The sequence below is a fragment of the Indicator indicator genome, chromosome 13 (assembly GCF_027791375.1).
Source record: "Indicator indicator isolate 239-I01 chromosome 13, UM_Iind_1.1, whole genome shotgun sequence".
NCBI classification, from domain to species: domain Eukaryota; kingdom Metazoa; phylum Chordata; class Aves; order Piciformes; family Indicatoridae; genus Indicator; species Indicator indicator.
In genome coordinates this window covers 11,787,569-11,859,417 of record NC_072022.1, presented here as the reverse complement: position 1 = coordinate 11,859,417, position 71,849 = coordinate 11,787,569, and the positions used below count along the sequence as shown (strand labels likewise).

General features: G+C 44.1%; 1 protein-coding gene across 2 annotated transcripts; it reads left to right on the top strand.

Moving 5' to 3' along the window:
- Positions 1-26,747: 26,747 nt before the first annotated feature.
- On the top strand, positions 26,748-60,437 carry BCHE (butyrylcholinesterase). Of its 2 annotated transcripts, none has more exons than XM_054386146.1 (4): positions 26,748-26,796; positions 29,455-30,973; positions 51,299-51,465; positions 60,310-60,437. In XM_054386146.1, exons 2-4 carry the CDS (start codon positions 29,460-29,462, stop codon positions 60,435-60,437), a joined length of 1,809 nt encoding a protein of 602 aa, XP_054242121.1. In that variant the 5' UTR covers positions 26,748-26,796; positions 29,455-29,459. The 2 variants fall into 2 exon arrangements, with proteins under 2 accessions (XP_054242121.1, XP_054242122.1); XM_054386147.1 differs by lacking the exon at positions 26,748-26,796 and adding an exon at positions 26,843-26,849.
- Positions 60,438-71,849: the final 11,412 nt, after the last annotated feature.

The following is a 71,849-nucleotide window of genomic DNA, read 5'->3' as shown; positions in this document are numbered from 1 at the left end:
AAATGCAAAATGTGCTCTGGGAGAATGAATAGCTAGGTAAACATATTGCACCACTTCACTATCACATTTTATTGCTAAAGAATCTCGTTTTAGACAACCACAAAAAGGGTATTTAGACACCTCTGTGTCACACTGGGGACACAAAAAACATCTCTACAGTATGTACTGGGAAGGCAAACACAGGGAGATGATTTGTACTTAGCTGATGTGGGATCACCCTTGTGCAAAGGGAACTGGTGTATGAGTTAGCAGTGCTGCAGAGGAGGACAAGACCTCACCTCCACCTCTCACAGCCAAAGAAATAAATGTCAGCCTTGAAACTGCACAGTAATGTTGGAGTGAGAGTTAGCATCAGGTTGGGTAAGCTGAAGGAGATAAAATGAAGCATCGGTGTGGAATGAAGCTGCATGTACTCTCTTCTCTCTGGAGTGCCAGTGGGACATCAAGGTGGAATTAAAATGTTTTAAATGTCAGCTGCTTGCATCTCCCAGATCCCACTGGGATTTTTCCAATCATCAAAAATCCAGCCATAACAAGCACACTTAAAGTTCCCCTGCAGTTTGCACCTCTTTCTCCCGAGCTGATAATGCTGTCAGATGCCTTCGTGAAAAGCCTGCTATAAACGGAAGAAATAGAGCAAGTGCTTCTGAGCTGAGCTCCTGCTACTGCACTGGCACATCACTGCTGGCAGTAAAGCTGACACTTCAGACGTGTTCTTCCTGCACTGCAGCTGTGCCATGAGATTAGCAAAACTCAAATGATGAAGTCAACCATCACTTCATGGTACCTCTCCAAAGTGCTGCTGGCTTCTGCTCTGGAGGCTTCATGCTTTCTGGGCTGGGGAAGGTGCTCCTGCATGAGGAAGCCGTTTGCAGTTAATCTTTGGTCACAGCTCATCAAGGCACTGCAGATATCCCAGAGCTTTAGCAGTCACAAATGACAGTTGTTAATACAAAGTGACTGAGAGCTCAAGGCTCAAATTTAAGTGCTGAGGAGTGACCCTTCTTCAACTTCCTCGTGACACACAAGATTTGATCAGCTTCTTACCTTCTCCCCTCCTTTTTCTCTCCCACCTGACCCCAAGAACCAACAAGAGTCAGGTGGTGACAAAGATGAAGCTACTGATTAGCTGATACAGTGGCAAGGATGGCGCTGTAGGAAACTGCCACATGTGATCTTGCAGCTGTGGTTAGTTAAATCTTTGTCTTCTTCCTCCTGGGATTAACCTCATTGTACGGATTTGCTTCCTGACAGCGTTTGTGTTCAGCTCTTTGGATCCTGAATGAGTCAGACAGGTCTGTCAGACCACTCCAGGCTCCCTGAGCTCCTCGTCTTCTCAGTCTGTGCACAAACATTTCTGCACTTCTAGCTTAACTAGCACCCAAGTTTTAGTGAGCAGTAGCAACCAATCATTGCATTTCCCAGAATTCAGAAAAATAAACTTCCCAGGCTCTCCCAGTCATAGAACCCTTAGAAAGGCTTTTTATTTTATTTTTTCCCCTTCTGTCTGTTTTTCTCTGGCAGAAGTGTGACTCTTACACAGCAAATTCCTTCCATGTGTTAGAAGCTACTGATCTGGATGTCTTTTCCCCTGAAAATCCTTTCAGTCAATATGGAGTTACAGAAAGCAGCTTTCCATAAAGACACATATGCATAAGGGTGAGGGGCCAGGAGGAAACTCTGATTAAAAGACTGTAAAAAGGCCTAAGCAATGCTGGCTCGAGAGAGAACTCCACTGAAAACACTGCACACTGCAGCCTGCTCTGAAAAGGAAACACATCGAGGGAGGACATGACCCTGGGACACCTCCCCTGCCTCCTCCTGGCTGCGGACACCACACGCTGGAAACATCACAGGACTTGGCAGCACCCTCGGACAGCACAAGCCCAAAGGGTCCTCTCTCTCTCTCTCTCCTCCCATGGTAATCTAATTCCTTCCCTGCTCTCTCCCTCTCTCTCTCCATTTTCCCTCTCTCTCTTTCTCCCTTCCTGTTTCATTTACATTATTCTTTAATAAATAGCTTCACTTTTGATATTTGACCTTCCTCGTGCCTTAATTTCACACACGGGAATGTTTTAAAAAGAACCCGAGTCTCTCTCCCAACTTCTGGACTGAGGACAGGGACCCAGTGCCTCTTGTCTCAGTGCATTAGTAGACCATCCAGTCATGATGCTGAATTACCATCTCACTTACAAACAATGGACAAATTAGGTCCTGATGCTCATTCCAGGTCATTCCAGCCCTACTTTGCACCCACATACCCTGCCTTTATTTCTTTTGCTTCTTTATCCCTGTTCCCAGAGTTTTTCTGACTCCAGAAACCATCTTTCTTTATTTCTCTTACCCAAAGCAAAGCTGAAAAATAGATGGGGTCAATGAGTCCAGAGGGAATGAAGAGGACCAGTAAGGCAAGTGAGGAAGGCGGAAGGAATGACTCTGAGCAGTCCCTGGCCCTTCAGCTCTGCGTAGAATAATTACTTTGCAAAAAGCATTTCTTTGTTATCTCTTGGCTCTATTGTTTTTGATGATCTGATCTCTACCAGCCTGACTTCAAAGAAATGAGATGAAGTTTTAGAACTCAGGCTGGGGAATAAACCCCATGGATTCTGCTTTCAAATAAACATCATTCTGCAGTGCTGAAAACATTGTGGATGCAGGCCCCTTTTCAAACACAAGCATAACTAGACAGCTACCAGCCCACAGCTTACTGCTCTCGATGACTTCCAGACCCAAGCCCTGTGCCTGTTGAGAGCAGCCAAGGAAATATGGCAGTGGTCAGAGGGCAGAATTTACACCTCAGGGCACTTTCTGGTATTCCTGCATTTGTCTTCATCTCAAGCTATGATGCAAGCTTATTTGGTTTTGTAATGTCAAATCAAAGCAAGTCATGAACTCAGGGACAAAGGGAGGAATTCAACAGCTCTGCTTAGCCTAGGATCATTTCACTGGCATAGCTGTGGAGAAATGACATAAAGTGTAAGATATTGATGTAGCTTCTAGTAATGATGCTTATAACCCTCTGTGTCAATAGTGATGCTTTCAAAGAGACACATGGTGTGAGAGGTTTACTTGCCTAGTGAGGGGAGAGTAAATACTGTCCTACCCACCACAGCCTGCTAGAGTGACCAAGGTTGGGTTAACTTGGCAAAATGGTAAAGCAGCTAAAGAAGATCTTTTCTTCTTATGAATTCAAGCAGGATGGAAAAATACAGAGTCATAGAACGGTTTGGGTTGGAAGGGACCTTTAAAAGTCATCTGGTCCCAAACCCCCTGCAGTGAGCAGGGACATCTTTAATAGAGAAGAAAATGGAAACGCTCATAACAGAACAAGGTTTGTAGACATTTGTTCTGGGAAGGGGAAGAAGAGACTGAGATTGCCAAATGCTCTTCTGTTTGGAGCAAAGTTCAGAAGAAACTACAAGATTATGCTTAATCTGCTATTGAGTGAAAAAATATATAACTGGACATGATGAGCAGGAAGTGTCAAGCAATGTTGGCTTTTGTTTAGCAACACGTTCTAAAGGAAAGAACTGGGCAGAAACCATCAGCCTGCTCCAGCAAATAGATACTTTAGGGATTATTATGGTTAGTAGGCCTTCTACCTCAACTCATCTATGTTCTTATCAGATAAGTAACACTGAAGAACCTGAGGAACCTAAAATGCTCCATCTCTTACACCATACACTAGGATCTCCAGCCTCATCCGAATCCATGGATTTACGAACAAGAGAAAGGAAAGAGACACTGAAACATACAGACTGTGGAAATATTGTGGACAGAAAGTCACCATCCTCAGCAATACCTATAAAATCAGGGCTACCTTCTGAATTCCTTTCTTGGTGGACAGCAGATGTTGACTTCCACCCCTTCTGCTACACGATGCATCAAGATTTCATCAAGCCATGAACAGAAGGTGAATGTTTTCCATGTGCTGCTTACACCCTGAAATAAAATACGGTTCCTGACTTCACTTCTGCATTTTTTTTCCAGAGGGCAAAGGTAAGTTGGGAAGACTTCCAACCACATTTTTAGCAAAATGTGATATTTTAGGTGGCCTACAGTAGGCAGCAAATGAAAATATTCCACAACCGCATCCATCGATATGCACTGGCACAAGGGAACTGATTCTCTGAGATCATTGCTTCACCAACTGACAATGGAAATTAAATGTCCCACTTTGCTTTCTGCCAGCTCCTCCTGCCATGAAGCCTAACTATGAAATACACCCCAAAGACAACTTCCTGGCTGATCTGACTGTTAATCAATTTATGTTCTGAATCATGAGTATTCATTGCACTTGGTCTTGTTACTTTGCTATCTGTGCACAGGATAATTGAGTCAGGTTTCCCTAATCAGTGCAGCCACGGCAGTTTTTCAGCTCTTGAGACGCTGTTCAGTTAGAAGAATTTTGCAGAACCATGTGTTGAAACTGCTTTTGCACTTTGTGAGGCTCTTGTTGTCTAGAAGACACTTCAGTTTGCTTCTTCTTAATGTTTTCCACATTTCCTGTGTTGTGATTAAAACTGACCTCAAAATCCAGAGGATGTGAAATAAGAGCAAACTTTTAAATCAGGCTTTATCTTTTTGGTAGCAGTCCCTAACCCTATAATCATAAAGAAGCATAGAATTGTTAAGGATGGAAAAGCCCTCTAAGATCATCAAGTTCTGTCATCAAACCAACACCACCATGGCTACTAAAATATGTCCCCAAGTGCCATGGCAACACAATTCTTGAAGACCTCCAGGGATGGGGACTCCACCACCTCCCTGGGCAGCCTGTTCCAATCCCTCACCACTCTTGTAGAAAATAATTTTTCCTGATCTCCAACCTAAACCTCCCCTGGTGCAACGTGAGTCCATTTCCTCTTGTCCTATCACTTGTTACTTGGGAGAAAAGACCAATTCCCACCAGGCTCCAGCCTCCCTTCAGGGAGCTGTAGATAGCAAAGAGGTCTCCCCTCAGCCTCCTTTTCTCCAGACTGCACAACCTGTGCTGGGGCTGTGTCGGTGTGAGCTGAAATTCCCCCCCCCACCAACAATAACCAGGCTAGCTCAGTCTGGAAGCAAATGAAAAGCTGTATTTACAAGCAGAGTCTAAAATCTACAATGAAATGCAATGAATATGTACAAATATACAAAATGCACAACATTCACAAATATATACAATCAACAGAAAAGCACAACTGATCTCCCTTTGCTTCCCCCCAAGGGGACCCTCCCAAAGGGGCCTCCCTCTCCCAGGAGCTTCCCCCCCAGACCCCCCTGGACAGAGAAGCAGAGTTGGTTAAGCAGAAAATTGTTAACTTAGCTGCCAAGGTCAGTGTGTTATCTTCAGCCAGAAGAGAAGAAGAAACAGCAACCAGACAGCCCAGCAACTGCCCCCACTGCCGAACGCAGAATGTGCAGAATGCCTACTTTGTTTTGGGTAATAGTTCTTAAACATTTCTATCTATCCAATGGAAGTGTTTAGAACAATCGTTATTTTGCTTTCTTACACCCAATAGTGACTTATTTACATTCTTTCACTTTCTCTGTTCTGAACTTTGCAAGGAAAAATTAAAAAAGACAGTTTCAAACCATCACAGTCCACCCCTTCTAAACAATTCCATTGGCTGCAACTATCATTTATCTAATCTAAAATAATATCTACAACAATTTCTGAATAAAGACCATAGTCCATTCTGGCTATCTCAGATGTAGATGATTCAAAAGAGTCAAATCACAGGAAAAACAGCAAACAATTTGTTTCCTCACAGATGGAGCGAAGAAAGGAACAGGGACTCTCAGGTGACTCAGGGCTCTCAGGGTTCGTGCACCGTAGATCTCATGAACTCTCCTCTTGGGCGCGATGCTGTATCTGCGCAACACTCTGAATTTAACCTCTCTCAGCCAAAGTTAGATTTCTTTGTGGAATACACTGAATTTCACCATTTTCTTGCATCACCCAATAGGTGTGACCAGGACCTTCAGCAGAAACCACCCCTCGGACAGGTTTGGCCTCTCCTGAAGGAGAAAATACCCAAACAGTTTTGCCTAACAGATTCTTTTCTCTGATAACAGGAACTCTATCACCTTCCTCCTTTCGCAACAAATCTGATTGGGCAGGTCCAGCTCGATTCACTGAACCTCTACTATTCACCAACCAGGTCGCTTGTGCTAAATGTTTCTCCCAGTTTTTCAAAGATCCACCCCCCATGGCTTTGAGAGTGGTTTTCAGCAAACCGTTGTAGCGTTCGATCTTCCCTGCAGCTGGTGCATAGTAGGGAATGTGGAATATCCACTCGATGCCGTGCTCTTTGGCCCAGTTTTTTACAAGATTGTTCTTGAAATGAGTTCCGTTGTCTGACTCAATCCTCTCTGGAGTTCCATGTCTCCACAGGATTTGTCTCTCCAGACCAAGAATGGTGTTACGTGCAGTTGCATGAGGAACTGGATAAGTTTCCAGCCATCCAGTGCTTGCCTCTACCATAGTCAGCACATACTGCTTACCAGATGGAGAACGAGGTAGAGTGATGTAGTCAATCTGCCAGGCTTCACCATACTTGTACTTGGACCATCGGTCACCGTACCACAACGGCTTGATCCGCTTTGCCTGCTTAATAGCAGCACAAATGTCACAGTCATGGATGACTTGTGTGATAGCATCCATGGAAATGTCAATGGATCTGTCACGAGCCCATCGGTAGGTTGCATCTCTGCCTTGATGTCCTGACGAGTCATGGGCCCACCGAGCTAAGAACAGCTCACCTCCGTGTTTCCAGTCAAGATCAGGATCAGGATCAGAGTTTGTGTCCACCTGGGAAACTCTTGCAGCTAGATCTGCCTGATGGTTGTGGTGTTGTTCCTCAGTAGCTTTGCTCTTAGGTATGTGAGCATCGATGTGTCTCACTTTCACTGGGATTCTCTCAATGTGAGCAGCAATGTCTTGCCACAGATCTGCAGCCCAGATTGGCTTTCCTTTCCTCTGCCAGCCATTCTTCTTCCAGTCTTTCAGCCAACCCCACAAGGCATTGGCTACCATCCATGAGTCGGTGTAGAGATAAAGCTTTGGCCATCTCTCACGTTCAGCTACGTTAAGAGCTAGCTGGACAGCTTTTACCTCTGCGAATCGACTGGATTCTCCTTCTCCATCTCTCGCTTCTGCAACTCTGCGTGTTGGACTCCACACTGCAGATTTCCATCTCCGCTTGTTCCCAACCAGACGACAGGAACCGTCTGTGAACAAAGCATATCTCTTTTCATCATCAGACAGATCACTGTAAGGAGGAGCTTCCTCAGCACGAGCTACTCTCTCCTCTGGAGGCTTAGCACAGCTTGTGCCTTCTGGCCAGTTTGTGATCACCTCCACCAAACCAGGCCTTTCGAGATTTCCCATTCGAGCTCGCTCGACTGTATGTCATCCTCATCATCATCATCATCATCATCCTGAGGTCGCTGTCCCCATAATCCTATTTTAATCCTCCGTTGAATTTCCTTGAGTTCAGAGGCTCTGCCAGCAGTTGCTAATCTACTAGGGTCTACATCCTGACCTACATCTCCATCATCCATGTGGGGTCTCAAGAGGTCTACCAGAGTTTTAAGGCTAACCCTCTCTTCCTCATCAGAAGGATCTTTCTTAAGAGAGGGACCCTGAGTAGAAGGACCCTCATCTCCATCTGCACCATCTCCTGCAGCATCTGCATCTCCTTTACGCTTTCTGGTTACAGTGGCCACCAAATTTACTGGCTTGGTTTTCACATTCACAGCAGAGTTGGAAGAGCAAGTAGCCTTATGTCTTTCTTGACACAGTGCTATCAGTAGCCATATGATTATTCCAAGAAGCAACAAAATTAAGGCAAGCACAAGATATCTAGGGTACCACTGGTTCCAAAGACCCTCTGTAGTTGTAAGAGGAGTAACAAACTCATATGTGTCTGCTAGCAGATCCATAGTTGAGTTACCATAGCTTCTTAGCCCAATAAGACCACAACAGAATTCACCAACATTCAGTAACTTGTTCTTAACCCAAAGAAACAACTTATATGCCACATATCTCACAATCTTGTCTATCATGCAGGAAACGGCCCATCTGTAGACAATTGCACCGATAATAGATGAAATAGAATGACTCAGAATCCAAGACAGCTTCATTTTGCTTCCTAATCTGAGCAGAAATAAATCACAAGCAATCGAGCCCCACGTTGGGCGCCAAAAATAAAAAGTGTGTCGGTGTGAGCTGAAATTCCCCCCCCCACAAACAATAACCAGGCTAGCTCAGTCTGGAAGCAAATGAAAAGCTGTATTTACAAGCAGAGTCTAAAATCTACAATGAAATGCAATGAATATGTACAAATATACAAAATGCACAACATTCACAAATATATACAATCAACAGAAAAGCACAACTGATCTCCCTTTGCTTCCCCCCAAGGGGACCCTCCCAAAGGGGCCTCCCTCTCCCAGGAGCTTCCCCCCAGACCCCCCTGGACAGAGAAGCAGAGTTGGTTAAGCAGAAAGTTGTTAACTTAGCTGCCAAGGTCAGTGTGTTATCTTCAGCCAGAAGAGAAGAAGAAACAGCAGCCAGACAGCCCAGCAACTGCCCCCACTGCCGAACGCAGAATGTGCAGAATGCCTACTTTGTTTTGGGTAATAGTTCTTAAACATTTCTATCTATCCAATGGAAGTGTTTAGAACAATCGTTATTTTGCTTTCTTACACCCAATAGTGACTTATTTACATTCTTTCACTTTCTCTGTTCTGAACTTTGCAAGGAAAAATTAAAAAGACAGTTTCAAACCATCACAGTGGCACACCCATCCTGGATGGGGCTGAGAAGGACCCAGCCCCAGGTGGACAAAAGAAATTTAATCTGGGGAGGGCTTGGCCCCTCCCCTGCTGGGAGAAGGTGGTCCCCTGACTCAGAGGTGGTCTATTCCACTTCCCCTTCCTGTCCAGCAAGCCTATAAAAGGGGTGGATAGCTTGCTGCTCTTCCCTTTTTCCTGCCTCGTCTGCTCGAGAGGACTTCCTGCTGCTGTTGCTGTCACTGTCTCCTGCACCGGACCACGTGGCTGGGGCCCTTTCTCTCTCTCAACTGAATCCACTGACATCCAGGGGAACACAAGGCCATCCAGGCTTGGGTTTGTATATTTTTTCCCACTTACCCTCATCCCTCACCTCTGTGAACCCTCCCCCCCTGTTACTGATATATATATATATATATATGTAAAAAATTATTTTTTTTCTTTTCCCTTTTGTGAAAAAAGAAAAAAATTTACGCCTCCTACTTCCAAACCGACTTCAGAATATTTCTTTCACGATTTTTTTTTTCCTTTCCCCTACCCCCTTTTTTTTCTTTCTTCTCTCTCTCCACCCTGCCGAGAAAAAAGGGAGAGGGGCAGGGGGAGGAATTTATATCTATTATCATTTGAGCTCCTAAACTCAGAGCTCAAACCTCCACACAACCCCAGCTCCCTCAGCAGGTCCTCATAACACTTGTTCTCCAGAGTTTTCCAGATCTGTTCTCCAGATCACTTGCCACACATTAACCTTTTTTGGCTGCTTTTGAAGTACAAACAGATATTTTAATGGAGTTATTTAGATTGTTGGGATTGGGTTTTTTTGTTGTTTTGGGTTTTTTTTTAGACAACCATCTCTGAAGCCATTGGTGTATGTATTGGTAGATTCATCGATCTTCAGCAGCTTGAAACTTCCTCTACCATTTACTTCTATGCTGAGGATCTGCATACATGCATGGAATGACTTAAATCTTTAGGATGGAGTTTACCTGGAATTTAAATAATCTTTTGATGCTGCAAACCACTCATTGAGACATAATAGCAGTTTTCCACAGCAGCAGCATGGTGCCCACATTGTTTTCAGTGTACAAGGGAGAAATCTGTTTTATTTGCCTTGCAGAGCTCCAGACTCACTGAATGGTTTAAAAGAAGAATTGTCTTTGTTCTGATTTATTAGCAATCACAAGTAACACAGATTCTCCCCTCGGGACATTTCTGCTGATGTGCAACAACCTGGAGATGAAGCTTCCTCGTTGCATGCCCTGATAATCCTGTGGGTGCTGTTACAAGTGAAGGCACAGAGATCTGGGAGCCTGTCCTAAAGGAAGGAGGCACAAGAATTCACTGCAATAGAGAAGTGCAGAATATTTGCTGAGTAAGCAAGGACTTTTTGCGTTTTGCTGGTGATTTAAAGTGACAAAAATCAGTCCTAGCAGCAAGTCTTGGGGCACTCCATATTAACCTCTCTATGTGTCAAGAATTAGACCCTTTTTCCTTCTCCTTCGTTTTCTTTATCTCATGAATAGTTTTTAATCCATGGTAGAAATTTACCTTTTCACCCTGTAGTTTTCAAATTTCCATAATAGGCTTTGCTGGTGGATTTTGTCATAAGCCTTCTAAAACTACAACTGAGAAATCTCTGTAGATTTGCTTTTTTTTACTCTGTAAAGTTGTGGGTTTTTTTTTTTTTTTTTTTTTTCCTTTTTTTTCCTTTGCTGGCATTGAACAGATCTCTGGGGCAAATTTTTGAACCTTTCCAGACAGGGCAATGTTTTTCTCTATTTCATGATGTTGTAAGTCTTCTGGAGTTTTATATCAATATTTATCACCCTATCTGAAACACTGGACCTGCCATACTACTAGATGCTGCTCACTAATCTAGCCAATGTCCAGCATACGGCAACCTTCTTCCTGAATGAAGAGATTCACATCTGCCCCTAAATAGATGTACAGGAGAAGGTTCTAATACTGTTACTGTGATTTTCAGTAGCTAAGAATCTGATTGTATTCTTTAGGAGACTATTATAGGAGAGGAAGGAGGTGTGCAGCACATCACTTGCAACTAAAGTGTGATCCGCAAGGCAGGATGGTACCAGCTCCCTATTGGGAGCTGAAGAGTTGTATTTCTTCCATTAGAGCAATTCCTGATCCTGTGTATTCCCACTGAGCTGCATGAAATGAAAGAAGCCTTTTTCCTCTCTTCTTTTTTAAAGAGAGCTTTGCCTTTTAGGCTGTTTTTCTTGGAGTACTTTGAGGGAAGATAGAAAAGTGTGTTGCATCAATAGAGGATTAAAACATGTGGCATGGAAAAGCTATTCCAGCACCAAACAGGAAGTTGAGGAGTAGCTGGGGAAGCACCCTAAAAGGTTTGGGGATATTAAGAAGAGAACACAGTAAAATGCTTAATGATATGGAAGTCAGAACTCATCTGAGTCATCTCCAAATGTGACTCTGAGCTATTTTGCCTGGATTTAAAGATTTGAGGTCCTGGCTTAGACTTGTGCTGTAGGTTGGTCTTGTCTCTTGCATCACACCCCCCCTAAAACAGCTCTTACCTATTTCTCTAGTTTTATGAGGGAAAGTATCAGGATCCAGCTGTGAATCTTGGTCCAGTTTTCTTTATACTATCCTCTCTGCAACTAGCAGATGGTGGGTTTCAAAGCAAACTGAAAACAACTGTTTTTCATGGCTCATGGACTGATGCAATGGAACTTGTCACTAGATGTTCTGGATGCCAAAGGTTTACCAAGTGACAAAAAGTGCTTGGACACATCCAAGGAAGAGAAACCTCTGGGTGACAATAAGATACTAAAAACATCACCTTTTATTGAGACCCAGTCTTTCATGGATCATTACCTATTTAGGCCACTCTTCTACTTCTGCAAACTTACCTGGCATTTGGTGATTTCTCTTTGGCCATTGCTGCACGTTCCTCTTGGAAAACCTCTGTTGTTTCATGGAAGCTGTCATTGCCTCTCTGCAGTTAACACATCTCTGTAGTTGTACATTGTGGAAAAGTAATCTGGAGTCACACTGCTGCCTGAGGTGATCAGTCCTGACAAAAAAAAAATCTGCTCAGTTCACTGGTGACTCACTTTAGAGCATGGCTTAGTGGGACTGGTGCTGTTGAGTTGACAGTTACACTCGATGATCTTAGAGATCTTTTCCAAACTGAATGATTCTCTGACTCTAGAATTTACTTAGAGACTGTGTAATGGGGAACCTGATAAACATCTATTTAGAAATGAGCAGGAAAAACAAACAGCTCAGGTATAAATGAACCTGTGTGCCTGTGTTAGCAGGGGTGTTGGACTAGATGTCTCCAGAGGTCCCTTCTGAGCCCTACCCGTTCTATGATTTGATCAAAAAGGGTAATCTGAAAGATATTCTGAACAAATCATGGCTTAGTCCAGCATGCCAGAAGCACTCATAAGATTCAAAGGGCTAGCCTAGTGTGAGCACTGTTGAGGTTCCAACTGCAAATTAACATGATGTCCAACATGTCCAGCAGTCTCTGCTTATTCAACATGCTCTCTGAGCTCTCTCCTCAGGACATTCCTGAGTTTTCCATAAGCATGAAGTTTTGAGAAATCTGAGATGGTCTGTAGATGGCAGGAGGAGAGAAAGTAGTGAAAGTAAGCTGCAGTGATGAGCATTAAGGGATAGTTTGCTGGAAACAGCACTGCTCCTCAGGTCAGTTTTGCAGTGTTTGCATCCTGAGCCTGTGCAGGCAGAGCACTTATTTTTGTACCTGAATTTCATGGCTTCATGGCTGTGAAGCAGTGGCAGTGCTTCACAAAATGAGCCAAAGTCTTGTGAAGAATCCTGAGCTGTATAATCAAAAGGGAAATGAGTCTAAGAGAGTTGTTTTCTTTCTGGGTTTCTAGGATTTTAGGCTCTTCCCAGAAAAAATCACAGCACAGTAGCACAGCTCTGCAGCGCTGCTACTGCTTAAGGGCAACAGCACAGCCTGGTGGTTTATGGTTATTCTGATGCAGTAGATCAGGTACCTGCACAAGAAAACTCAGGATTTTCCTTGCCCAAGAAACCATTCCTTCCTTTGCAAGGTACCATTTTGTGTGAGGTTTTCAGGATAGAGACAAGCAGACTGCAAGGGCAGGTGCAGCAAGAGAAATGAATAGGTCCTTTCCAACATCTGTGCCTCTGAAACCTTGAGGCACTGTTGTGCCAAGCCATTCCAAGGGGGTTTGTGCAGGGTATGTCTGAGTTTTTGTTCCAAGGCAGTAGCTAGAGGGGTATAACTAAAAAGAGAAGCTATGCAAAATTTGGGGGGGAGGGAGGAGAGGAAAGACGAAAGTGTGTGCAGAAAAGAATCAAAGCCTATCATGCATTTACACAGACTGAATATTCAAACACCAGTAATAACATTTCTTCTCCTTCTTCTGTGTCTTCAGGGTGTGTGACACTGGTCAGAGTGTGCCCTTTGATGTGGCAGTGAAATGCAGCAGGTGCCAAATGTGCTCAGACAGGATTTTCACATAAATTGAATTCCATTTTCTGTTTTGCTTGCTTCTGAAGAAGGGGCTATGGTGTTACTAGCAGCACAGCTGGTGCTGAACAAAACTCTTGTGAACTTCATTTGCTGATCACACAGAATGGGACAAAAGCCACTAGCTGGGACTAGAAAGGTAGGGCCAGACCAGCTTTGGGGCCTGTCCTGATGCTGTGCAAAACTTTTTCATCTTCAGGTTGTGACCAAAACACAGATTCCTGCTTAACCTGCTAGAAAGTACCTTTGATTTCAGGCACTGTGGGTTTGGGCCTGGGAAAAGATATCTTGAGCCACTTTTGAAGGCACTGAGATTGAATTGCTTTGAGCCACAAAGCTGCATTGTTTTTATGCAGTGAAGATCTCTGTAGCACTGCCAGCACAGTAAATGCTCAGGTGTCTCATTGCTTCATATTTGTACTTTAATCTGGTTGGTGGCTGAAATGTGATTTACAGTCCAAGAAAGCCCTAGAAGTATGATTTACAGTCCACCTGGAAATATGATTAATGCACTTAATCTTGCACTTAAGCTCACACTTAAGTTTCATTTATTTTATTGTGATGGAATATCTCTGAAATGTAAAGTGTGCTAGAATTTATGACAACACTTCTTATTCTGCTTTGGTTTATTATAGAGGAAATCCATCAGCACATAATAAGACAAAATACTCCAAAGAGCAGTGATGATATTGTTGAAGAAACTATACAAAGGACTTTGGAAAAGAGTAGAATGGAAGGGAAAAAAAGAAAAGAAAGGAGAGAAATTATTGTTTTCTTTTTCTTGAGTGTTGAATCAAAGGTCAAAATAGTTCTCAAGCAAATCCTGTTGTTCACAGCCTTTCTCTAAAAGTCCATTGAAGTACAGGAAGCTGATGTGGTTCATCCCACTGGAGGAGATATGGCAGCTAGCCACAACTGTGAACAGAAAACTAACACATCTGAGATGAAAAGCTTCTGTGCCAGCTTCCTACACACTCCAGTGGGTTTTTCATCTTGCTAAAAGTCACTGGTGTGCACAGAGATGCCAGGCCTGCCTGCTTCATAGGTTTTCTTTTCATCTCTCAGTAATTAGAACCCATTGGTTCAGACCTTGGTTTTCACCTTGCTCAGGTAGGAGGTGACTGCTGATTACCTCATGGAGAACCTCAGATCATCCATCAGCCCCTACTGCCATAACTGCTGTGCAGCATCCAGGGTAGTGTGACCACACACTGCTGGGAGCAGTGCCCTGCTCTGCTTCCCTTCCCTTTTCCTTGCTAGCAAAAAGAATTTATCAGCTGCACCTTCATATACAACCTGGGGACACCTGCCAACTGTGCCACCCACTCAGACAGTAAGCACGTCCCCAGTGCTCATGGCTGAGGGAAAGCTCCCCTCTCTCCATCTCCAATGGCAGACAGATGGGGGGGTCTGCATTGTTTGCACAGTGCCAACTGTGCCACCAGAGTGGAACCAGTATTTACAGCATGGCTGGGGGGTGAATCATCTCTTACTCAGAAGAGTAACAATTCCATAGTACAAATTCAATGTGTTCCCCATATGTGTCCACCAAATTTTCTTCTTGCTGCTGCAAATTTTGTATTAAATTATTTAGGTCAGCCTAAATTTGGAAGGCAGCAAAATAAACACCCTTTTTAGGGGCTCATGTACATATCTGTGATGATTGTAAAACGGTTTGCTTCCTAAATTAGAGTGATGCAAGCAGTCTGCCAGCAGAACAAGCAGCAATATTTTGTTATGTTTGAAAGGCTGGTTGTAATGCTGGGTTGTTATAAATAGGTGGGCACCTGGAAAATGAACATTCAGATTACTTTTAGCATGGAGTAGGTCCAGAGGAGGTCAGGAAGATGATTCAGGGGGTTGGAGAACCTCCCTATGGGGACAGGCTGAGAAAGTTGGGGATGGTCAGCTTGGAGAACAGAAGACTCTGGGGAAACCATAGAGCAGCCTTGCAGTACCTGAAGGGGGCCTGCAAGAAAGTTGGGGAGGGACTATTTACAAAGGCCTGTAGTGATAGGTGGCAATGATTTTTAAACTGAAGAAGAGTAGATTTAGATTGGACATCAAGAAGTTTTTTATCATGAGGGTATTGGAAAACTGGAACAGGTTGCCCAGGGAGGTGGTGGAGGCCCCATACCTTAAAACATTCCACGTCAGGCTTGATGGGGCTCTGAGCAACCTGATCTAGTTGGGGGTGTCCCTGCATACTTTAGTGGAGTTTAACTAAATGACCTTTGCCCCTCAGATGTCCCTTCCAACCAGTCCAGCCAGTCCAATCACAGTGTCTTCTGTGATTCATGCCCTGGATCTGTCAATGCTCAGGCTTCAATTTTCATAGTTTTCCTCTGAACTAATTAATATTTTGAGTGCTTGCCTAATGATTTTCCTATAGAGTGCTGCACAGTGGGTAGCATGCTTGGCTCCATGGGTAGCATGCTTTGGCACCGTGTGGCTCTAGAGCTGCTAGGGATGCTGTATCCATATCCCTGCTCTGCTGATGAAGGGCTGCCCAAGAGCCTGCACTGTCAGGATGGGGACTGTAGCATTAGGAGGCAGTAAGAGCTCGAGCCTGGGCCCTGACATGATGCAGCAGAGCAGCTGCCCACGGAGGAGCTCTGAGGGCATCCTGTCAAAGGCAGACATGCTAATAATGATGGGAGGCACTGGCACTCTGCTGGAACCAGAGCTCTTCCTGCTAGCAATGCTGCAGAGATGCCAGGCATTGTGTGGAGTGCTGGAAATCCAGCCGTTGGCAGCTCCGTCCTGATGGATGTTCTCCTGTGTGCCATGCCAAAAGGGTTCTAGTAAATGAGCTCAATGGGAGCCAGGATCAGGCTTCCTTCATGCGACTTGAAGGCACCATGGGGACAACAGGAGCTAGCAGGCAGATGCTTGCAGTCCAAATCTGAATGACTTACCCTCACTGCCTGCCCTCAACCTACCTATTTCCACCTCTGTTGACATGCCATCTCCTGCCAAACACTCCAGAATTCATTTCTGGCTGACACTGTCTCAGACAGACACCTCTGTTTTCTTCAGCACTACCAAGGAGCTTCCCCATAAACATTTCCACACAACATGGTCACTTTCTATGGCCTTACAGTTACATGGGAATATGCTGTATGTGCTGACAAATGTTGCTTTGTTGTTTCCAGTGTGTCCCATCCTTCTGTTTCCATCAGATGACACTTCAGTTGAAAACTTTCACCAAGATTGCTCCTAGCTTATCCCTTCACATGAAAAGTACTGATCCTGACTGAAGTACAGCTTTCTGAAAGGCTTACTCTCTAAAATTGTACAAGAAACTTTTCCACAATAAATCATAGAATCCTAGACTCATTGAAGTTGGAAAAGACCTCTAAGTTCATCAAGTTCAACCATTAATACCACCATGCCCACTAAACCATGTCCGAAAGTGCCATGTGTACACATTTTTTGAACACCTCCAGGGATGCTGACTCCACTACCTCTGTGGGAAACCTGTTCCAATCCCTGACCACTCTTTCAGTGAAGAAATCATAGAGTGCATTGGGTTGGAAGGGTTATCTAGTTCAATGCCCCTGCAGTAAGCAGGGACATCCCCAACTAGATCACATTGATCATAGAACGGTTTTGATTGGAAGGGACATCTAAAGGTCATAGAGGCCTTGGTAAAGATATTTAGCCCAGTAATGAGGCAGAGGGAATGCTTTCTAAAGTGCCACAAATAAGTATGTGAAAGCTGCTCTCGGTTTGCTCTACCAGATGCTGGCTGTTGTCACTGGCTTGGGTACTCCCTGCAGTATCACCACCACATGCAGCTGATATTTGGAAGTTTGTTATGCACCTGTTGTTCAAGTGAGGTGGTTGGCTTTAGCAGGCTGCATAACGCCCTCAGGATCTTTGGGTGAGGAGGAGGAGGAGGTGGCCAGATGTCTGTCTTTATCAAATAAATACTACAGGGGCACAGGAAGCACTTGTGGAGCTGCTGCTGGTGAATCTATGAACATAACGGAAATAGCTAAGCTGGAAAATCTCCTCTTAGTACCCATTAACCCCTGAGCTCCTGGCTTATATTTTGGCTCAAGTGTAGCATGCTGGATGGACAGCAACACACCTGTTGAACAGCCCTTTGGCAGCTCATCCCATAGCAATCCCATATCCTAATACCAGAGGTACCGAAGGAAGAGCTGGAAAATCCCTCCACCTGCTGCAGGCCAGGGCTGTCTTCCCATGGCCAACCCCACATTGCTCAGTGGTAGAAAGCTCTTAGCCCACAGAGTAGACACTGAATCCATGTAACCAGAGCTTGGAGCTGCAGTGATCCTGCTGACTGTCTGACCATCCAAAATAAAGGCTCATTTACATCCCCCCTGGCTCAGCTCTGAAGGCTGCTGCGTACTGGCTGTGCGTGCCTATGGTCAAACATCTTGTTCCCTGCCTGGTCTGGTGCAATCATCTCAGCAACGTTTGATAAATTCTATTCCTTGCTTACTTCCTCTTGAAACAGCTTCCAGGTTTCTCTCTGAAGCATGTCAGTTCAGCTCTTTTCCCTACTTCATGCAGCAATACTTAATTCTGGTGCAGGTTTTTATTGGTTGTTCCTGGTGTTATTCTATTTTGCTGCTTTATGGTTGCCTTTGAGAATACTACCCTTTGTATCCTGTGTGTGAGAACAAAGCTGCACATTAAGAACATTTCTGCACATTTTTTGGCAAAGCTGTGAATAGCTGACTAAAAATCAGGGGTGGGGTGGGGTGGGAGGAGGGTAGAATAAAAGGATATTGTAGGTTGGATTTGCACCCCAACAAACTGGAAATTTATCCCCTGGAGTAAATTTACTACACTGATTCAGAATTTGGAAGCAAGATGAAATTATACCTACAAAAGTAGACTAAATATAAAAAGTATGAAAGTTAATAAACATATACAAAATATATTTACACATATATGCAATTCAACAACAACACAATACCCCTTGTACAGACCCACACCCCCCTGGGCAGCCCAGAGGGCTGCTGTTTCAGCTAACCTGCTATCTCTGTCCTGTCCCAGCCAGTTCTTACCATAGCCCAAACAAGTCGGATCAGGCCAAGCAACCAAGGTCTCAGAACAGAGAGAAACAAGCAAGCCAGCAGCAGAAAGGAGAGAGAGAACACTCCATGTTCCTAAACTATATAGAAATTTGCACAACCAATGAAATGAAACAAACTTATCTCTGTTACTTGCTCAGCCTCTAAAAAATTTTGTCGAGCTCTGGGACAGAATTCTCTGGAAAAATCTAATTCTTATGTACAATTAAGCACAAAGAAGGAGGAGACAAGAGGCAGCACAAGAGAGTTAGCAAATTGCTTTTTGCTTTTCCTATGGTTAAATCCTAAATGCAGGAGCTGTCCTCTGGCTGGGGAGGCCAGCTCATGTTTGCTACAAGTGTGCTTAGCCAGAATAGCAACACCACAGGCACTTGCATTTCTTGGTGTGGTGTCCAACATCTTCTGTGTTTCCATCAGCTCCCGATGGGTTGTTTTTTTTGGGTTTTTTTTTGCATGAACACAAACATTAGAATCACTACTTAAATGTTTTCACTGAGCAAGTCTCAGCCATTGCACTTGGTTCCTCCAGCAGCACAGAACATAGACTGATATTTTATTTAAGCTGGGTTCCTGCGGGAGAGGCACTGAAAGGCAAACCATGTGCAAGTCACTTAGCAGCTCCTGCCTGCCTCCCTGCCTGTGGGCTTTCTTCAACACCAGTGAGTTGCTGCTTTGGTAAGAAGGAAGGCACATGGGTTTGTACCATGGTATTCCATCTGTGCCTTCAGAATCCATCTCCAGACCAAATCCTCATTACAGCATTTATTATGATTAAATGTTGTGCACAAAAGAGTCCCTGCTGTGGTGGTGGCTCCAACAAGAGACACTGGCAGCTCATAGGCAGACTGCTCTGAAGTGGCTTTCCTTACCCATAATATTATGCACAGTGGTTCCATGGTGCCCCTAGAATAGAATCATAGAATCACCCATGTTGGAAAGGACCCTTGAGATCATTGAGCCCTGCCATAAACCTAGCACTGCCAAGTCCAGAACTAAACCATGTAACTAAGCACGACATCTGTATGTCTTTTAAATCCCCCCCAGGGATGGACTTCACCTCTTTCCTGGGCAGCCTGTTCCAGAGTTTGACAACTGTTTTGGGGAATAGATTGTTCCTAATGTCCAACCTAAGGTAGTTTTTTTTCACCCCATCAATTGTTACCTGAGAAGAGAATTTCAGGGAGCATGAAAGTCTCCCCTGAGCCTCCTTTTTCCCTGTAGGCTAAACAATCCCAGTTCCCTCAGCCCCAGGAGTGTTCTGCAGTAACTTCTGATTGTAGCCTTTGGTGACCTATAGAAAATATCCCTGTGAATCCCAAGAGGTGAGTTCTTTTTACCATGGCAAATGGCTGGAAATGCTGTTTTATTCAGGGTGACCATCAAAAACATCTTCAGTTTTTAGTACTGTTTTGAGGGAAAATCTACAACACTGGGGGATTTCAAACAAACCAAGGATGATGTTTTAAGATGTGTCTGAATGCAGCCCAGTTTTTTTCTTACAATCTGTGCACATTTTTCAGTCTCTCAGTCTCCTTGGTCTGATAACTTAAACAGAAAGTCTTTCAGGTTGCAGACTGTCTGTGCATTTTGTACTGAACCTCCCTTCAGGCAAGAGTGAGAGAATGAGCACAGAATCCTAACGTCCCTGCAGCTACTAAAAATGCCTCTTTCCCCCTCTGAGCTCTGTGAGGTCTGCTTGTGGTGCCATGTTCTCTATCAGTGCACTGAAGTTCTCCTTTCCTGTTTCAACCTGCTGCAACCCCTGCTCGTGGAGAACACTCCTACGAGTTGTTTTCCATGTTAAAATGCTGCTACAAGACAGGGGAAAGGGACTGGGAAAGGGCAGTGTTGTTTGAGGCTTGTAGGATTTCCTTCATGCAAACAAAGGTGAGAGAAAGAAAAATGAGTTTACAGGGTGGGTTAGTGCATCAGGAATCTGCACAGGGCAGAATAATCATGACCAGAGCATACCAGTAATCAACTAATGATGGTTACTTCTGAAGAACCCTTCAACTGTTTTATAGAGAAACACTTCCTAAGAGTTATACATGATTGTTATACATGAATAGTTATACATGATTCAGGTTTGAAGGACACTGTTGGAATAGAGATCACAGAACGATAGAGTGGCAGGGGCTAGCAGGGACCTCTGAAGATCATAGCCCAACCTCCGCTAGAGCAGGATCACCTAGAATAAACCACCCAGGAACATGCCCAGGTGGATTTGGAATGCCTCCAGAGAAGACGACTCCACAGCCTCTCTGGGCAGCTGCACCAGGGCTCTGCCATCCTTAAACTGAAGAATTTTTTCCTTATGTTCATGTGGAATCTCCTATGTTCCAGTTTATGTCCAGTGCCCTTTGTCCTGTCACTGGGCACCACTGAGAAGAGCCTGGCCTCATCTTCCTGACACTTGCCCTTTATATTGTGATCAGCATTGATGAGCTCCTACCTTACTCTCCTCTTCTCCAGGCTGAACAGCTCCAGGTGTCTCAGCCTTTCCCCCTGCTCGAGCAAAGCTTTTGGATAGGCACAGCTCAGCTGCCCACATTGCATATGGTCAGCAGTAACTTCTCAAATGTCCTCTCCCACAGGCTTCAGACCCATGCAGAGCAATGACAAGACACTGCTCTAGCTGAAGTATTCTCTCCTGACAAACACCTACTTCTTTCCCCTCAAATCCAAAGCTGTGACACATTCAGCTGCTGTGACCTATTTATTGGAGGGTGAGCTGGGGCACACTGAACCTGTCTCTGTAACTTCCCACCCACAGGTCCCAGCAGGTCCTGATGTAAGGTTTGATTCTCTTCTTCCTGCTTTTAACATGCTGGGTGAAATTGAAACCTGAACTCTGCAGTGGCTTAAGCTAAACCTTTGAACATCTCTATGGATTTTCTCATATCAGATAGTGATCTCTCTAGAGGATGCAGAAACTGGAAGATCAGATTAGTGGTAAGGTCTAAAATAAGGAGAGAGAATTGGGAAGAGTTCTACCTAACAGCTATGAATATGTCTTAACAGATTCAGTGAAGCTCCTTTATCCATCAAACTCCTTAGTTATTCACAGAGTTTAGGTATGAGAGGACACATTATTGTTGTGAACTAAACACTGCTGTTGGTAGGTGATGGGCACGAACCAAGCTTGGTTATCCAGATGCTCACATATTTAAAGCAATTAAAGATTTACTATCCACAGGCAATCCAAAGAAACAGAAAGTGGTTGCATTTCCAATTACATAATTTGCAGAAACCCATGTAACCTACCTTAGCATTTCACCAGCTTTGCCATGCTCACCCAGGATTTCAGCTCCTTGCTGATGTTCCCATTCTGCCTGTTGGCAAACACCAGGCTGAAACAACCTCATGCAACCCATACTGAGCATACACCAACCATCTTTTACTTCCTTCACTGAATCTGACCCCTCCATGAGACAAAATACTGATTTGGCTAAGAGTTCCACAAGGAATTAAGAGAAAGTGAACCTTCCAAAGAAATAGTAACAATGCCTTTACCTTTTAACAGATTACATTTTCTCATTGGCTTTCATCTCTCTTGGAATTTTATACAATACAGGCCATAACTGTGCTAATAAAGAGGAAATTATGCCAACCTATAATTAGAGTGAAGGAAAAGGTACAGCAGATCATAACTGAGCCCAGAGGATGAAAACACAACCACATTTCATGGTTGATGTGAGCATTAGTGTCTTCTCTACACTTAATAAATTGATATCCATTTTCATGGTGTAAATCTCAGATGCCTTTCCTAATATGATCAAATTATCTTTCAGATCAATTTCTGGGAATTTCTGCTACTCCTGGAAGATCCCCTGGACTGACGGTTCTTCGGATAACCAGATTAACAACAGAATTTCAGGGGGGTCTGGTCACCAACTACAAGCAGCTGTAGCAACACAGCAGCTCTCTCCAGGTTTATTTCGGGTGTCTCTCATTTAAATTGAGGAATGTACATAGGTGGTGCATTGCAAAAGAGATACAGAAGGAGAAGGAAGGTGTAATCTTTCAGGGTCACTGTATTTGAGCATGGAGAGATGCTCTGCAAGCAGGCATCTCAATTTGGAAGTAAAGGCACTGATTTATTTCCTCATATGCAAAGTAGAATAACATGAATGAGAGCTCCAGTGCTGAACACCAGTAGCTTCTGGTGCTGCTGCTGAGCTCTTGTCTTCTGTGTTTTACCTAAAGATTTCACAGCTTGCAGCTTTGGTGTTTCTCCCTCTGAGTCCTTGAGCTGCTAAATGTCCCTATCTCAGCAATCTTACCTGTCTGTGAGAATTCACCTTTTATATCCTGTACAGCTTGAGTTTGCTTGCTTTCCTCACAGCTTTTTTACACAACCTAGCAGTTTGCTCAGAGGTTTGAGCCAAGGTCACACAGATGCTCAGTGTGAAAACTCAGCCTGGAAAGCTTAGAGGACATCTTGTGAGAGAGGCACAAGTTTTCCATTAGGAATATCTAAGATACTTCTTTTTCCTAACAGTTTTATCTGTCAGATTTCTCAGCTCCAAGCTGGATGCCTTGTGTTGATCTACTCGAGGGTAGGGAGGCTTTGCAATGACCTGCACAGGTGACACCCATTGGCCAAGGCTGATGGCATGAAGCTCAAGAAGGCCAAGGGCCAGGTCCTGTACCTGGCTCACAACAACCCCATGGGGAGCTGCAGACCTGGGGATGTGTGGTTGGAAAGCTGCAGCTTGGAGAGGGAGCTGGGGGGGGTTGGTTGGCAGTCACTGACCATGAGGCAGCAGTGCCCAGGGGGCCAAGAAAGCCAAAGGCCTCCTGGCTGGCATCAGAAGCAGGGTGGGCAGCAGGGCCAGGAGGTGAGCATCCCCCTGTGCTCAGCACTGGGGAGGCCACAGCTCGAGTGCTGTGTTCAGCTCTGGGCCCTCCCTGCAGGAAGGACATTGAGGGGCTGGAGCCTGTCCAGAGAAGGGCAACGAGGCTGGAGAAGGGCCTGGAGCCCCTGGGCTGGAGGAGGGGCTGAGGGAGCTGGGGGTGTTCAGGCTGGAGAAGAGGAGGCTGAGGGAGACCTCATTGTTCTCTCCAGCTCCCTGCAGGGAGGTTGGAGTGAGGAGGGAACAGCCTCTGCTCCTTGGTGGCAAGGGACAGGAGCAGAGGAAATGGTTGCAAGCTGCAGCAGGGCAGGTTCAGGCTGGCTGCTAGGAAATCTTTCTTGCCAGAGAGGGCTCTCAGCCATTGGAATGGTCTGGCCAGGGCAGTGCTGGAGTCACCATCCCTGGAGGGGTTCAAGCGGTGTGTGGAGCTGGTGCTTAGGGACATGGTTTGGTGTTGAGCCTGCAGTGCTGGGTTGGCATGGATGAGCTTGGAGGTCTCTTCCAACTGCATGTTCTCTGTGATTCTGTGATTACCCAGGATGTCCATGATCGAGGATGGCCGTAACTGTAAACATCTGCATATGCTTAGGTGATATCCTGAGGGGCAGCTGAGCAGTGAACTCAGTCACAATCAGTGTTTGATATTTCTATAGTACATGGTGTTTAAATTCTCTGAGCTTCTTATCCCACTAAATGTCAGCCTGCCCTGGAGCTGGCCTTTTCTTTCAGCTCTTGAGATTTGGTCATCTCTCCAACCCAAATGCCTATGTCAGTGTGACATCTCTTTCCACACTTTTCTCTTTGGTCAGGATTCTTAAGAACCTTGCCTTAAATAAAAATCTGTGTAACCTCACCTGCCTCCTTCTCCCCCCCAGCACTATAGGTAGGGAGAGAGGTGGATAGAGATATTTCAAAGTACACACACAGAACAGCTCTTGAATATCTCTCCACACACATGTAGATGCATTTGGTGTTCTACCTACTGCTTTGGGCCTCTTTTCCCTTCCAGCTCCCAAAGGGAAACTGAGCAAATGGCCTCTGCATGGGGAATTACTGAAGGCATTCAATGTATTTAATCTCCAGTTTTCACGTAGGGATTGTTACTCAGCTAAGTAATAATTAAAATAAGTGTTTCCTCTCACAGCACACAGTAGTGAAACTTCAATTTACATGTTAATTTTTTAATTAAAGGAAAAAATATAGAGGGGGATGAGTTTTCTTTAAGAAGTACAGCATAATAGTCTGCCATTAGACTGAAGCACAGAATGGTCTAAACAGCCTGGCCTGGTGCTCCTCTTCCCTGAAGACATACAGGTAACCCAAAACCAAACTCGGTGTGTCCTGCTGCGTTAGAAGCAGCCTGAGACAGTTGATTCCCTTATCCCAGGGTCACCTTGTCAGAGCCCACATTTAGCATTCATTAGTTGTGTCTGCCTCAGAGCAGAAGACTGCTTCAGGTGCCTTGGGCAGTGTAAAGGGGAGCAGAGAGGGGTGAGGAGAGGGGAAGGGAGTTGGTGGTGATAGCAGACACAGGACACCATGGTCAACTTGGGAAATGAAGCCAGAAACAACATTTTTAGTGTTTGAATCTCCTGCTGTTTCTCTGCTGCTCAAGGCTGAGAGTGATAGGGGCTGAGAGTACAATGGTTTGTCACAAGTGCCAGAAATACCTCCTTTAAAAGTGGCCTCTGTCAAGATTTGGGGTTTATGATTCATCCCTCACAGCCAATGTGTGTCATCTGGCCATGCTTCCAAACAGATTAAAGAGGCATCAGAGTGAATCTGCACACCAGAGAACATTGTAAACTGCCTTAAAGAGCACAACAACTTTGCTTTCCTGCAGGAAAAGAAGTTTTGATCAGCGACAGTTGACTCTGAATAAATCCTATTTTGTTATTAAATATTCTGAATATTCTGTATTTCCTACTAGCAAATAATTTGGACACTTCCATGGTGGAATCTTTAAAACCTGGTTTAGGTTTAGACTGGGACATGCCCCTGCAGGATACTTATCGAATGTCTGATCCTAAAGGCAGGTTGTAAAACTCCTGGGAGAGCTGAAATGGCCACACTTTCTTGAGCTTTTCTCTATTAAAGCACTATTTCACATGCAAGCTTTTAAAAGCCATTTGTAGTCTTCACGTTAAGGTCTATAAACTTCATACTTAACTTTTTATTTCTGCTTTATTCCTGTTCTACGCATTGCCAAATATTGCTTTTGTGTAATTGAAACAGAGCTGTAGTTTGATTATTAAGCAGAGGGGAAAGTAATTGTCTTCAGCTCTAATGGGGGAAGCAAAGGCTCTCAGTAGAAGAGAACCTTAAATTCTGGGAGAATTGCTTTTTTGTTCTTCTCAGAGCAGAGCCAGAGAACAGATGCTGCTGGGGATGAGCAGATGCTGCTAGGGAACAGCAGCCCCACCACCAAGGGGTGATGTTCTGGTTTCGCTTAGGGATGAGAGTTTGACAAGACATTTTGTACAGAGAGCATAGGGAATTTATTTATCTTCTCCATTGCTGCCTTCATTTGCTCCTTGAAATATCTGCAGTTTAAATATCCCTCCTGCACCGTGGGATATGTACCCAGCTGTGCTGCAACTTCAGTAGTTCTGACATGTGCTTTAAAGTGGCTTTGCACCTGTGGTGCTGAATTCTGGTGGAAAGAATGCTTGAGGGGTACAGGCAAAAGGAGGGTATCAGGTGTGCTAAGCAGCATGGGGGACTTCTTGGAAGCCTAAGAAGAGTGAGAACATAGCATGTGACACCGTATGGGTCACCGTTTTGAACGTTAACATCAGAAGAGGAGGATGCAGATTTCTGCCGTAGCCTGCAGATGGCCATGGGTCAAGAGACAAAGCTGATGCTGCCAGCTGTTGATATGTCATTGCAGAGGATGCTCCTTTTTATCTGCCACAGTTGCTTAAGAGCAAACATAACTACTTAGAGCCAAAGGAAAATTTTGAGGTACTTTAAAGTGGTGCTAATGGGGAGCTGTAGAGCAGCAAAACCGTGGAGGTGAGATGGGTGCTCTGAGCGAGCCAAAGGAAGCAGAGGCAGGATTTCATTGCATTTCTAGTTCTGTGTTCTAGGTTAGAAAACTGTTGCTCCGTGCTAAGAACAAATGACTGCATTCTCCCTTTCCTGTAGCAGCTCATGGCCGGGTTTCTTCCAGATGAGTTTCTCTCTGCAGCCTTTCTACCAGCAGCCCAGCAGCCTTGGAGCAGATTGCAGCGAGCGGCGGGGCTGCCCGCAGCCCCACTCCCTGCTGCCTGCTGCTCTCAGCTCTCGCGAGCGTTGTGTCAGCAGGGGCTGACGCCAATGTCAGCGCTGTCCAGTTCCCCGGCGTAAAGCAGCGGCTGCTCGCTGCCTTAGCCCCGACCTACCCACAGATCTCGACTCATACAAACTTTGTAGTTCTTGTAATAGAAGGTGGGTAAGTGACTCTCTGTTTTCACGTCTCTGTCTGCCAGGACAATTTCCAGCTGAGCTTGGTTTGAGGGACTCTTGGATCCTGGACAACGGCCAGGCTCCGCACATTTGTTGCTCTCTTGGGAGAGCTCAGGCTGCTCTGCAAAGGGAAGGAGTGAGCCGGCGTGGGTATCAGTCCTGGAGATTCTAGAGGAGAGCCTGGGCTAAGTAAATGAAGCTGAACTAGAAATCACTTTTTAATTCCCCCATCTTTTCTCTTTAAATAGTGATTATAGTCTCGTGCATAGAATTTGGGGCTTTGTGAGGAGGGGAAATAGTCACTGAAACAGATTTGTGTTCCCTTGCTGAGCGAGAATACAAAAGTGGAGTCTGTTTAACTTTGCTGGGGACAGTACTACTGAAGCAGCTTTGCAAACTATGCAAATCTGTTACGGGATGTATCTCTGCTTGGCTAAGGCTGATGAGCTAAAACAATCTTATGACCCTTTTGCTTTCAGAGTGACAATTTAGTAATGTTTGTTTTGCTCAGTGTGCTTCACGTTGTGGAGTTTGTTCTAAGGCAGCATTAAAAACCTTATTAATGGAATATTTGCCCTGCATTTGTGGTGCAATAATCCTCTGTCACTTGCTACTTTTGTTAAATATTAGTGAAGTAACCTGAGACCAGACAAATCCTCTCCTTCAGCAGTGCAAAGCTTCTGCCTTTTCCAACCCTGATGGATTTCTACATTTTTTATTTAAAACACCACCTCCTCCTCTTTGCAGAGTTAATTAAAAAGTGGCAGAATGGAAGTTTCTGTTCATTTTTTTTCCTTCCTAAAGTTCTTGGCAAAAAATTTGTAGGGTCAAATGTTGTGTCTCTGTGTTTTGCCATGCTCCCAAACCATTTCTTTTTAATTTACTGGAAAATGTAGTGGGGGATTAACAGCCTTACAGGAATCATTTCTCCCAGTGTTGCCCATTTGGTGCACAAATACCCAGCTGAGTCCATATGATTACATTTCTCGCAGCCACCCCAGTTGCCTTGGCTAGCTGTGAAATGGAGTTCAGTCCTAAGCTGATCTTTGCATGCTTTTTCTTACCCAGCACTTGAAAGATTTGATTGCAGGAATGAATGGAAAATAAATAAATAAATGACTGGCACATAGAGGGGGGAGCTGAACTCCACCGAATGATGTGAGCCTCCCATGTGGGACTCAAGGGCTCTAGAGTGAGCCTCGGCTTACCCAAATTCCTCAGGAGTCGCTGCATCATGTGGGTTGTTCAAGCTGACTGCTGACATCTCTTAGGTTTAGCATGCATGGGAGCATCTGGAGGTTTATATAAGTAAAGCTGAAGGAGGAGCAGCTCTGAAATCTCTTGCTTACATGCACCACCTTATCTTTTTTTGTTTGTTTTTCTTTTCTTTGCTAGAGAAAGAGTGTAAATATTTCTGTTTTCTAAAATGTGTCTGCTTTATGTCTGCTTGGATGAATGCTACAAATATTCTCTCTGAAGGCTCTTCCCCCAGTCCTTTGATGCTATCTCAAAGTTAGGATCCTCTGAGCAAAACCTCCCTTTTTCCTTTTCTTACCCTATGTCCAAGAACACACAAACAAGCAGAAGAGCTCAGCAGAGGCCACAGCTGTACTTCCCACAGAAATTAGCCTCATGCCTTTTAAGGACACAAGTGCTTCTCATTGACAAAGAGTGGCCTGTTTAAAGTGGCAGGACAGAGCACACTGTGTATGAGAGGGCCACAAGTGAAAAAGAGAAGGAAGCTTTGTTGGGCATTTCAAACATCTAAGCCATGGAAATGTGTGGATGCAAGTTATCTTTGTCTGACTTCATTTTTAGGGGGTTCTATAGCATTTGAAAAGGTTGGGGTAAATAGGACTACGAGTATGCTTAAATGTGGTACCTAATCAGCATGGGTGCCCTTTGCTTTAAGACAGTGTTAATTATCACTTCAAAAAGTTCTCAGGAATTAGAGGCCAGGCCCTACTTTAAGGTATTAGGCACCATATATATAGGCACCTGCATGTATTGAAAATCAGAAATAAGACCTTAAAATAAGTATTTCCTTTAGTTCTTGGTGTACATCTGTATGTGGTCATCCCCAGGAGCTGATGAACTGCCAGTCAGTTCAGAGGTCCTTGATGGTGCTTCACTTGTTACAAGATCTTCAGATCCTAATAAATGTGAGTAGAACAGTCAGATCCCCCAGCGTTTTGAGTCTATGTCAATGCCACCTCAATGGTTTGCTTCAGCTTAGGCATCTACTGTGTCACAGGCATATAGTTCAAAACTTCTGTTGACCTGGAAATCCTTGGATTAAAACTTGACTTCAAGCTCCTTTTCAGTGTTCACAGCATGTGTGTTTATGTGTGGAAAAATCTGTGCTTAGTGATGGCTGATAGCACACTTTATCAACTCTAGAATACAAATTGCCACAGTCACCTCTGGCAGGGCAATGGCTGCTTGGATGTTTTCTGCCACAGATCATAAACTGTCAGTGGGCGTGCAAGCAAGTGGCAAAGTCACCTGCTAACTGAAGCAGAGGCTTTACCTTCCCTGCCCTGGCTTCATCACTTCTTCAGCTGTGTCTTTTAATGACAAGAGTTTTTCTGAAGCACCATACCAGCTATCAGTGCTAAGCTGTCTTTGCAACGCAACTAACTAACAACTTATGATTAAAGACTTCTGAGCTTTGTGTAGCATCAGCAGCACCTTATTTCCAATGCCCTTGAGATGACCTACACCTTTTTGAGCACACTATTTTGGCCCCTGCACTGCAATACTAATTCTGAATTACTTTTTTCCTGTGTTTCAGGCATCATGGTGTGGACAAATGGCACAGTTCTCCACACTAGATTTCTTATGTGGCTTCTTCTGTATGTATTCATCAGGAAGGTAATGCTTGAAGATAACATCATTGCAACGAGGAAAGGCAGAGTCAGAGGGACAACCTTGCAGGTACTGGGGGGAACTGTGACAGCCTTCCTTGGAATACCTTATGGACAGCCACCTATTGGTCAACTGAGATTCCGAAAGCCAGAGCCTCATGAGAAGTGGTCAGATGTTTGGGATGCCACAAAGCATGCAAACTCTTGTTACCAGATTATAGACACAACTTTCCCAGGATTTGCTGGATCAGAGATGTGGAATCCAAGAACAAACCTAAGTGAAGATTGCTTATACCTTAACGTATGGATCCCTTCTCCCAAGCCCAAGAATGCAACGGTCATGGTCTGGATATATGGTGGCGGCTTTGAGTCTGGGTCAACTTCTCTACCTGTTTATGATGGCAAGTTTCTGGCTAGGGTTGAAAGAGTCATTGTAGTTTCCATGAACTACAGGACTGGTGCATTAGGGTTTCTGGCTTTGCCAGGAAACCAGGAAGCTCCTGGAAATGCAGGTTTATTCGATCAAAGATTGGCACTTCAGTGGGTCCAGGAGAACATAGCAGCCTTTGGGGGCAATCCAAAAAGCGTGACCATATTTGGAGAGAGCGCTGGCTCTGCCTCTGTCAGTTACCACGTCCTGTCTCCCCAGAGCCATCCTTTATTCACCAGAGCAATCATGCAAAGTGGATCTGCAAATGCCCCTTGGGCTGCAATAACAGCAGCTGAAGCCAGAAACCGAACATTGGGTTTAGCTAAAAAATTCCAGTGTCCCACTAGTGATGAGGCAGAGCTGATTCTCTGCCTCCGAGACAAGGACCCAAAGGATATCCTGGAGAATGAAGTTTTTGCTGTAGCACACGAGCCTCTCTTGCGTGTGTATTTCTGTCCCACTGTGGATGGGGATTTTCTCTCAGACATGCCAGGAGCATTGATTGAGAGTGGCCTCTTCAAACCAACACAGATCTTAGTCGGTGTCAATAAAGATGAAGGATCGGCGTTTCTACCATATGGAGTCCCTGGTTTCAGCAAAGATAATGATAGCCTGATCAATAAAACTGAATTTAAAACAGCTTTAACTCTGTCCTTCCCAGAGGCCAGCCAGCTGGCAATAGAAGCAATCATTTTTCAGTACACAGACTGGGAAAATGAGCAAAAGCCAGAACATTACCGAGACGCCATGGACGATGTTGTTGGTGACTACAACATAATATGTCCTGTAGTGGAATTCACTACAAGATTTGCACAACGAGGGCACAGTGCCTTCTTTTATTTCTTTGAACATCGATCATCAAAGCTGCCTTGGCCAGAGTGGATGGGAGTGATGCATGGTTATGAGATCGAGTTTGTGTTTGGACTGCCCCTAGAGAGAAGAGTGAATTACACCAAAGCTGAAGAAGTCCTAAGCCGGTCCATGCTGAGACACTGGGCCACTTTTGCAAAGACTGGGTGAGTTTACTGCAGCAGTCTGTTTGAGTGCTCAAGGGTTTGTGGTTTCACAGGTGGAAAAACCCAGGGGTTTTGATGGGGATTTGAAGCCTGATGAGAACGATGCAGAAGGATTAATCGTTCAGCCATCCAGAATTCCTGGGTTAGTTGGGATAGAAACACCACCCAGTAAAACAAACCCTTGATGCCTAGCTCCTTGTATTGGATAATCTAAGCAAACAATCTGCATCCACCCAGAAAAGCAAATAGAAACCACCTTGTTTTACCATGGCAGCAGCTGCTCCATGGAAAGGAAATGGATTCAAGGTTTAGCAAGAAAATATTTTAAATCCTGGGCAAGATTCCCAGCAGCAGAAATAGAAGCAAAAAAGCCCAAATTTCTGTGAAGATGCAGTTTGCCCAGAACACACTGGTGTGTAATGTGGAGGTGCATTATGGTCACATGATGAAGTGATTGGGATTGCAGGGTGTTCTTTTCCCAGAGTCTATCTTCCCATGTGTGCTGAGCATCATCCTGGGCTTCCCTGAAGCCACTGACAAACCGCTTGCTATTTCCTCTAGACTCCTCTTTAGGTGACATACACCCCAGCCTGCATAAGCAGCAGATAAATACATTGCATTTGGATGTTTGAAATGGATTAAATACAACCCCTCTTGCAGTCTATTTAGCTGGCATCCAAGAGAAGTGAGACAGCGGGGTTGTGCAGTTCAGTGCACTGTGAGAAACAGCCATGGCCACAGTCATCTACAGGTTAGCCTGATGGAGCAGGCAGGTGTCTTCTCTTATCAGAAGCTTGGTTTGTGCTTGGAAATTATACATAAAAACCTGAGAGAAGGTGCAACCGAATTCTTAATTCACACCTTAAAAATGTTTGATTAACTGAAATGTTAACATTCTGCATTAGTTTTCTTTCCATGATGGACTTTGGTTTGTGAAAGATACACAAACTGAACTCAGCTTTGGAACAGGATCTAAGTATTTAATAGATTAGATATCAGAGACCGCTGTGCTCCTTTAGTCCATACAACCTTGTACTGAACACAAAACACAGGGAGGACTAAAACTTCCAGTGATAAAACCCAGCACATGTTGGTGAGTGGCTCTAGAGCTTAATTCCACTTAAAACACTTAACAGCTATAAAAGTTGTGTGGCTGACCTGCATCTGCCTGATCTGCTTCTCCACTTTCCAGACAGGATATTTTGCTTGACAATCTCCAAGCTTTCTGTTATGAATTGTGTTCTGCAGAGAGAGAATTTGAGGCAATATTCTAATAATTTAAAATTTCTTTTATATGCTGGAGCCTGTTGTATTATTTTACTGTAAGTGATAAGCATCTCCAAGCACATCAAGTGCCTACCCAGATAGCTGTATTTATTGATGGACAGGGCTTTAATACAGGTTTTACTCCTCCAAAATGTCATCTGAAATTTAGTCTATGAGCTCTTCCTACTCCCCTCTTTAATCAGAGCGTGGTGACACCATTCCACTAGAATTTGGTGTGAAAGACTGGAGCACTGGCTCCTGCATCATGAAGACATGCAACATGGCAACGTTGCTTTGAAGCTGGTGTCATTAGGCCGTTGGTGGAGAGCAAACTGAGCAAAGGGCCCTCATTACATCCTGCAGCTTTACAGCCTACCCTAAAGCAGCTGGCAGTCAGGATCTTGTGCCAGAGCCAGTGGCTCTTTCATTAAACAGAGCTGTTTCCTAATAGGAAACTCAGGGCTATGTTAGACTTTTCACAACAATATTTACATTTATGTGAACTATTGGTTCCCACTGGGCTATATATAGACATATTTCATTTTTATGTCTGTATGTATATCAATTTTATGTGTGTATATCTAGAAAAATACCTCATTAACCTGCTGTGCAGGATAGAGTGCACTGCCCCTGTCACTCTATCTAGCTAAAATTAGACAACACAAGGTACATTCAGGTTTAAGTTTATACAAGTCAGTCCTGTCATTTAGTGTGATTGTCATTCTCACTGTGATTAGATTAGCCTACAGATTGAATTTCAAGTGGTTTCCACAGCAAACAGCAAATAATCCCTCCCTCTGCTTGCACTGCAAGCATCAAAACCATCACGATTAGGGTAAAATAAAAGTAAAAATGTAACAAAATACTTGTGACAGTAAAAGAGCAGCTCAGTATTAACCCTTTATGTGACACTGCCAGAGCACAGATCCCTAAGGCTCTACAACACATTATTCAGAGTGCGTGGGGAAATGATAACCACTGTTAATAATCCCAGCAGCCGTAGCTGCTCCCTGTGTTCCCAGCACTCTGAGCACACAGTAAACATTTATAAAGAGCCAGGAATCCCCCTTTGGCAGAATGTTTATAGTAAAGTCTGGCATGATCAAAGGGCAAACCTCTGAGGGGAAAACTGCTTTGCTATTGATGTCTCCACTAGATGAGGAGAAAAATAAGCAAAAAAAAAGATGAAAATCAGAAAAATTGTACAGCACAATTTTGAGTGAGGGCGTTTGACCTAATATTCTAATGTGCAGAAGTAGGAAAACACAAGGGACAGAAGGGCAGCCTGCAGAGGAAAGGAGATAAGGTAGAATCAACCAAAGCTAAGAGAAACTGGGTTTCTCCTGGTACTTTCTGGTTGGGAGGGACTGAAAGTTGGCACAGCTTCATGCAGACAGGGCTGTGTGCTCCATGTCACTGCTAGCACTGCATCATGTGGCTCGGTGTCTCTCATGAGGGGTCCTCAAGCCCATACTCTGACCTTGCTGATCTCTGGGTTTCATTCTCACATAGTCACTAGCAATAAGAATGATGATAAGAAAAGTCAAACGTCTAGATGTCCAGTAGGAGCAATTTCTGTTTCTCAGAAATACCTAATGGCATGTAAGAACAGAAGAAAGGGTGTTAGGGAGAAGTAGAGAAGTGACTTACCCAAAAGAGTTTGTGGAATTCCTGATTTCCACAACTCTCTGTAAACAAAAGCAGGCTGTCAGTCAGCCACTGTCTCCATCAACAGCAGAGGCAACTTTCCCAGTCTCTAGGTACACATCCTTACTGAAAAATAGTTATTAGTGATAACTGACCCTTTCTGATGAAAAATTAGCAGGGATAAAAGTTGTCTGGTTTTGGTTGTGGATGGGGAATGGGGGATGTAGATGACTGATCAGAAGGAAGCAGCAGTTCCACCTGCGAGGCTCAAAGTTAGATGCTGCCATTATGCAGCAGTATCTCCAGTCCCCAAGGGCATGAAGGCATTTTTAGGAGTCTCCCACACATTTACGTGAACTGTGACATCTGTGAGGACCCTGCTGAAGCAGCCTTTGACAACAATCTGTTGCTTTTCAGGCATGAGATTCCCTGCAGATTCATTATCCAGAACAGGATTCAGCAGCTTAGGATCTTCTGGGAACTGTGGGCAAGGTAACTACCCCAGTTACTGCTCAGAGGGACAGGCTGCTCAGCGCTGTCCACAGTATCTACTCACAGATGTAGCACGGCTTCATGTCACAGAGCCTGAGAAGAATTTAAAGAAAACAAATTACCTTGTGGGTCTGACAAAGCAGTTGACATGAAGTGGTTTGAAGAAAGGACTGACTGGGAGGCACTGAAAATTCTTGGTGGAGATGATGAGGCTCAGTTCTTTGAATGACTTCTAGCTAATGCTATCCCTGATGCTCACAGCTAGACCACAGGCAGCCAGAGATGATCACTGCCTACAATGATGTGGCGAAGCAGGCTGGCAGTGTGGGGAGCTTGCCCTCCAGTTATATGCTCGCAGCATCTCTTCTGAGGAGTTTGCTTGTGATTTATGTCAGAAGCAGATCTAAGCAACCAGTGGTACGGATTACCTGTTAGACTCTTGCAAGGACGTGCCAAAATACCATGCTCTGATTCTCAACAGTGTTGAGAAGGGCATCTCTCCAGTCATCAGTCTCTTGCGAGACGTGCAACGAGTTCCTGCCCTTCCCAGCACAGCTGAAGTGCCTCTGCCCTCCAGCCATGGGTACTCCCAGTCTCCTGGGCTGCTGGTATCCAAAGTTTGCTGGCAGCTGAACACTTTTATCTTCCCATGACCTCACTTTAAAATTGGGTTCAATGCAGTGAGGGAGCAAGTGTCTAGGTAGGAATGTCCTGTCTGAACAGTGTGAAGTCAGTCTCGAGGTGGATCCTGATGTCCACTGAGGTGCAGAGAAAGGTGACTGTTTACTGAAGTGCCAATAAATTCCTGGACTGGAAAATAAAAGCTTCCAGGTGTGGCAATTCCTTTTCCATCACCTGAACTCTTCTGTTTCATTATCACTATGACTTTTAATGACTGCATTTTTAGGGTCAAATAAGGTTGACCAAGGCAACCTAGTGCTGTTAGCATCATTTCACAAAACATTGGGGTTTGGCCTTGAAAGAACAACATTGTCATCACCCCCCAAAAGGCTCTGTTCCACCAAAAAGGGAAGAGAAAAGGTTGGTGCTGTCTGAAGAGATCATGTACAACAAAATATCTGGGTTATAAGAAAGAACAGATTCCAAAATCAATGTTCTTGATTTACACTTTGATTTAGAACTCCTTCTTTTACCCTGCCCGAGGGTCTCCTCAGCTGACTCTGGTATTTAAGCACGTTTGCAGCTGAGTATCCATTTTCAGCCTTATAATCATATGATAAAATTCAAGACATCATCAAAATCAGACAAACTGTGTTCAGCAGCAAACCATAGTGTGATATCTGGAGGGGGATGGGTCAGGCTCAGTATCATGATGGTTGTGTATAAGTAAAGTTCATTTTCACGTTGTCAGTTCTCAGTGGCCTTCTCCTGAAGTGCCTTCCAGCATGTTTCGTTTGAAGGGACATCCATGGTGAAAGAATCCAAATGACTCTTTTGAAACACTTTCAGAAGTCATTCCTCTGCTGCACTTTTGTTATTCTTCAGAAAGCTTTTGAAAGTAAACAAGGGGCTCCAACAGGTACTATCAATCATAACTAGCAGAATGCTCTGCTAGGCCTAGTTTTATTTATCATGAAAAAATAGTTGGCAACCCAAGTCCGTGGTTGCTAGGCTGTGCCTTTTGTGTCACTTTATTCATTAGAGCTGGTAACTGCGCTATGTAGACGTGAGTGACGTAAAGAGACAAGGAGGAGGGCAAATCAGATGAGATGAAAACTCAAACAAGAGTGGAGCAGAAGACACCAAGATAATATTTTTAAGCTTGGTGAAAAATGTTTCAGATAAAAGGCAACTGGTGAAGCTTGTCTCTCTGCCAGTTTTACAACTGCTGGCACAAATCTTTGCAGCTTTTTCTATAAAGTGAAGTCTTTGAAATATTTCCTCCTCTGTTTTAGGGGAATTTTTTGAGGCTTTGATTGTCCCACTAAAGCTCTGAAGCACTTTGCCTGGTTATTATTGCCTTTCCCTGATGTTCCACTGGCAGACATACAATAAATTTCAGTGCTTTTGTTACCAACTTATCACAACATGTTTATAGACAGTCATTTCAGAACGGCGAGAACAAAACCAACAGCCTCGTATAGAGCCCAGACAGCAGCATGAACTGGGGACCTGTATACTCCGTGTATGGAAAGGAAGGAAACACTGGGGGGAAATGAGAAAGTAAAATACTTCAACCACTTTTAATTTTCTAATACTTCAGAGCTAGGAAGTTTTATGTACCACTCAGCCATCTGATGGTAAGAAATTTTCTGGAAGTTGTATTTCTTCCCCACATTCACAGGGACAGAGATGGGTGACTAGTTTGGAGCAACTCAGCTGCAATCTGGTGCTGGCCCTTTACAGGGCCTTCAAACGCAGCAGAGCAGCAGCTCAGTGGGACCAAGGGAGGCTTTTTCCTGAGGCTGCTGCTTCTGGCACCTCATGTTTCTCTGGAATTTGTCATCTTAACTAGTGGTTTGACTGGATCAGACCAAGGATCCAGAAGAGAGTATTTCTAGGTGTGAGGTAAAAAACAAAGGAGTATAAACGAGGCATGAGAGAGGTTTCTAAAAATACGCAGAGATGTACAGAAAGTCTTCTCTTCTTGTGTGGGGGAAAAGCAGAACTTTGACACAAAAGAGCACAGGCAGTCTCACACTCACTGTCTTTCATCGGAATCACCTCTGAGCCATCAAAAAAAATGTGGAAAACATAGTCCTGAACAAAATAAAGGTTAGATTTTAGGCAACTTTCTCCTATTTCTCATGTTTTGGGTTCTTAAAACTGACTCATCATTTTTCCAGGGTTCATACCTATTGTTACACTCAGAAGCAATAATGGAAACACCTTTCTAGCATTCTATTTGGAAATAGTGCATCATGGAAAGAATCAGTAACCAGACACTTGCTTTTGGCAAGCCTCTTTCTCATTCTGGCTGGTGAGCTGACAAGCTGTCATTGAAGTTCAGAACTGAAACCAGGAGTGTTTGATTCAGACATCTTTTGAAAATAGGTCTGGGATACAAATTGTTTGGATTGGTTTAATGCTACTACAACTATACTAAATTTTTAAGGAGATGTCCTGCTTCTTCCCATCCATGCAACAAACGCAATTCCATCAGCCCAGATCCTGTTCCCTGCAGCAGATGAGTCAAACGATTCCTTTCAGACACGAGACAACCACATCCATTAAGGAAATGACCAGATGTTGTAGGAGTAATTGGGTGAGACAAAACTAACACAATAGCATAAGGGTTTGCCTTGAGCATAACCCTGGTGATGCTTTGTAGCAAAGGGTAAGCTCCAGCACAGTGGACAAAGACTGTGGGATCAAACCCACTCAGTCCTGGGTCTGAGCGAGGTGAAGACCCTGTGTTTGCAGGCAGAGACACAGAAACCTGTCTGCACAGGCACAAGAAATGACAGAGTGGCTTTCTTTAGCTGAGTTTCTGTAGGGCTCTGCTGCCTTGGCTGACCCTGGGAAAGAACTGAGGGAAGCTGGACATGAGCAGGTGGACATGAGCATGAGTGTGAGCTTGCAGCACAGAAGGCAGATGGAAGCCTGGCCTGCATCCAAAGCAGCATGGCCAGAGATGGAGAGGGGGAATCCTGTCCCTCTGCTCTGCTCTGCTGAGAACTCACCTGGATTGCTGCGTCCAGTTCTGGAGCCTTCAACACAGGAAGGACCTGATGGAGCAGGTCCAGAGGAGGCCATGAAGATGATCAGGGTGTTGGAGCAGCTCTGCTGTGAGGACAGGCTGAGGGAGCTGGGGGTGTTCAGCCTGGAGAAGAGGAGACCTAATAGTGACCTTCCAGTACTTGAAGGGGGCTACAAGAAGGCTGCAGAGGGACTGTTTGCAAAGGCCTGTGGTGACAGGACAAGGGGGAATGGCTTCCAAGTAGAGAAGGGCAGATTTAATTGGATGTGAGGAACAAATTCTGCACCAGGAGGCTGCTGGAACACTGGAACACCAGAACACCTTGCCCAGGGAGGTGATTGTGGCCCCATGCCTGGAGATATTCAAGGTGAGGCTGGACAGGTTGCTGGACAACCTGTTCTAGTGGAGGATGTCCCTGCTGACTGCAGAGGGGCTTGGACTAGATGAGCTTTGGAGGTCCCTTCCAACCCAGACCATTCTGTGATTCTGTGAAATATCTTGGATGTAGCTCTGCCTGTTATAATGTCAGGGAGAGGCAGAAGAGCCAATAGCAGGCATGGTTCTCTGCTGTGCCCAGAACCTGGTGTGGATATGGTTTGGGGCGGGGAGAGGAGGGAAGAGGGCTGTTTGAAGAGTTGATGTGAAATCATGGTATGATTGCTGCCTCAGATTTGGGAGTGGGAGTAAGAAGGGTGTGTGGAAGGTTGGATTTAGCATTTGATGGAAATTACATAGATAAGGAAGATGGGAAAATAAAAGAGGGAAATACTGATTCAGGAAGCCAAGTGAACAAGACAAGACAAAACAGACAAGAGGAAGAACAAAAAGAAATGGAGAGATTAAGGAGGAAAATGTCTGAGAGACATTTTGGGGGGGTGAAAGCATCTGTGAAGAGTGAACTGAAGGGAATGCATGAATGAACTACTTAGAAGTTATGTGTAAGGCAAGTTCATGCCCAAGAGCAACAGACTTCAGAGATGATCTGGGATTAAGGATGACATTCCTTGTATCACAGCTACAGGCGTGTGGAGACTTGGTTGCACAAGTGACTGTGAAATCCTGGTTAATGTTCACTCACAGTTAATTCTCCTTTCAGGAGCACTCTTCTTGGGTGCTGCTTTTCTGCATCTTAGTTCTTTTTCATCATCAAAAGACAGAAATTGCAGTTTAAAAGGTCTGCAAACCCTATTTTTTCCAGGTGGTTCTGGAGCACTAATCTGAAGTCCTACAGAGAAATTTCAGATGAAGAATGGAAACCTTTCGGTACATGTTTTAATTTACTCTTCAACACGAGAGATTGGCTTGTTTCAGGGAGGTGGCAAAGGGGAGTAAAGAGGAAATGAGGAGCAGCAGAGGTTACCCAACATCATATTTCTGAAGGTAGCTCAATATGGGGTTTAATTTTTAGGTTGTTTTGGTTTTGTTTTTTTTTCAATCAGAAGAGAAGTCAGTTGTGAGTAAATGTCGTTAGCATTTTCATCCCAGGGTTTGTGAGATTCTGTCCCCACAAACCTAGAAGTTGTGGAAGTAGAAATCAGGAATTTCCTGTTTACAGTTAGTGATGTGACACAATTGCACGTTAGCAGAGATGTCAAATTAAAAGCTGACACTGTCTGCTTTCCTGGACATCTCTGGCCATCATCTGTGTTCCTTTGTGGGAGCACAAGACCACTTCCTAGTTTTATACAGCACAGAGCGCCCTCAGTTTTTAGAGAAAGGCTTTGAAAGGGCTCAGGTAGCCTCCTGCCCTCTTGAGAGCACAGCTTTCATGACTTAGTCAGATGTTGGTGTTTGAGATCTCCCTCTTGTGTAGTCGAAGTAAGACTCAGAGGGTGTTGTAATACTGGGGCATAACTTGAGTGTGTCTATCAAAGACAGTTATGTGTGGCTTCCACTTGTGGCTGCAAACCTACAATGAATTTGTAACTGAGAGAAGAAAATAATTTCCTCTTTTTTACTCTGAAATACTTCGCAGGGGACACTTCAGCTTCTTATTTACCTTTCCAATCATGAAGTCTCAGTGGTTCTGTTTCAGATGAAGCTATAACACCTGAACATGCTACAGAAAGTCACCTGAGGGTTTCATTTATAGGACTTCTCAATATGGCCTCAATTATGTGGTAGTTGAAGTTTGTGACATGCTTTTTTTTACCATTCACAGAAGTAAAACAGTGGCAACAGTGGAAAAATACCCAGAAAGATGCTACTGTGAAGAAGTCCATCAGCACACAATGGATCTAGATGATTTTATTTGATGCAGAGCTATGAGGAGCATCCATCCTGAAAAGGAATCAGGATTAGGGCAATTACAATTGGATATTTCTCAAATATTCTCTCCTAGTGTAGTATCTAGTATACAGGCCGTACTGAAAACTTGGTCTTTAGAGATAAGGAAAGCACTGAATCCATTTATCTAGCAATTTGTGAGTGTCTGGGATGAAATTATTAACGGGAGAGAAAGAAAGAAATGGAAAGAGCAATCATACCCATGAGCATGGCATCCACTCTTTCTCACAACCAACCAGGCTGAAAAATTTTCCCAAAGCCACTGGGAATTTAAAACAGAGCATTAATAGTTCCAGGGCAGGAAAAACATTTTTCTCTGCCTTTACACACACTCCTTAGGCTCGTTCCAGGGAGCAGTTCTGGTCAAGATACTTTGTAAATTTATGTTTTTCCAGGTCACGAGAAGGACAACTGAGGTTGTAGAGGAGAGGAGACAGTTTCAGAGGATGAGTAAAAGGGCAAGTGCTACGTCTTTTCCTGTCTGCTTATTCTTCTTACTTTCTAAGGAAGTTACTTCCTCCTTCAAGGTCTCAGTAGGGTTCAGCACCTTCTTCCATTTCCAATAGCCATCTTCACCCTCTGCAAGACTAAAAACTATGGTCTGGCTTGATTCCATGCTGCAGCTGAGAGCGTGAAAAAAATAACAGCTCTGAAAAGTGGTCTTTGAAAGCTAAACCTGACACCCTGCAAAAGGGCTGAAGAATCTTACAGAAATAAAATGGGCAAAACTCTTCCTCTAGAACAAAGAACTAAGCCACTCTGTTGCCTCTCTCATACCTATTCAAAAGTGATTTAAATACAAATGTGAATACTCACCCCAGCACCTGGGGGGCTTTTTGTTTTGTTTTGTTTTTTCTTCTCTTTTTCCCAACCAGCTATGGGTATTTCTCCAGCTGGGACCTGATCCAAAGCTTTTGAAGTCAATCAGTCTCTTCCATTTGTTTGAATCTGGATCAGCCCCTAACAGCTAAGTTGTTTCACCTCAGAAAATGCAGGGCTGGTCTTCAAATACCGTGCAAAATACCACACCTAATGCAAGGCACCTGGAGCAGGAATAAAGTGCTGGTTTTAAATTATCTCCACATGATTGGCAAAATTTCATCCATCTCCCTGAATTCAAATCTTCTGGCTCCTTGAAGTGACACCATTAGGTTGAATATTGTTCACTAGCTTTAAAGTTTGGTTTTGTCTTGGTTGGTTGTTTCTCTTTTCCTCTTGTCAATCACTCTTTTACCAAGCTAGCCTCTAACATCACAGGTTCTTTCCATTTTCAGAGCTTATCTTTTCCTCTTTATCCAGAAATAATGCTCTGTGATGAGAAAGCTGAGATCCAGCATGGTCTCAGTCTCTTCTTTCTACACTCTTCAAAACTGTGTGGAACATGCACATGTTTGGGACATACCACCAGAGATACTGAAAGATCTCTGACTGTCAGGGCTTTAGGACTGTAGCATAGGCTTGCTGAGAAGACAAGAGACAGGACTGACTGTCCTCAGTCAGAGGGACCCAGACATTGGGACATTGTTCTTCTCACTTAAATCAGTGTGGATCTTCATTGTTAAGTAGAGCTAAACTGTGTTTGCCTGTTACTCTGGAAAGGACATTTTAAGTCACTTTCAAGTTTCTAGTGCTAGTGACTCTCAGAATGGTGGGACTGCTCTTCCAGACCTTGTATGATATTCACAGCTCATCAAATGCTGCAAAGATGGTGGAGCCTGGGGCAAGGCTACTTGAAATAGCACTGAGCGCTGCTGGAGCATTTTCGTGGTGGAGCAGACCTACGTGCAGCAGTGCCAGTATGGGCCAAGGAGGTTAGAAATTGTGCTGGTTTGGGGCCAGACAGATCGTCTCTTGCCCCCAAAGGGACAAAAGAATGAGACTCACACAAATGGATTGGAGAGTGATGGAAAGTTTAAATGGAAAAGCAATTGGTGAAGCTACAGAGAATTACAAACTGCAAAGCATAGTGACAAAGAGTATCCCAAAGCGTACAGAACCCCTCACAGAATTCCCAAAGGCTTCCCAATCCTTCCCTTCTTCCCACCTGAGGGTAAACCCAAACCCCCCAGGGCTCTTTCTTCCCCCTCCTGCTGCTAGGAAAGTCTCAGGCTGGCCAGGTCTGAGACTGCCCCCCCTCCATTCTCCTCCTGGCATTAGGCCTAGACAGGCCTAAGAGGCCTTGAGGATACTCCCCCGGCATTACCCGATAAGAGAGGACATCTCCCAGGGGAGCAGAGAGGGAAGAAAGAGGAAGAGAATGACTTTGCAGATGGCCTTATAGGGCGCAGGATTTATGGGTAGAAATACGTCGTTTCCTGTGTCCACCACTATTGGGTGAGCACCCAGGACATCAGAGGTGTATCTCATGTAGCAGTGGCAGGGGGCACCCAGCCTAAACTGCCACAGAAATACACAGGCAGGGTCTGAAGGGCTCATTAGCTCTAGCTTGGCTAACCCAGCTTGTTATTACTTCTCATACCAGGGCAGGCTCCAACCCAGGAGCCAGGGATTTGAGGCACTGAGCTTCTAAATGCATGGCAAGCATGCCCAAAGAGCTGAGGCAGAACATCCTGGATCTAAATTTCTCAAATACTGTATTATTTATGGTAAATGCCTTAAGAGCTACCATGTCATTACCTTATATATAAGAGGAACTCACAAATGAGTACCAGGACACGCCCAAGCAAGAATCATTTCACCTTGATGGGTGCTTTATGAGGCTGTTCTGAGCAGAACACAGTAAGACCAAAAAGGAAGCAGAAGCTTGTTGCTTCGTTTCCTGGAACTGATATCAGTTGCAGTCATGCATACCACAATAATTTATAGTTTAAGACATTTAAATACACAACTGGTGTCACTAGGGTGGAATCTGGAAGGAATATCCTGAGCTTTATTTAGCCTGTGAAGGTGTAAGAAAGCCTAGATGCAAGGTTCCTTCTCCAGTTTCTGCCAGTTACAAAGCATGCCAGCTGGATCCTACAGATTTCTTCAAGGATCAGCAGAAGAAATAATATTTACCTGTGACAGAACTTGCAAAGCAGTTTCTGTTTACTGTGGGAGACTTTACCCTCACTGGGTTAGGAACTCATGTGCCATCCATGAGGGAGAACTGAACACCACAGAACTGAATGAACTTCCCCCTAAAGAGCTGCTTAAGAAAAGTCATTTGAAAGGTCTGAATCTGCAACCTCTACTTCAAGGACCAATTTGACTGAGCAGTACATTGTGCTACAGTGGGAATATGAATAAGGCTCAAACACTGCAGAATCAGGACCAATGATTGTTGCATCATAGTGAGAAAGGTTTAATTAATGCTGATTTTCAGAAACTGGTTAGATTTCAGTACTAGAATTAAATTCTAAATGTTTTCAAAATGGAATTGTTTTAATTCTTCAGTTCTTCAAAATGCCACAGGAGCATAGGCCTGATTCCTCAGGAATGCTGATGTCATGAAATAAGAAGGAAGTGTATGAAATGGATAATTGTGGCTGCTTTCCAATCAGCCAATGTCACACAGGCTGACATACCCCTGTCTGAGTTGTCACCTTCCAGCATGGCAGTTTTTAGAGCTTGGTTATTATAAATGGCACCACTCACCCTTTTCAGCTGATAAATTACATAGCTTCTCTCTTTCCTACTGGGCTAAGAGGGCCTTAAGAGAACATTTCACAATCAAACATGAAGTGTGGCGGTGCATTTGTACTGGGGGTCCATCAGATCAATAGACAGCATGGCCAGTGATTAGCTGATAATAAGGAATGCTCTCGAGAGCCACCTCAATGAAACAAAAACTCGCAAAATCTTGTTATGCAGCATGGTGTATAAAGACCACCAGCTGGTAGCAGCACTGGCATCAAAAGTGATGCCAGAATTTGTGAAGTGACAGCACATCAGTTTCTCAGCTTGTCTGTTCTGGGCTGATGGTTCCCCTGGTCTTGCTATTCCAGTGAGCCAAACCATAGCTTCTGGATAATGGACAGAAAAGTGTCCTCCTCATCTTTTCTTGCAGTGTCTAATAACAAAAGCCTCAAAGAGTGCAATTCAATGTAAAATATTTTGCTATAAAGATTTCAGGGACTCTGTGAAGTCCATTTAATTAGTGATAGACAATTGGCTGGCCTGTTAAAATATTGTGGATTACTGAATTTTTGGAATCTAACAATAAATTCACCGTACTGAATCAGACAGAGGTGGACTCAGTTGATGTTGATGCCAAATCAGAGCAAACCACTTATTCATGCAATGAGAGCCTTCCAGACCCACACAGGCCTCAGTCTCTGAATGGAAAGCTTATGCAGCAGCTGCAGCAGCTGGAGATGTTTGTACAGCTAAGGGGGTGTTACTGATATTTCTTTATCCTTTCTCTTGCTAACCTTTCTAAGAAAGGTTTCCAGAACAGATTCATTTCCTTTGTTCCAACAGCTAGGACTCCTCCTCAGGTTAAGGACTTTGAATCTTCAACCTCACAGCCCCTCCCCAATGTCTCCTTAACAGTGAGGCATCTGAAACCAATAACCTGGTACGAGGAAACCAGCATTAAGCCAAGTTGTTGGAGAGTTTGAGAAGATTCAGCCAGTACTAAACAGTAAATTCTGCTCTTCTTTTTAATAGCACTGGGCTGGAAAGCATCTCTCATGCTCCCAGTCACAGCACCCGAGCAAAGCCTGCCGCATGCACCCACGGTCCCTACTCTGTCATCCCCATGGGATCACACCACAGCCTAAAACTGCTGTTAACCTGGCAGTTGTTGTGCTGGAACCAGAAAATGAACCCAGGTATAAATATCACACACCATGGCCTTTAGAAATGAGGTGAGACATCCGAAGATGTTCTCCTGACTGAAGCTGCCAACGGTTCCCTCCGCAGGGCTGAGGCACCACGGGCCTGCCTGGTGTTCCTTGCCAGCACTCAAGGTTGGAGGGGAAAACCCCTCAGTTCATCCACTTGGGTTAGATAAATACAGGAATTTTGGTTGTTTAAGTGCCAGCACGATTAATGGATGTGCTCCACATGATACAGCCACTAATAAAGCAGTTATGAAACTGGGATACATTGTTAGGATACAAATCATAGGATTGTGTCTAACCATTATCTAACTCCAATCCTGTGGCTTTTTCTTGCCCTGCTGCTGGCAGTTTTCACATGGCTGCTCTGAAGCCACCCTTGGGACAACTGAATGAGCTTCAGCACTTCTTTTGATTGCAGTATGGACCTATGCAGAAATGTCCCTCACTCCCCAGGCTGGAACAGTTACAGTATGTGTCTTATTTGATGCCAGCCTCACCAGTTCTTAAAGGCTTTGTCCAAAATGTGCAGGAGCTGGGGTTCTGTAGCTGTAGCACTCGCTTTCAGACCATTGCCCCTCCCCATTACCTTGTGCCCATGGTAACACACTGCAAAACTCCATCCCATGAAGACCAGCTGATTGCCTGCCAGCCATGAGGAAGCATGATGGCTAATAAAAATGATTCACATTCACTCCTCTTTAAACCAGCTGGTTAAAAGGAAAAGGGTCCCAAATTGAAAATGAGCATCAGCAGTTACTGCCTTGGTGAAGCCAATAAAGCCACAGCCAGAAGGAGCAGGTCTCTGATTTCAGCTCTTGCTGCACCAGACATTGGCATAACTTTTCATTAATCTCAGTGGGCAGCCTGTGGAGTTAACGAGACCCATGCCAGCAGAATGTCAGCTGGGTGACAACCTGCAGGAGGCAGGGAGGAAGAAATTGCCTTAGGAAGTTCTGTGCCTGGTGGGGTTGATGAGAGCAGGAGGGAGGCAGGCTGTGCATGCAGAGGCCACCTTCCCACTGCTCCACACAATAGGGAAAGATGGGAAATTCCCCACAGGGTGAGCTGTGGGGAGAGGAGCTGGTTGAGCTCTTCTGTGAGCAGGTCAAAGGGAAGCCAGGAGCAACCCAAGAGACAATTAAGAGCAATAACCCTGCTCAGGTGAAATTACTGTATGCTTCTCTCAGGGAGCAATAGCTCTGTGAACAGCTTCAGCCAGGCAGAACAAATATTTTTCTGTCTGGAGGAAGGGGCTACCAGGGACCGGAGGTAAAATTGCATTCCAGCCTGTGAATCTCTTTGTGAGCTTGGGCTGGTATAATTTATCTGTGTCTGACAGCTGAAATCATGTGGGATTTGTTTTTCTCTTCCTCTAGAGAAACACCACAACGTATTAACCTGATCCATTTACAAATAGAGCAGCTGAATAGGAACAGAGTGAAAGCTTGGGACAGTCTAAGCTGGCATGTGGTACAGTTAGTGTTTACAACACTCATTAGAAAGGTAAATGACACCTAAAACTGTTTTCAGGAGACCTATCAGAGAAAATTTCTCTTTGTGGACTATATCAAAATATAACTTAACATTACAAAAGAGCCTCTCTGTTAAATGGTGACACCACAGCAGAGTCAAAACTATTCAGAGCTCAATCAGGAAGGCTCGTGAATGTTTATATCGTGAGTGTTTACCAAAAATAGAAATTATAGATTTTTTTTTTCTGTGTATGATGAATCATCTGCAGAACAATGCTATGTGAGTATTAATAAGTGCACAGTGAACTGGTATTGTCTTGGAGGCCATCATGAGAATAGTAACAGATGTATGTCAGTTGTAACTAACAGGCCTCTGGTAAGGTGGCTGCATTTTCCATCTCAACCAACTGAGCCTTCTAAAGCTGTTGAAGGTAAGTGTTGAGTACACAGAAATGATCAGTGAATAAGCCCCTGTAAAGCTCTCCTCACTCCTCTGGTAAATTCAGTAAACTTACTGTGAAGGAGTCCTCGGAATTAAGTGCTGTTGGCAGTGGTGGACATGTGGTACCCAAAGAAGGAAGAACCTGAGTGAAGTAACAATGAATAGTATCAGGCAACTTCCACTGAGCACGAGGTTAAATAAGGAGCATGGGCTTCAAGGAGAACACACACAGGTACAAAGGCAGAACATGAGAGAAGCTTTCCTGGAGACTGAGCTCACAGAGATACTCTGTTTTCTGGGTTCCTGAGAAAGTATGTTTGGCTGCCTTAAAGGCATATCCTAACAAAATAATTAACTATAAATGAGCTGCTGTACCACTATCAGAGGGCAGAAAGAGTCCACCCACCATAAGTGGGACTCCAGAGGAGGCCACTAAGATGATCCAGGAGCTGTAACACCTCTGCTGTGAGGATAGGCTGACGGAACTGGGATTGTTCAGCTTGGAGAAGAGAAGACTTTGGGGGGGCCCTAGAGCTGCCTTCCAATAGCTGAAGGGATCCTACAGGAAGGCTGCAAAGAGACTTTTTATAAGAGTGTCCACCCATAGGACAAAGGGAAACGGATTTAAATTGAAGGAGAATAATTTAGATAGGATCTTAGGAAGAAATTCTTCACATTGAGGGTGCCAAGACTCTGGAATGGGTTGTCCAGGAAGGTTGTGGATGCTTCCTCCCTGGAGATGTTCAAGGCTTGGCTGGATGGGGACTTGAGTAACCTGGGCTAGCTGAAAGGTGTCCTCCCCTGGCAAGGGGTTGGGTTAGGTGATCTCTAAGGTCTCATCCAGCCTGAGCCTTTCCATGATTCTATGTTCTATGAATTAAAACCCAACCAACCAAACAACACAAACCTACCACCAAACAACAAAAAAGCTGAAATAAACAAATTCTGCTTAACACCAAAGTTTAAACACAGGTAGTTTGGCAGGGGGAGGGCGAGTTACGCTGGTGTTAGGTATTTGTTTCCCCCCCCCCTTTCTCCCTTCTCTTTTGCATTTATCCTTTGGGATCAATTCAAATAACTATTTCTTAACTAACATTGGGCCTGCTCCTGCAGATACCAGAAATTGATTAGAAAATGAGCCAGCTTCTTACTCAAAATGAAGTAGCTCACATTTTCCCCAAAGAAAATGAAGGTCTTCCCTGAGCAGAGCCTATATATCTGGATTGAGGTGTAAAAAAGATGATCAGTGTTTCACAAGATAGATGCACAATGTAGAGGACCAGCCTGAAGAAGCATGGCCCAAGCACTTTCAAGGCTATTTTCAGGCCTCATTGACAACACTCAGGTGGGAAAAACTGGAGTGGACTGAAAACAAGATGCTTGAGGAGATGAAAGAGCAGAGATAGGATTCAGGTTTCCATGGAAATTTTGAACTTTGTTTCTGCAGAAGCAAGTTCCTATACCCTGTCATGCAAACACAGATGGACAGAGACAGGCTGTGCAGTGAATTGGATTCCTTTCTGCTCAGAAAAGATTCTCACTTTTCCATTTTCTATATTAAACTCTCAGTTTGGTACAAAGAACAGGGAAACTGACAGCTGTTTCTGGGCACTGCAATTCTCATCATGAAGTTATTAGCAAGAAGGAACAAACAGTAATTGTGATACAGCAACGAAGCTCTGTTCATAACTTGTTCTTATCAGTTACAAATTATGCTCCTGTGGTCTGTGTTTTGCTGTAACTGGGAGCTGCTTTTGAAAGGCAGTGATTCAGTGGTGGAGCTGAGGAGAACATTGCTGGACATTCCCCTGGACAGAAGCTTCCTAGAAATGCAGGAAGAATGTCATAATCAACAGGTCCATGTATTTCAAAGCGCTGTGTTCATCTGACAGTTCTTTCAGTCATTCCCAGTAAAAGCCATCTGTAGCCATTGTGTACCTCCCCCCCTCAGCTGTAAATTCTGATGTGGAATGTCATGATTTATTGCAGAGCAGAGGAGCTGTTAAATGGGTAGTGACAGCACCATTAGTGTGCTGATCTCCAACTGAAGTGCAAGTCACCTCTGCTTAAGTCATCGTCCTGGTGAGCCACAAATAAATGTGCAGTTAAAAAGGGTGCCACAAGTTAATCAAAGCTGAATTAGTAAAGAGAAATGAGTAAAGAAGTAAGCAGTTCAGGAAATTACATGCCCAATCGCCAACATCCTTCCGCAAGTGCCTGATGCCAGAGGCTGCAAAATACTAAACATGGCCCAAAACCTGTTTAGTTTTGTGGAATGAACTAAGAGATGTGATCTTATTTCAGCAGCTGAGTCTCGTGCTCTGACTGCTCCCACCCACACCTCGTACCCTCTTCCCACTCTTAGCAAGCAGAACTCAAGTGGGCTCCACATATCCCAGACTCCTCTCTGACCACTGCCTTTGGGTGAAAAGTAAAGCGGCAATAATCAAATGAACTCAGGTGATGGTGCTCTGCAATTTATCCCCCAAGAACCAGCAAATGTTGTTCTGCCCTAAACTCCAGATTTGCTTTAGATCATCTTCTCAAAAAGAAAACGAATCCCTTCTACTTGCACTTGCAATAAGATGTTAAATTCTTAAGGTTTAATTCCAAAATATTCTTAACCTCTTCCAAGTTCGCAAAAATTTATGCCATAAGAAGTCACAAATCATCTTATTTTTCTGAAAATCACATTCAGTCTCATTTGTTCCCTAATGCCAGGCTCCCAATTTTGTTCTTTTTCTACATAAGTAAACCTTTTGTTTTTTTCCCTCTAGTCGTACAAATACCAGATGCTGATTTTGGAGGTGAAGCCCCAGCTGCCTGTCCCTAGAAGCAGATGAATTGTGTCGTATTTTAAATATTTATCACAGCTATTTTAATACTAACAGCTGTGATCCTTTAGCATGCAGAGCTTGTTTTACAAAGAGCCAAACACTCTGTTCCTCTTCCTGCTTTCCAAAAGGTTTGAGATTCTTCCTGCTTGGCACTCTGCTCACAGGGCTTAACATACTTCAAGGAGGAATGGTTCCTTCTCAGTGAGGAAGAATTCTTTTCTCTCCCAGTACAGAATCACAGAGAACATCTGGTTGGAAGAGACCTCCAAGCTCATCCAGCCCAATCTTTGACCCAGCACTGGAGGCTCAACACCAAACCATGTCCCTAAGCAGCAGCCCCACACACTGCTTGAACCCCTCAAGGGATGGTGACTACAGCACTGTCCTGGGCTGACCATTCCAATGGCTGAGAACTCTCTCTGGCAAGAAATATTTCCTAGCATCCAGCCTGCACCTGCCCTGCTGCAGCTTGGAACTATTTCCTCTGCTCCTGTCTCTTGCCACCAAGGAGAAGAGGCTGTCATTGACATATAGCTGTTATTTGTGCCTTTGCTTGCATTTTTGTCTTAGCTCTTTAGGCCAATCCATTCATCTGCCTGAAAGGGTCAGCAACACACAAACTAAACCATAAACCACTCAACCTACTGGACTGGTTGCTTGGTTTGTTCTGCAGTTATCCATAGTGATTTACAGCTTTTGTGCAAATCTCCAGATTCTAGGAATGTAGTTTTTGTGTGATGGTTTATACATAGAATGGCTTAGGCTGGAAGAGACCTTAGAGATCATCTAACCCAAGCCCTTGCAATGGGCAGGGATGCCTTTCAACTAGCCCAGGTTACTCAAGGCCTCATCCAGCTTGGCCGTGAACATCTCCAGGGAGGGGACATCCAACCTCTCTGGACAATCCATTTCAGTCTTCCCACTCTTGTAGTGAAGAATTTCTTCCTAAGATCCATCTGAACCTATTCTCCATCAATTTAGATCCATTTCCCCTTGTCCTGTGGGTGGACACTCTTGTAAAAAAAAGTCCCTCTACAGCCTTCCTGTAGGATAACTTCAGCTATTGGAAGGCAGTTCTGTAGTCCCCCTGGAGTCTTCTCTTCTTCCTTACCCCCAGCTCCTTTAGCCTTTACCTCATAACAGAGGTGTTCCAGCCTCTGGATCATCTTTGTGGCCCTCCTCTGGACTTGTTATTAACCCAGAACACCCCAAAAGAGTGATATAAATATTCTCCTTTTCACATTCAGTTCAGTGAAGTTTATCTCCTTCCCCCCAACCCTACAACCCTATTGCTAATGAAAGTGTACTGCAGTAATTCCAAACTAACACACTTCAGCTGAAAAATGACTGTTAAATAAAAAACTCCAAAACAAGCTTTATTGAAGTGCTGTAGTAAATGTCTCATTCCGAATGAAATGCTTGTTCTGTGGTTTAGAGCTCCAAATGGGACGCTGATTAAAGGAGGATACTGGCCAGCCTTCAGCAGCACTCAACAGCAGTACCTGACCCTGAACACCAGCGCTCCGGAGCTGCTGACAAAGTTACGTGCTCAGCACTGTCGCTTCTGGAATATTTTTTTCCCCAAAATCCTGGAATTTACAGGTAAAAAATGCTTTTAGAGTTGATTTTGTAGAACTTTTATACAAGGATCATTTGCTTGGTATTCAAATGATACTGAGTTTAAGTCTTTACATTCCTGTTCATAAGTGAATTTCCATTACACATTCAGATCTTGGGTAGAATTGTCCACGCTATGTCTTGTGTCATGGACTCTCCACCCTGTTGTGCGCTGGGACAAAAGACTTGGGACAGGCTAAGGGCCAGCATTTCGGTGGTGTGGAGCTTCTTTGTCCCCAAGTACAGATGCATCCTCAACGTGACATTAAGTGTGCTGCAAATCTCTGTTCTCGAGCTACCCCCTGTGAGGGGCTTGGCTTTGGGTTCGTGAGCCATTGCTAAAGGGGGACCTTGCAGTGGGATCTCTAGAGGCTTTAGATGTTCTGTATAACTTTCATGTACCTGAGGTATGTTATGAGATGTTACATTGGGATTAATTTATCTATTATTTATGGGATTATATTATTATGCAACTAATCCACAGAGCATATTAAGTACATGGCTGCTGCCAGGACTGGATTCTATTCTGCATCTCACACCAGAGTGCCTTGTGTTTTATTTCTAGAGTCTTGAATCATTGATGACAACCCACAGACTTCAGGATTTGCCCATGCAAAACAGAACTGATTTCTGCCTAATCATGTATACATGCAGTTTATGAGATTTCACCACTTAGAAAAGTATAATGAGCTGCTTGAAACTTTAAGCTCAGCTGAACACAAAAGACTCAGATTTTGTTCAGAAGCCGAATGAGGCTGGGTTTGCAAAGCCCAGCAAACACACCAAACCTCTGTCCTTCTGGGCTTTGAAGGGGATTGCTTTCATAAAATGATTTTGCAGCCTGACTGGAGAGGAGAGGGAAGTCTGGCTTCAAAAATAAGAGACACTTTTAAAGCTGTTAATTAGTCATTTACAAGTTTTCTGTAAGATTTGGTTTGACAGTTAGTGTTAAAAACTGTAAACTTTGACGGCACACAGATGATTCTCTCTGAAGTAATTTATTCCCTCCTTATTTGAGCCTATAACTGTATTATGGCTCAACATTTATCCCCTCTCAATAGCTGTTTTTCAATTAAATCAAGAGAAGTAAAAACAGTAGAAAAAATGAATAATTTATGAAGCACATTCTGCTACTTTAAAATCACTGTATACCAAATTGCTGATGGATTTTAGGGAGATGTCTCAAACCCTGACAAGCCCTTTGTGCTGAGCCAGGAGATCTGAACTGTTTTACGTATTTCTTTAACCTGGCTGTGAACCCCTGTTGAATAATCTGCATCTTACAAATGGATTGTGCATAGCCAACTGCTCTGTGGAGGAACAGGAGAGAGCACATCACCAGACATAGTTCAGCACGTCTTGGCAGGACAGCAGGGTCACTTTGCATGGTCCTGCAGCATGAGGGATGACAAAGCAACACTCCAGATCTGCCATCAGGCATAAATACATCACTTTGCTGTTTTCAGTAATTTACAACATGAATTTACATAATTTAATTACGAGAAAGTCTTGAGCATATTCTTAGCAAAAAGGAAAGAATGGATCCTGGATCCTGAAACAAGACAAGAATATTGTCAAGTGATATTGCTGCTTTGTTACGCATCCACGTCTCTCAGTCCTTGAAATATCATAACAGAAATCCTGTGGGGTTATATTTATGTTGCCTGTATAACCTGAACAAAGAAACCTTTAGAATTCTGCTTACCAACACAATACAGCACTTTATATTGTAGCAGTTCTCTTCACTGCAATCTTGGTTTGCATTTCTTTCTCCTTTTATGCCCAAAGGGCAGTGCATGCCATAAATACACACGCCTCCTCTTCTGAGGGTCTATCTTTTCTATTGCTTCTTCCACTGAAATATAGTTGCTTTAATATGATGTGCTGCAAGATGACAGAGAACAAGGAGTAAGGAAATTTAATATTATTGTTGTTGTGAGTTACAATTCAAGTAGAGTTTGAATAGACAGAATGGAATTACAGCAGGCAGAGCATGCAGAGGACAATCAAACCAACTTTTCTCGCAGAAATTGCAAGAGGATTTCTCACTATCGTAAGTGGTCAAAACTTGTTGTGGTACAAGTTGGTGTGTGCTTGGTAATGACCATTTAGTTACTGATCCACTGCTAGCACAAGCCTTGATACCCCCTTGGGATCTTCTCTGCATGCAATGGCCAGCTGCAAATGTGCTCGGCCTCTGAGCAAGGCTGTTCCTGTCACAGGCTGGGTAAAACAGGTTCCTTGAGGCAGTTAAATGTGAGAGAGGAAAATATTTAGTCCCTGCCATCTTTATGGTTAGATATTTTCCATTTTCCTCAAGCAGCCTATCAGGAAAAAAAAAAAGGTCACAATTATGGATTGAGAAAAGATAATAAAAAATAAGCCTCATACAGTAACATGACTGCAACAGCCATATATAAAACTCTGCCCTTCAGATCTCTAGAGTACTTTATGTGATTTGTGAAGAGTTCTGAATGCCTTTTCCTTCAATTCCAATACACAAAGTATCGAAGTATCATGGAGGACATGACCCAGAAATTGTTCTTGTATCTAGCTTGATGATCACTAGGCAGGTCAGCTGGAACTCGGTTTGCCTTCTGTGGACTCTTGGTTCCAACTCAACATGATTCCTGGTGAGATTTCAACCCCAATGCAAGGGCATCGAGCATCCCCCCCATTCCCGCTCACCCTGAGATGAACTGGGAGCGTTCAGCATTTAATGCTTCATTCAGGGGTGTGAGCAGTGGGACACCAACCAGAACCTTTTCTGATGGCTGCTTCTGAAAGAAATGCACCGGAGGGACAGTAAAGAGCAAGCTCCTTAATTATAAATGCATCTATGCTAGATTCTTCCTCCTTAACACAATCTTTAAGGCATCTAGAGCCCTAACTATTTATAAATGCCCATTTCCTCTTGATTGTAGAAAGCTGCAAGCAGCCAAGCTTTCAATTTATTGCTCCATTACTGTTTTTTGAGTGCCTAATACAGAGTTTTCTGGTTTATTTGCGATTACTGCATCGTATATCATCTCCAGAGAAATCAAAGGAACTGATAGAAATACATGAGGTATTGAAACAACCCTGAAATGGTTTTGAATGTGAAGACAAAGAAAAGTTCAACCTCTTGACCACCAAAATAATTATTTGCTATTATTATCTGGATTCAGGAGAGCAAAATACTCAGGGTAGCAAAAATATTAAAAATGTGACTCATCAGAAAATGCCCCACCAGAATCAGTTTCAATGTTCACAGAGCTGGATGCTGTATCCATTATGCATGCAGAAGAGTGCACCAGTCAGACATAACCTCCCCAATGACACTGGACCTACCAAAGTAAGACTGTGTGCTGCACCTATGAGCTACAGACTTTAATCTGAGTTCTTTCCCACTCCAGCACCTTGAATCCCAGAAGAGAGAACCGCTCTGGCAATATTTCGTCTCCCCAGGAGCTCTCTTCACTTTTGGAAGAAGAAATAAAATTCAAACAAACAAACAAAATTATAAACCTGCAAACAAGCTCCTGTTGTGGTTAAAAGAGCATTGATATTCAGAGTGTGTGCTTAAAGAACACGGAATAGAGATACTGAAGTGTAGATACTATTTGTTTTCTCCTTTCTGAACAGCAATGTACGAACTATCATCCTGAAAATCTACAGCACAGATAAATTTGTAGCATTTATCATACTAATGAATCAAGAAGCTTGCAGGTACCTGTGTTTATGGGCTGCTGAGGAGAGAAAAATGAATCCTAACTCACCATCCCTTATTCATTATCCTCTATCATAACAGCTGCATGGCCTTTGTCCCAAGCTTAATGTTAATACAAAAAATACAGTTCAGATTAGCACTTACTAGCACATCTAGCAGTTCAGCAAATGAGGACATGGAGGTAAATGTAATTTCCTTTAATGCCATTCAAGCAAGGGGTGCATGGCTGTATGGAGAGACACTGCCAAAGAGGCCAAAAAAATCCCTTTTCCTTCCTTGGTCTGTTCAACCAGGACAGTTCTGAGCACTGAGATGTGATCCATTCCTGCTGAAATCTCCCTCCTCATACACTCATCTGGACTTTGCCTTAGGCTAATTGATATCACTCTAAAGTCTGGGATTGAATCTGGGCTCTTCTTGCCTTCTGTGCTGGTTTGAGCTTTACCTGGAGCCCAAAACCCCAAATGGAAACAGATTTAGATTCCCTCCCCTTCTCTCTTTTCCCAGTAAGGTAAAGCAAATTAGGCAAGAGAAAGGAGAGGGAAGATCACAAAAGAAGATGGTCTGGAATCAGTTTGGAAATAAAAATGTAACTTTTAAACAAAATATCGGTAACAGGGAAGGTTACAAAGGGTAAATAGAAAAATACACAAAACCAGGCCCAGCTGGCATTGGATTCCCTTGATGCAAACAGATTCAGTTCTTTAGAAAGTGTGGCTGCAGCATGGAGGAGCATGTGGTGGATGCAGGAAGAAGCAGTAGCAGAGAGGTCTGTCAAGCAGGCAGTGTGCAGGGGAAAGGGAAAGATGTCCAACCTTTTTATAGGCTTGCTGGACAGGAAGGAGGAGTGGAATAGACCACCTCTGACCCAGGGAACCCCTCCTCCTGGGAGGGGGGAAACCAAGTCACTCTCTCTGCCCACCTGGATCAGGTTTCTTTTGTCCACCTGAGGGCTGGGTTCTTCTCAGTCCTCAACAAGGATGGGTGTAACCCAGAACACCTCTTGCCTCCATTTTATTGTGGGGTTGTTCAGCCTGGAGAAGAGAAGACTCCAGGGGCACCTTAGAGCTGTCTTCCAATACCTGAAGGGATCCTGCAGGAAGGCTGCAGAGGGACTTTTGCTGAGGGTGTCTACAGACAGGCCAAGGGGGAATGGTTTGAAGCTGAGGCAGAGCAAGGTTAGACTGGAGCTAAGGAAGAAGTTGTTCAGTAGGAGAGTAATGAGACTCCAGAATAGGCTGCCCAGGGAGGCTGTGGCTGCCGCCTGCCTGGGGGTATTCAAGGCCAGGCTGGATGAGGCCTTGAGCAGCTGAGCGTAATTGAGAGGTGTCCCTGTCCATGGCAGGGAGGTTGGAGTGGATGAGCTCTGAGGTCCCTTCCAATCTGAGCCATTTTGTGATTCTGTTCAGTGAGAGCATAGAGCAAATTCAGCCCAGTGCATTATAAGCTGAGTGCCACAGCGCTGCTGAGTAACCCTCTGCTCTGGGCTGTGATTACTGCACAAGCACAATTCTCTAAGTTTTGCCTTTTTTTTCCCTTCTAGCTGTCAGCTCATCTAAGTCATGGGTGGTTACTTCAAAGAGATTGATGATGTTGGTGATAATGGGATGCATTGACTTGTGACTTCAGTTTGGATCTTATCACTGAAAAAAAGCAAACAAATGGGAAACCAAGTTCTTATTTCAGTGTTTTCCTTTCCCTTTTGTCTTTTAGATTCATAATGGTGGCCACTCTGGGTTTCTTCTTTTTGGCTCCCCCTAGTCAACTCAATTTTTCATTGTGATCTTTAAAAAATGCTGAAATGCCTCATAATTTATACCCTAGAATGGTGAGGACTTGTATATGGTAGAGGTATTTCAGTTCCTAAAGCTTTTGGGCAGACTTCTAACACATCTAAACTTGAATAATTAAAGAAGGAACAGATTTTTTAATTCCTAAAGGGAGGCTTTGCCTGGATAAACAAAACTGGATACCCATAACCAAGAAAAGACAAGAAATAGAGCTGAGGAATTTTTCTGCAAATAACACCAGTATTGCCAAACCATTTCATGTGGGTGTAGCTGAATTTTCCACCTGAGGCCCTGGGCTGCAGCTTTAAATTCAGAATCTTCCAGTCGTCCATCCATGTTCAGACACCAACTGTTGTTGTTTCCCCCTGATCCGGGCTGCTGTTGGGTGAGGAATGAAGGCAGGAACCCTGTTGCCATATAGCAACCAGATTCCAGAAATGCAGAGAGCAGAGAACCCAGAAGTCCTTTATTGCTGCATTGTGGAATGCCCTGCATTACAGTCTCAGAGTCCCACTAACAGCAGAAGTCCTGGAAGCCCTTAACAAACGAAGCAGCTAACAGAAGTCCTGAGCATGTCCCCATTCCTGCACCAAAGCCCTTGCCAGAAGTAGCTAACTGACAGAAGCAGAGGTATCTAGCAGCCCTAGCTCCCCAATCTACCTTATAGCTTGGAGTGGCTGTTTTTTATTCTCTATTTTCAATCCCTTAACCAGTAAAACCAAATTATATACATAAGCTAAAATCTTTTCCCAGTCAGAGGTGCCAGCATGTCCAGGAGGGGGTTTCTGCAGCATGTTCCAATCAAAAGGGGGCCAAGGTGAGGATGCTGTTCTTGGCACACGTGGAATGTGATTGTTTTGCTCTAGGCAGCTAAGGAATTGGTCATCTAAGGAATCCTGCACTCTGCAGGTGGCCAGCAGCTGCTCTCAGAGCAGTGGCTGCAACAGCAGGACAGTAAAATGTTGTGCATATCTCCTGCCCAGAGTTCTGCAGGTCCTATCTGCGTACCTTAGTAAACAAAACGAGGGCTTATTGGTACCAATATCTGCAAACCCTCTCTGACTTAATGACAGTTGTGGTCTGCAGAAATAAGCATGATCTGAACTTGTGTTTGATCTCTGATATAAACAAGTTAATTTCACAGAATCACACAGGTTGGAAAAGCCCTTTGAGATCATCCAGTCTAACCTATCACCCAACACCATCTAATCAACTAAACCATGGCACTAAATGCCTCATACAGGCTTATTTTAAACACTTCCAGGGATGGTGACTCCACCACCTCCCTGGGCAGCACATCCCAGTGGCCAATCTCTCTGTCTGGGAAGAATTTCTTCTTCACATCAGCCTAAACCTCCCCTGGTGCAGCTTGAGGCTGTGTCCTCTTGTTCAGGCCACTGGTTGCCTGGGAGAAAAGACCAACCCCCACCTGGCTACAACCTCCCTTCAGGTGGTTGTAGACAGCAATGAGGTCTGCCCTGAGCCTCCTCTTCTGCAGGCTAAACACCCCCAGCTCCCTCAGCCTCTCCTCACAGGGCTGTGATCCAGACCCCTCACCAGTTTTGTTGCCCTTGTCTGGACACATTCAAGCCCCTTTTTTTTTTTTTTCCCCTTTATTTGCACAATTTTTAGTTCATTAATGGGGGCACAGGTGACAATGGGGGGGGGGGGCAACACACAGCCCCCAACCCCCCTTCCTAGAGCCACTATGGGACTCCCCCAAGCTGAGAACTCCCTCTCTAACACCCAGGGTGTGCCCAGCAGCCAGTGGGGGTTCATTGATGGATTAATTGGGGTGCTGGGACCCCCTTCCTCCCCTGACACCTCACTGGGGTCAGGGGAGGATTAAGGCAGGGCCCCATCTCTGAACTGTGGTTCGTTTTTGTTAATGTTTTGTGTTTTGGTTTTTTTTTCCCTGTATTTGTTCTTCACAATTTCCCTTTTGGCTACAAGTACAGAACCTCCCCAAGAAAAAAAAAGTATCTTGGTTTTATTTGTGGTCTCACTGAAACCAAGTAATGTAAACCAACCAATGTAAATCTCATTTCAAAGTCTCATTAAATTGCCATCTGGATTCCCAGACCAAAAAATGTCTGGAAGTGTTGAACTAAACCACAGATAAGCAACCAAATTACTGGATGCTTCTCCAGACTAAGTCTCCAAATCTGTTGGCTTGCTTTCCAAAATATTTTCTCTACTGCTGTGTAAAACACAAAGGTATTTCATTTCCACATAACCAGTTAAACTTGCAGTACTGGTGGATCATAAAGAAGGGGGCAAGTGTGCATTTATGGAGGGAGAAGGCCTACGCTCTGCTGCAGCAGCAGATCATAAAGTCACAAGAGCATGAAGAAGCCATGGAACTGTTATCTCCTAACCACAACTACCCTATTTTTTGGAAGAAAGCTATGTCAATATGGAACATTGAGATAATTATGTCCAAAATGAGTGAAGCCATTCTTAGATCATAAATGGTTTTCCAAGCTGTGTTTTTAAAGCCTACAACTGATCCAAAAGCAGAAGCCCCAGTGTGGGATACAGCCCATGTTCCTCATCTTGCTTTTAATTGTTGTATGGCTTGGCTCTGCAAGGTCCCTGCACCTCTCCTGTACTTCAGCTCTTGGATGGCTGTCCATAAAATGCTCTGGGAACCTTGTAAATTGATATATTTTTATTACTCTTCTCCTCCTCACCCTCTGCTTTGGTTGACTACAGCAAGTTTGACAATAAATACTGCCTTGGGACACCAGATTAGTTGGCAAACACTTTATAGGCTGGAATGGAAAACAAAAGAGAAGATGGTTTCATGTCGACATGTGCACAATTTACAGGATCCTTCCCCCTTACTCATCAAACTTGTGGATCTATTCCACAGCAGGATGAAATTCTGGACATCCATTGAAATCCATTGGGAGTAATGGCAAAGCTGGAGCGTTTAGAAGCATCTATCTCAGGGTATGCAGGTTTCGCTGTAGACTATGCCTCAAGTAATATTTTGAGGATACTCTCTCTCTTTATTTTTGTCTAGTTAAAAAAGGCTTTAGAATGATTCATTTGATGGACAGAAGTATGATCCAAAAATCAGCAAGCCCATACATTAGTATATTTATTACCCTGTGGCGTGCCAGAATTGTATCTTTGCAGTCCTTCCTTCCTGACGTAAAGATAAACCCCTAACCACTGCATTTTCATTCATTCCAGGTTTAAGAGGCAAAAGCCCTATCTCATGATGTAGCTGGAGGAAATGACATTAATAATGAAAATTATTTTTCAATTAGCATGTAAAGAGATTCACATTTAGATTAATGTAACCCATTTCATGTTTTACAGGAAATATTGATGAAGCAGAACGGGAGTGGAAAGCAGGATTCCATCGCTGGAACAATTACATGTCAGACTGGAAAAATCAATTTAATGATTACACCAGCAAGAAAGAGAGATGTGCAGGCTCTAATTAATATGTTTACCCTTTCCAGTATGTCTGTATTACTGCTCATCAGGCAAATCCACAAGTAGCTTTCTAACACATCTAGCATTAAATATGTTACGCAGATTAAAAGAGTTTTATGATATCATTTTGATTCCCCAGACCCTTGATTTAGATTTCACCTCATTTCTCAATAAACAATATCAGGCATCTGCAGCCTTTGAAGCTTCGCTGTGCTAGATAGGACTACAGAGATTAAAGTCTGAAGATTAATGATGTACATATTATTATAAACACTGGCTGCTGCAATTCACACTTCAAAGTAACAATGTAATCTGCTACAGAAAAATGGATTTCTGGTTAATAGGAATGGCAGTGTTTTACAGGGCTGCCATGCAAAACACAATTGGCTTTGATCTTTAGCTGCAATGCCACCGCACTTAAACCTTGCTTCAGACATCATTTCATTGACATAAACATAAAGAGATAATAACTTTGCTGGACATAGCAAATGATATTTGCTTGTTAGACCAAAAAGTTTTAAGATTGCCATTAAAACCCCAGATCATTGCTTCTTTATGGCCAAACCTGTGGCACAATCCATAGTGGGAGACTATTCAAACTGGGTATTGAAGGCCTAAATCATTGGCACGCTGCGTGCAAATGCAATAATGAAACAAGCCAGAAGAACTGATGCCTCTGCTTCTGCTGGCTTCATTTTCCAAGGGGTAAAGACCTATAGATTCATAAGCTCACAGCTTTCCTGGCTCAGGCACCCAATGCCTTCGATTGTCTCTGCTATGGAGGTAAGCTCCAGTTATCATTTTTTTTTGTCCACCGACTTGCCTCCTAGTCAAGAGACAGCTCCATGATTGCTGCAGAAGAGCGTTGGTCTGCATGCCATGAGGCTCATCAGAAAGCAGCCATGAAAGCACTACTCATCCGGCTCACTCTCACTGGGGAGTGGGACCTGTCCACAAAGTCCTTGCTCCTCTTGTGGAAAGCTGGGGAGGACAGCACTGCTGGGAAGGACTCAGCTCTTTGACACAGTCAAGCGATCTCTAGCTGCCATGCAAGGAGGCATCTCCTGGATCCCTTTCTACCTACTTCCACTGAATCTAGTAGAAGGTTCTAAAAAAAGCCCTGGATAATTCTTTGTCCTACTTCTCTGCTTCTGGATGAGGTTGGAAGTTGTATGCCTGAATAACACCTTAATTGGCTGCTTTTCACTGGGCCAACTAGGAAGAATAAATGCCAAAGTTTTGATAAATATCAGGAGTATATAAAAGCACCAGCCCATCTCATAAATAAATTATCCTGCAGCTCTCTGTAAATGCAACAGCCTTGCAGTGCATCCATTTTCTGTTCTAGTGATTGTGAGCTCTTGCAGAATTCCTCCCTGAATTGAGGAGACTGAAGAGGTTGAGATAATGAACAGAGAGCATTCTCCTTCTGGTAAGCAGTTTGACTACGCAGCATCCCTACACTGAAAGGATTATTTTTGCAGAAGGGCAAATTCTGCAATTTCGGGTTTTTTTCTAAGAGAAGACAAGTTATTACTCAAATAAATGATGGAAAAATCACCTTTTGGCACAGTATTTTCCAAGACAATCAAAGCAACCTGGTCATTTCTGAGCAAGCTGATTAAAACTTGAAGTTATCTGGAATTAAAAAGCCTTCTTTATGCAGCACTTGGTGTTTATAGCACAGGCAATTAGCTCATTACATACATTAGCATAGCTATTGCTAGGAACAGTTGCATGGAGGGCTGTGTCAGCCTGCAGTGTATTGGGTATTTATTTGCTATTCCTCATGCCAGATGAGCTGCATGAACGGCAGGATGAACTGGTGCAGTTCTGGCCCTCCCTATTTTACACTTGATGTGCTTCAGAGACATGTTGGGTGCTGTTCTGCCACTGCCAGCCACCAGCACCACCTAAGCATGTTTAAAAGCAGCATCTCTCTCTTTTGAAATCCTCTTCTTGGCTGTATTTCACTATCTGTCTAAGCAGCCTAATTGAAGGCAGGTGGGGGGGTAGTGGTGGGGGAAATCTGAGCTAAGTAAAATGCACAAATGACCTTTGGGAAGGGCAGGTTGGAAATCAGGTTGGTTGCTGGGAAGGTGCCCTTGGTCTGCATACTCTGTGGGCTAGACTGGAGAAGGTCCATTTGAAGACTTTCCACAGTATGCAAACCATGCCACGTTCTTTAGAAGGAATAAGGATGGAGGAAGGAGGTAGGAAGAGCAGAATAAAATAAAGGTTAAACCACTTTTTGAAGTTCTACTGATTTCTTGGTAGATTGCTAGATTTGTAGTTGTTTTTTTCTTTTTCCTATGCTGGGAAATAATCTCTCCATTTATCATTGCTATGAAATCAATATATATCGTAGAGTCATCTATTCATAAGCCACACTTCTGTGAATATAAGGAAGCTGGAAGTACTTGGATATAAGAGGTAAGATAATGAAGTGTGAAAAAAGCCCAGTCCCCATTGCGGGTAGTTTCAAAGTAAAGGTCAGCCAAAGGTAGGCTGGGAATTGTTTGAGGATACTTGTCATGGTGTCATGGTAGGGCCATGACAGGGCCCAGTACAAACCAAGACAGGCCTTAAGATGTCTAGACAAGGTCCCTTTCTCTCCCTTCCCTCCTGCAGAAAAACAGGGCAACACAGAAAAAAGAACAAAGGGGACAGGTCTCCTGCCTGTCTGGTAAACAAGAAGTTTATCTGAGGTGAGAGCACGTAAGCTGACCACTGCTCCCCCAGAAACAAGGCCTTTGCTTCTGCCTTTTATGGCCATAGCCTGGCAGAAGGCCTTTCCATTGGGCCACTCGATCTCTGGTAAGATGTGTGTGTGTATATATATATATATATATATATATATATATATATTTATATATATATATATTTATATATAAGCGACTTGGTAGTCACCTTTGCCTTGCTTTGCTTCAAACCTTGCATCAAGCCTACTTGGACGCATCTCTTAGATGCTGCCTCAAGTTGCCCTGCCTCAAGCACCTGGTCCAGAGCCTGGGATATAGCCACGAGCCACACACAGCAAGCCGAAGAAGCCACAAGCCCAGAAGCCGGATCCACCTAGCCTGCTTCCCCTTGCCACCAGCCTCGTGCTGTGCCTCAGTTTCCCCAGGAACCAAGCAAGTGCCCATTGCGAAGAGCATCGTTAACTGCCTGCTGTCTGCTGCAGCCAGACCACCCTGGGACAACATGGCAAACCCTCCTTGTCAGCAGTCTGCTGTGCCAGCACCATACAAAAGCGCCCCACAGCTTCATTGCTAACGCATCATCCCCCATGTGGATAAAACTAGCTGTAAGTAATTAATTCACTGGCCTTTGGGTTTAAAGGTTCTTATCAAGCCTCCCCCAGCTGTAAGCGAGCACTGTCTGCTCTCAGGGACTTTCCAAGTTGTTGCCTCTTAATTTGCATAAAATAGTTTTTCCCTAAGACTTCATGTTCCCATTGTAAGTATATATATTCCAACTGTACGATCATCCTATTAATGAGTTTTGGCCTATTTCATTAAAAAAGGGTTACTATTTTTATTAATACCTGTTTGCCATATCGTTTATTATTGTTGTGAGTGTAATTAATAAATAATTCCCCCCTTGACCACAACACATGGCTTCATGCACATGCAAGGGCTCTCTTACCCAGACCTCACTGGTTGGCAATGAATGTCTTCTTTTGGCTCAAAAGAAGCAAAGCTATCAAGGTTTCTCCTTGAAACCAGAGGAAATGTGTTGATTCTTGATATCCAAAGGAGGACTTTTGATTTTAATCCCAGAGCTGCAGGAAGATTATAATAAAATGAACTGCAGTGCCAAGAAAAACGTTGGCATTACACCAGTTGTCATTAGGTTTATAAGCTAGCAGCACATGATTAAATTACAAACATTTCACACGTATTTTACACAGTCAGACAGGGACTGAAGGCAGAAATTTAGCAGAAAAAAAATGTTTCATTACAACCACCAGTTTTTTGCATTTTAAAATGTTTTATCTGAAGGAATTTGGGTCAGATAAGTTTCATCTCATCCATGCTCCTGCTGGAGTGGAAGAGAACTGAAGGATTTGGGAGGTTCTGGGCTCCTGGTCTGCATAGCTGAAAATGCTGGCATTGAACAGAGACCAAGTCCCTGAAGTGGTCTCTGTCAGAACAAAGATGTCCCAAGGTTTCCACACTTCCTCCCAGTTTCAGGTTTTATACACACTGCCTGGATTTGGGGGATCGCTGCTCAGACCTTGTTCTAAGCCCTGCCATCATTCTGTTTACCACACACAGTTACAACCTTGTTTCTAATGAAGGGGACACCTGGCATTTTGGCCCTATTTGGTCACCAGAGGCTAAGGCTATTTCTAGGGCAGAGATTACTGCTCTGTAAACACCCAGAAGAATGCCCTAGCTGAAATCCTCAATGGATAACTTGTACTTTTAACAGCAAGGAGCAGAACCAAACCTCTATCAGCTCATGGCTAGAAAGGTGTCTTTGGAAGACAAGGGACTTAAGTCCTTTTTGTGTTGTTATTTTGAATGTTGGACAGAAAATTATTTCTGATTAGCACAAATTTATGGAACTATCAGAAAAAAAGTGTATTCATTCCATGCTGTGTATGTGGGGGCTGTTCAGCCTGGAGAAGTGAAGGCTCTGGGGAGACCTAATAGCAACCTTCCAGTACCTGAAGTGGGCTACAAGAAGGCTGCAGAAGGACTCTTTACAAAGGCCTGCAGGGACAGGACAAGGGACAATGGCTTCAAACTAGAGCAGAGCAGATTGAGATCAGATGTTAGGAACAAGTTCTGCACCATGAGGGTAGTGGAACACTGGAACAGGTTGCACAGGGACATGTCTGGGGCTTCACCCCTGAAGATATGGAAGGTGAGGCTGGTCAGGGCTCTGGGCAACCGGATCTAGTTGAGGATGTCCCTGCTGACTGCAGAGGGGTTGGACTGGAGGACCTTTGGAGGTCCCTTCCAACCCAGACCATTCTGTGATGTATAAGCTTAAAATGGCCTTCTGTAGACCTCTCTAATTTTCCTATCACAACAGATCCCCAGCAAGTGATTTGGCTCCTTTGTCATATGCAGGTATGACACATGAATCTGAACTCAACATTAACACTGGAGAGGGATTTATTCTTCTGTCAACATCATAATGCTGTCTTCTCGGGCTTGATTATGGTTCATACATTTTTACTGGCTCAGCACCAGTTCTGCAACATCAGTAGCAGCTATTTAGAGGGATACAACAAACGTCACCCTGCTTCAGTGCAGGCAGCATGTGCAGCATGTGCAGCCTCCCCTGCCTCTGGTCAATGCCAGTCTGTCACAGAGGGCTTGTGCCCTTGCTTCTCCCTTCTTCCTCACAACTGCAGGGGAAGGAAGTGGGGAACAAAAACTCAAAGAAAGAAAGAAAATTGCTCACACACAAAAAATAAGCAAATACAAAAAATGTTCCAAAAGACCAAATTAAAAAAGAAACAGAGAAAACACCTCCAAGGAAGGGGAAAAACATCCAAACCAAGAGCTACAACCAACCAAAGAGGGGAAATGCAGCCAAACCAACAGCTCCGACCTACCAGGTTGGACACTGGTCTCTAACACTCCACAAACAACTCCAACCAAGGGGGAATAAAACCCAGAAACAACTCCAACCAAGCAAGGAGGTAGGGAGGGCGAGAGGAGAGGACCAACACAACTACAACCAACCAAGAAGGGGTAAAACAAAAAGAAAAAAAAAACAAAGCCCATAAACGCATCCTTCCCCCCACAGCACTTCTGCCCTAGACTGACCAACAATTGAAGGGCACAAGAGCTCATCCAAGTGTCTCCACTAAATATCCCAGTGTCTCCCTTCCAACAGCTCCAGCCAAAAAAGCCTCCCACTGAACTGCAGAAAAAGTTTAGGAATTTGACAGTGATTCAGAACATGGGGTGAGGAATGAGACCTGCAGGTTTGGCTCAGGCTTGGGGGCTGCTGTAGAAAGTGGTGGTGCCAGCTGACTACTTTCACACTGACTTTTCTCTTCCAATCCATGGTCATTTGCCAACAGCTCTGACTCTGGCCAGCAAGTCTGAGCCCAAGCACCTGTGGAACAAAGATGTGCAGCTGTATACATTTACCATGGCTGATCCATCTGCTCTGCATGCCACATGCCTGGTGATTCACCCTGAGTGGACTGGGAGCAGGAATCCATTAGGAAAAGATTTCTGCTGGAGTACAAGGATTTTTCCTTCTCATTGCTTTGATTTTATTTGTCCTCATCTGTCTACATGCTGTGTGGGTTTTCCTCTGCTAGGTGATTGTTGCTGTATGAGGGTGAAGAAATTTATGTTTCTAAATAACTCTCTAGCAAACTAGAAAATTTTAGGCTATTTAAATCCAGTAACTTCAGGATCCACACGAGGTATTTGGCAACCATGGGTAATGTTTAGGAAGGTGGTTCTGTAAGATGAGAAGCACAGAATGGTGGCAGTTGGAAGGGCCTTGTGGAGATCATCCAGTCCAACCCCCACATTAAAGCAGGGTCGCTAAGGGTAAGTTGTCCAGGCAGGTTTGGAATCTCTCCAGACAAGAAGACTCCACAATCTCTCTGGGCAGCCTGCTCCAGGCCTCCAGCACCCTCACACCAAAGAAGATTCTCCTGTTCATATGGAACCTCCTGGGTTCCAGTTTGTGCTCACTGCCCCTTGTCCTACCACTGGACACCACTGACAGGAGTCTGGCCCTAGGCTCTTGTCTCCCACATGTCCTTTAGCTCTTGCTGAGCATTGCTCAGATCCCCTCTGGGGCTGCTCTTCACCAGGCTCTCTCTTCTTCCTGTCTCACTTGTACCACGAAGCCCAGAAATGGACCCAGTGCTCCAGATGTGTCTTGTAGAGGATATCCATCCACACACACATACAGTCACAGAGACACAGATTCAGCAGCAGGTGCCTCTCAGCAGCATGTTTCCAACTTTTGCAAGCAGCATGGAGATGAAGACTTTTGTGTTACAAGGTTTGTATTTGAAAAGTGTATCTTTTTGGTCTCCACTGAGGAGTAAAATGATCACAGGGCTTTCAGATATAAATCAACACCTCAGCCAAATTAGTCATTCACAGTTAAAAGTTCAAAGGCTTTTAATCTGATTTCAATTGTTTTAGGACCAAATTTTAGGAGCAAACATAATTAACCATTTTGAAATGCTTCATAAGACAAGATAATTCCTTCCTGACCCCTGCTGCAGTCTCAAAGCGTGAATGCTGATTATCTTGTCTTAGCACATAAACCTTCCAGCAATCTGTTGAGAAACTGCATTAGTTGCACTCATAAAAACCTTCACTCTTGGGCTTAATGACTACGAAGCAGGGATGTGAATCCGCAATCAGCACAGGTGTGAAGTTTTGAGAAGCTTTTAATTGGATTGCAGGTGAGATTAAATAAAACTTCTAGGCAGGTTGCAAGCAGAGGTGCTGGGTTGGGCTTTAGTCTGATCATGATTTCAGTTAGTTTGGGGAGAATGAGAGGGAAGAATGAAGCTTAATTCCAAATGCCTGTTCTACAAAAGTGAATGATGAACAAGTTTCCTTCCTGATAGCACCACAGCAGCCTGAGGACATACACAGAGGCTGTGGAGGGAATTACTACATCTTGTTGCACTGATGTGCATCTTCTTAAAAATACTGTCATGCTGGTCAGAAAGCTGGAGATAGCCAGGAAATTGTTGTTTTCAGAATAAAAATTATCTAGCCCCTTGAAAAGCACCTAGAACAGAACACCAGCTTCTGATCTTTATCAGTTCTGCTCCATTTTAATACCTGCTAGGGTTGCAGGAGCTGATGTTTTAGCCACTATGAATAGAACAGTGCAGAAGTGGTGTAGGTGGTGCTCACAGTTGGGGAGTGCTCTGGTTAATTTCATTAATTGAGAAAGCATTTCTAAGCCTCCAGTTGTACTGAGGAGAAGTAAAAGTGTGTAGGCAGAAAGCAGTTATCTCAGCACCTCTCCATCTTCCAAATGAAATTCACTCTTGCAGCATGTCTAATCACCTCAGGCTACCTCATCACCCTCTCCCTGGCTGGGCAGCACCATTTCCTACAACACAGATACATTTCAGCCATGCTTTCAGATTAGTCTTATCTCACGAGTGAGAGAATTAGGGCATTAACCCAGAAAGCCCAGCAAGAGATGGGACTGATCATTTATCAAGAACTGTTTAGGAAGTAGCTTCCATGGACCTTATTTAGGACTGGGAGAATTAGCTGGATTACACATCCAAAGTGATAATGCTGAAATATTAACCTGGGGTTTTTTTGTTTTTGTTTTTTTTTTTTCCCTCACTTATTACAGAGCTGCAAATTTTATAGCTACTGTTGGCTGAAGTTTCATCAGTCATTAAATACTGTTAACCATGCCTGGTCTTTCCTGACTTAAAGCAAATATATTGATTTTTCTTTTTAAATTAGGAATTGAAATTGCAGCAAGTTTTGCTTTGATATTTTTCAGCATTTTTTTTCCTAGACATTCACCCCATTTCATGTTTTGGTTTCAGCGCTACAGTGATTTGACAACTGATAGTCCTCCCTCTTTCTGCTCGCTAGAAGAGCTTGATCCTGTAGCTCTTGCTGCAGGCCTGATTCTGGTTCCAGGAATGATTTGTAGAAACACCTCTTAATGTACACACTGGGGCCTCTGCCCAGCTAGACCTTTAAGTCTCATTTCTCTTTGAGATTGCCCTCAGCACTCCCAGCTTTAGACCGTTGGTTGACTTTCAGTTAATTAAAGCTTTGTCATTGTCATCAGCAGAAGCACAGGAGCTCCTCTGACAGTTTCAGTCTTCTCTGCACTTAGAGAGCTGATTGCTATCTAAGAAAAAAAAAAAAAAAACAAAAAAACCCAAAACAAACGAACAAAAACCCCAACAATCCACACCCCTTTTTTTCCACAGATTTAATGATAACTAAGTGGGAGAGCAGAGCTGTGGACAGACTGCGTGCACTGCTCTTTGCAGGGGGAAGCCCAGAGGATGCTAACTAACGGTGCTACTGTTTCATGTACTTTGCATTCTGCACGTTTCTGCTGTTCTGCTGCTGAGCAGACCCTGACAAATGCAAACAGACACCAAAACTACCCTCTGCCAGTCACTGGGCAAAACTGGCAGTGTGACTTCAGGTCACTTGGGGATCCTGTACTCCCTCAGCAAAGCTCTCCACAGGGAGCCTCGTGCCATAGATATGATCCACTTCAGCAGGTCCTATCCCTACCCACACTCAGGTATTATTACAAGTATTAAGAGCAGTTTGTCCAAGAACTCCTTTCTTGAGAGGGGTGCTGATATCCAACCATTACAGGATCTCCCAAGCCTGTGACTCTTCTCCATCGGTCCAGAACTCTACAGAGGGATCTTAGTCAAAACTCAACCTAAAAGTCTCTTCTTTTATTCCAAGAAATAGCTGGATTGGGTCTAAGCAATGCAGTTTGACAGCACTTGAGAGAAAAGAAGGCAATAAAGAAAACCTCACTGAATTTTCTTTCCTACTCCTGGGCACAAAAATGCCAGATGAACAACTTCAGCTGCCTCAGACCGTGGTAAGACAGCACTGGTGTGAGGCTTCTTGCAACATTTTGTGCTTAATTCAGTAGAGTACAAACAAGGGCTTACCTGCTCTTGCCACCCAGTTAACCTCTGACTAACCATGTCCCATGATGTCAGCCATAGCAGGACTCAGTATCTGTAGTCCAGAGGGCTGATGAAAACAGGACTGAAATCTCCACTTAAGCAGAGGTCTCTCTTTTGGCCAGACCCTACTTCAGGGGACAATTGGAAGCCCCTGGATCCCCATTAGCTTTTCACTCATTCAATCCAGCCCCATTACTGGTGAGGCAGGTGTGCTGTAGCATGAAAATAGATGGTCTGCAGCTGGCAGCTTTTGAACTTAGTGCAAAAAGAGAGGCAACAACTTGTCACTTGGAGCAATGGAGAGGATTCAAGGTGTGTGGGGGGCTAGCCTAGAATGTCACCCACTCCAGAATAAATGGTGTCATTTACATAGATATAGGAACGAGCCTTATGCCAAAGCCCAGAAAATGCAGCTCAGTGTTGTTTCTGTGTTCAAAGAAGGTCCCTTGACCAGCCATTGCAACCAGAATTCCTCCTATTTCCCATTGGCATTGCTGTTGCAGACTCCTAAAATCTAGGTTAGAGGCAGAGCACTCTGGCTGTACAGTGAATTCCTGCCATTTGACACTCAGAACTCCATGTCTATAAAAATAGTCTAGTCCATTAAACCCCTCTTAATAACAACTCTAGCAAAGCACACCTTCCACAAAGCAAAACAGTTATTGGTCAATAATTCCTCTTTAGCTGTCTGTATTACTACCACTTTATCTCAACACTCGGCTTCTCACCCTTTGATCTGCTAATTACCTTTTTTATCCTCTGATCCTCTTTGCAATTCCTTGCCAGTTTGATCCACTAATTACAGTGCCCAGATTCCCTCTTTTTCTGCAGAATGTATGTTTTCCCCTGACCTTCTTCACTTTCATACAAATACTTGTTACCTTTTGCAGGGTAGATCTACTTCTTGTCATGAAGGCATCACATACCCAGAATTATGCCCCCTGATACCAGCTAACTTGTCCCAACATGTTCTGGGAAGTCCCCCCTTCCACCCTCCTTTCAGGAAGGGTAGACAAAAGGCTCAGGCAGCAGCCTGTCTCCTAAGGGAATAAACAACTGCAGGCACCCATCTCAATGGGATGCCTATGCTCTGTCCATCTACGGGCATAATTCTAGCTTCACCTTTCTATAGGTGGAAGCAGGTTGTTGGCAAGTGTGCCCATTGGCTAAGTCCAGCCTCGAGTGTCTATAAGTATTGCCCCATTTTGGTGCCACGTTGCTCTCTCTTTTGCTTTCACCCATCATGCAACTCAGAATTGAGTAAGCTATAAGCCTTCCCACGCAAGTGTACTTGGAAGCCTCTGCGAACATGGAAGCCAGCCCACAGAGTGTGCATCGAGGACCCGCAAAAGATGACCCCATCGCCAGAAGCGACGTAGACCCAGTCGAAAAGGACTGAGGGAAGCCCCCAAAGAGGGTAAGCTGTAACCCAAAGGGGGAAGGACTAGCCCAAGCCTGGCTATCCAGAAACACTGCAAGCTAATTAAGCAGCCAAATAAGCAGAAACGCATCTTGCGTGGCCCCGCAGACCGCGGGAGTGAAAGGAGCCACCCCCTCCACGGGCTCCACAGCCCGTATCAGGGCGAAACACCCGGGATTTTCCCTGAGGGAAAAGAGAGAGCAAAGATTAGCCTCTCCATTGAAGTCAAGGCAATGACTGTACCATTATAATTTAAATGGAAGCAGTCGCCGAGAGAAGCGGCAGTCAGCTCACCTTGAGCCGAGCCGAGGGGGGGGAAGCATCGCGTCACCGCACCCCCCA

What these genes read in the sequence shown, in the direction of transcription:
- BCHE (XM_054386146.1), top strand. Translation starts at nt 29,460, where the DNA reads ATGGTGTGGACAAATGGCACAGTTCTCCACACTAGATTTCTTATGTGG. An exon ending in GCCACTTTTGCAAAGACTGG is followed by an intron (nt 30,974 to 51,298) that starts GTGAGTTTACTG and finishes TCTGTGGTTTAG; the next exon opens with AGCTCCAAATGGGACGCTGA. An exon ending in CAAAATCCTGGAATTTACAG is followed by an intron (nt 51,466 to 60,309) that starts GTAAAAAATGCT and finishes CATGTTTTACAG; the next exon opens with GAAATATTGATGAAGCAGAA.